Here is a 71,274-nt window from a genome sequence, read left to right as displayed (position 1 = left end):
AGCACCTGTTTTGAAGGTCACTATCTTAATTCCCTCATCTTGTGCAATTCCTTGAACACAACAGTGGTCTCTTGCAGCAATAACTTGTTCCTGAAATTTCACAAACACCTCATATGTGAATACTTCACTACCTTGTCTCTCCATTGCCCATGGTGTCACTAATTGGGGGGTCCTATGGATGCTTGAATTGTCTGCAATCAACTCCTCTTGACGTTGACATTCTAAAGCTGTCTCAAATCTAAGCCAGAACTCAACAAAAGTGAGCCTGCGATGAATGAATCGGTTAGAAAATGAATTTGCACTTTCGGACCTTGAAGTAGTTCGCAGAATGCCTGCCAGTGATATGTCCATGAAATAGGTTGGTATCCACGACTCTCTAAGGCTAAACCTTTTAGTCAACCACTCATTATCCTCCAACCCAAAGTCTGAAATTATGGAATTCCACTCTAACTCAAACTCGGTTACAGTTTTTGAACCCCATACACATGCGTTCATCCTCTTCCAAAATTCAGATTCTTCTCTAATCACGGGTGCAATCTTCTCGGGAAGTTTTTCCATTATATGCCACATGCACAATGTAACACCCCGGATGTGACATTCCATATTTGTAACTCCAACTCTTGCCATTTTTGGCTATGTGTTATGATATTCCCTCTGTGGTTGGGTTCTGTCTTCGTTTTGCATTTTGTCCATGTCTTGCAGTTGATATCATGTCATCATGTGCATCTCATTTGCATACGTGTTCGTCTCATGCGTCCGAGCATTTTTCCCGTTGTCCGTTTTGCAATCCGACACTCCCACATGCACCGGCGCACCCCTCTTGTCTCTTTTCGTGAGCGGGTGTTAAACGTTCTCGAAGTGGACCGAGTCTTGCCAAGTGGCCTTGGTATACCACCGGTAGACCACCTGTCAAGTTTCGTTCCATTTGGAGGTCGTTTGATGCTCCAACAGTCCCCCTGGCAACCGCAAAGGCCTTTTGTGTGTTGTAGCCAAACACCCCTCCAAAACAGCCCAATAACCCATCTCAGTCACTTCCATGCTCTCCGTCGTTCGATCACGATCGCGTGGGCGAAAACTACACCCCATTTGGAGTCTCCTAGCTCCCTCTAGCTATAAATATGTGCACCCTCCTCCAAATCCGGGTCCCGAAACCCTAGCCCGCTCCCTCTCCGCCGCCGGACGCGTCCGGTCCGCGCCGGACGAACCCGCCGCCGCGCCCGCACCAGTCCCGTGCTGCCACGTGGCAGACCACCGCCGCCGGCCCGCGAGCCCGAGGCGGGCCCGCCGAGCCCGTCGCCGCCCCGCGCATCCCGCGGGTCCTCGCCGCCCGAGCCGCCTGCGCCCCGAGCGCCTCCCCGCCGCCTCGGCCCGCCGGTCGCCGCCGCCCGCGTCACCCCGGTCGCCGCCTCCGTCCGCCTCCGCGCCTCCACGCCTCGCCGCCCCGTTCGCCGTCCCAGATCCGGCGGGCCCGACCTCCCCCGAGCTCTTCTCCGGCCATCTCCCTCCGTCTTCGGTCGCCGCGCACTCCAACTCCGGCGACTACCCCGACGGTCCTCGGTTCGCGTGCGAAGAACCCTAGATCTGAGAGGTTGACCCCGAAAATTCCTCCAAGTCCTTTTGCTGTTATATTATGTTGCCTCCTTTGACCAGTCATATCTCCTTGCATACTGCTCTGTTTCATGAGCATGTTATATAGAAATGTTCATCACGAGATGCTCTTCATTTTGTACCATTGTGCCATGCTCGTTTGAGTTCATCTGGGTGCTAAAATCTCTGATGCAAGAGTGCTATATGATGTTTACTGCTGTTACTTATCAGAACTTGGTGTTTTGTTATTTTTGTTGCATTTGATGTGTGCATCTTAGGAGCATGAGCTCTACATGTGTTTTGATCTATGCCATGCTATCTTTACAGGGGTGCTTGCCATGAATTTTTGTGATCTATGTGGTGACTAGCACAAGCATGCAAACTAGGCCTCGTGATGTTTCAGTTTTCAGGGACAGGATTTTGCAGTCTTTTCCTGCTGTTATTTTGATGTCATGTATCCATGTGGATACAGTGAGATCCATGCTTCTTTTGAGTATGTTCATTAAGGATGTTTTGGACATATAGTTGTGCTATATCCATCCATGCCCCTGTTGGCAATTATGGAGTGCCCTAACATGTCTCAATCTTGCTCTACTTTTGCTATAAAATGTTCCTCGCGGAATGTTAACATGATATTCAATTTTGCCAAGGTTGTTGTAGTTGATCCATACATGATATAAACTGGTTCTTGCCATGGTTAGTTTCATGAACATGTCTTCTTGCTGTTGGTATGCTTGGTTTGTCATGCAATGCTTTGTGATGAGTGAATCGAGCTCACAAAGATGCCTTCATAATTCTGTTAATGCCATGCTCTGTTTTCTGCTGAGTCTGAAACCTGTTAACGAAACTTGCTATGTTTACATGGGTGCCATCATATCTTCTGTGCCTTTTTTTGCTCACGGTTAGTAAGGGACTTTTGTTCTATGCATTTAGTAGATTGATGCCATGCCTTGTTTTGCTATGATAAGTTCCTGTAGCATGTTGATTGTTTGCTCTAAACATTGCTACCTGCTACTGTTTATGCCATGTCCAGTATTTTCACTGTCTGTGAAGCTGATATCTTTTGCACTTTTGCCATGCTTATTTAAACCTGTTATATTGTGATCTAGCCTTAGCTCAGTGTTCATCTTTTGTCAAGCATCTTTAGTACATCACTGTCATATGCTTTGTTGCTATGTTGTGGTGTTGTAGCATAGTTTCTTGATGTATTCCAAGTGCTATCATGCTGTTAATCACATAATTGTGCCATTCTTGTTTTGCTTGCCATTTGCAAACCGTGCATCCGTTTCCGGTGATCTTTATATCGATTTCGACCGAAATCATCTCATCTTTCCAGAGGCATAATTGGTTTGCCAAGTTGATGCCTTGTTCATCTTTTCCCTTCCGGAGCACGCATATGCATCGCATATCACATCTCGCATATCATGCATGTATTGCATCATGTTGCTTGTGCATTTCCCGTGATTGATTGTTGGTCCTTTGCTTGTGTTCTTGCTTTGGGTAGAGCCGGGAGACGAGTTCGTGAATGAGGAACCTGTTGAGAACGCTTACGAGGATCAAGCTTTCGACAACTCTGAGAACCTTGCAGGCAAGATGACCACACCCTCGAAATCACTTCTATCTTTGCTTTGCTAGTTGTTCGATCTATTGCTATGCTGCGCTACCTACCACTTGATATATCATTCCTCCCATATTGCCATGTCAAGCCTCTAACCATCCTTTCCTAGCAGACCGTTGTTTGGCTAAGTTACCGCTTTTGCTCAGCCCTTCTTATAGCGTTGCTAGTTGCAGGTGAAGTTGAAGTTGGTTCCATGATTGGAACATGGATATTTTGGGATATCACAATATCTCTTATTTAATTAATGCATCTATATATTTGGTAAAGGGTGGAAGGCTCGGCCTTATGCCTGGTGTTTTGTTCCACTCTTGCCGCCCTAGTTTCCGTCATAGCGGTGTTATGTTCCTTGATTTTGCGTTCCTTACGCGGTTGGGTGATTTATGGGACCCCCTTGATAGTTCGCCTTGAATAAAACTCCTCCAGCAAGGCCCAACCTTGGTTTTACCATTTGCCACCTAAGCCTTTTTCCCTTGGGTTTTCGCGAGCCCGAGGGTCATCTTATTTAACCCCCCGGGCCAGTGCTCCTCTGAGTGCTAGTCCTAACTAGAGCCCTTTGCAGCGCCACCTCGGGGAAACTTGAGGCCTGGTTTTAGTTGTACGGACTGCTCATCCGGTGTGCCCTGAGAACGAGATATGTGCAGCTCCTATCGGGATTTGTCGGCACATTCGGGCGGCTTTGCTGGTCTTGTTTTACCATTGTCGAAATGTCTTGTAAAACCGGGATTCCGAGACTGATCGGGTCTTCCCGGGAGAAGGAATATCCTTCGTTGACCGTGAGAGCTTGTGATGGGCTAAGTTGGGACACCCCTGCAGGTATTATCTTTCGAAAGTCGTGCCCGCGGTTATGAGGCAGATGGGAATTTGTCAATGTCCGGTTGTAGAGAACTTGACACTTGACTTAATTAAAATACATCAACCGTGTGCGTAGCCGTGATGGTCTCTATTCGGTGGAGTCCGGGAAGAGAACACGGTCTGGGTTATGTATGAACGTAAGTAGTTTCAGGATCACTTCTTGATCATTTCTAGCTTCGAGACCGTTGCGTTGCTCCTCTTCTCGCTCTTATTTGCGTATGTTAGCCACCATATATGCTTAGTGCTTGCTGCAGCTCCACCTCATTACCCCATCCTTCCTATAAGCTTAAATAGTCTTGATCTCGCGAGTGTGAGATTGCTGAGTCCTCGTGACTCACAGATTCTACCAAAACAGTTGCAGGTGCCGGCGATACCAGTGCAGATGACGCAACCGAGCTCAAGTGGGAGTTCGACGAGGAACGTGGTCGTTACTATGTTTCGTTTCCTGATGATCAGTAGTGGAGCCTAGTTGGGACGATCGGGGAACTAGCATTTGGGGTTATCTTCGTTTCATTTGGATTTGACCGTAGTCGGTCTATGTGTGTATTTTGGATGATGTATGAATTTATTTATGTATTGTGTGAAGTGGCGATTGTAAGCCAACTCTCGTTATCCCATTCTTGTTCATTACATGGGATTGTGTGAAGATGACCCTTCTTGCGACAATACCTACAATGCGGTTATGCCTCTAAGTCGTGCCTCGACACGTGGGAGATATAGCCGCATCGTGGGCGTTACAAGTTGGTAATCAGAGCCATCCCCGACTTAGGAGCCCCCTGCTTGATCGAATCGCTGGCGTTGTTGAGTCTAGAACAAAAATGTTTTGAGTCTTCGGATTATATATCGGAGAGTAGGATTCTTTTTACTCCTCAATCCCTTCGTCGCTCTGGTGAGGCCTCCTGACGTAGAAGTTCTGACTTTTCTCTCCTCAAATTTCACAAAAAAAATTAGGATCATGCGGGAATCTTGGAATCGTTCCGATGGTTTTGTGATGAGAACATTGTTCTTGGTGCCTCCTGACATTTAGGGGTTGTGGCAGTGTCCCGGGGAGTTGAGCTCCGAGGTGTTGTCATCACAATTTTATCGTTGCACTTCTGGAATACCTGAGTTTCGCCGACATCGAAAATCTCTTTTATGCAGTTGTTGGTGAGATCACCTCGACGCCACCCAGTACTGGGGCGGGAGTTCGGGAGTATTGCCATAACTCGTATAACGGATGCTTTTCGAAGGTTGAGGTACACGATTTCCGAAGGTTTCTTGGTTATGTGTTGACGGATGGATACAGCTGGATCTAGGGATTGCTAGTTTGGGTGATATATTTTGTGTCCCCTGTATCCCCAACACCAGATTGCATAACCAGAAAGTTTCGGGAGTTTATAGGTGGGATTCAAGTAGCTCTTAGCATTTCTTCCTGCAGATATTTAGTTTGTGATTGGGTAATCCTTACCACTTAGTTGTTCCAGTCGTACCTTGTTATTTCATTCATCAATTTCTTATCAAGTGGCTTCTCACCTTAATGTACATGTGATGTTAGCTCTGGAATTCATTTGTTCATCTTTGTTCGAATGTTTATTGTGAAGACTATATGTTGCAATTTCTATCCGTTGATTCAACTTGTCTATCAAGATGCTAACGGATGTCACCCTCTTCAGGATGGCTCCGCCAACGCGTCAGAATCCGGAACGCAATGATGGAAGTCAGGCGAACCCTCCGCCGCCACCTCCGCCTTCGGAGGCATGGCAAGCTATCATGGCAGCCACCAACGCCAATGCTCAGATGATTTTGCAACTCTTGCAAGAGCGCACCCAAGGGCAAGGCAACCAAGGAAATCAAGGCCAAGGCAACAATCAGCCTCACTTCGCTACCCTCAACCAGTTCCTCGCAAATCAGCCGAAGTCTTTCAGCTACTGTGCCGAGGCCACAGACGCCGATGATTGGCTCGTGGACATCAACAAGCATTTTGAATGTAGCAATGTGAGGCCTGAGGACTTTGTCAAGTTTGCTTCTTTTCAACTCAAGGATCAAGCTGCCGAGTGGTATCAACAATACAAAGATTCCAGAGGAGGTCATGTGATTACCTGGGATGATTTCCGCCGAGACTTCAAAGCTCACCACATTCCACAAAGTGTTGTTGAGAGCAAGCGTGAGGAGTTCCGCAATCTCAAGCAAGGCAGCATGTCCGTGTATCAATACAATACCCAGTTTCAGAAACTCGCTCGCTTCGCTAAGCAAGACGTTCTTGATGAAAAGAGTATGATCTATCAATTCAGAGGTGTCCTTAGAGAAGATCTGCAATTACCTCTCGTGCTTTTTGCGCCGGCACTGAAGCAAGAAGCTGCTCAGCTCAAGTGTGAGGCTTCTAAGAAGAGAGTCAGGGACGCAGTTCAGTCTTCTTCTTCCTCACTAGTGGCTGCTAAGCAACAGAAGTTCTGGTTGCCTCCACCTCCTCCGTTTCGTCAGCCTTTCCAGCAGAAGAACAAAGGTGGCCATGGATCTTCCCACCCACCCAACCCTGGCTATCAGAACAAGTCTCGGAATCAAGCTCCAAGGTCTAATGCTCCTTATCATCGTCCGCTCTCAGAGGTGACTTGCAACAAATGTCAGCAGAAAGGTCACTATGCTAACAAGTGTTTCAACCAAAGGCGCCTTCCGCTGCAGTGGTCAAGCATAATCCCAAGTCTGCAAAGGTGAACATGATGAATGCAGCTCAAGCAGAGGAATCTACTGATGTGATAATGGGTAATCTCCCAGTTAATGATATTCCTGCAAAAGTCTTATTTGATACTGGTGCATCGCATTCTTTCATTTCAAGACCTTTTGTGGCTATGCATGATTTGGTTACTCAAGTATTGTCGAGTCCATTGTCTATTGTTTCCCCGGCTCGGCAAATGACTTCTCGAGTATTCGTTCGGGATTCCGTTATCAAGATGGGTGATTATAAATTTCTGTCTTCTCCAATTATTCTTGGTGACTCGGATATTGATCTAATTCTCAGGATGGACTGGCTTTCTAAGCACAAGGCTCAACTTGATTGTGCTGCCAGGGAAATTCAATTGACGCATTCTTCTGAGGATGTGATCATCTATGCCGCTCGTGATGAGACCATTCGGTTATTTTCTCTCAATGAGAAGGGCAAGCTAGACGCAATCTCTCAGATTCCAGTCGTTTGTGAGTACCAAGATGTTTTTCCGGAAGAGCTTCCAGGTATGCCTCCTCACCGGCCAGTCGAATTCATTATCGATCTTGGGCCTGGCACTAAACCCGTTTGCAAGCGTCCTTACAAGCTTGGACCCAAGGAGCTGAAAGAATTGAAGAAACAGCTCGATGAACAAGAGCGTTTGGGTCTGATCAGACCGAGTTCATCTCCATGGGGTTGTGGTGTTCTTTTTGTCCAGAAGAAGGATGGCACAGACCGACTTTGTGTCAACTACCGTCCATTGAACAAGAAGACAATCAAGAACAAGTATCCACTTCCCAACATCAATGAGCTATTCGAGCAACTTAAAGGTGCTAAAGTCTTCTCCAAGCTTGACCTTCGTATGGGTTATCATCAGATTAGCATTCGTGAAGAAGATATTCCCAAGACAGCATTCAGAACAAGTTTTGGTTCTTATGAATATACTGTCATGTCTTTCGGCCTTGTCAATGGTCCTCCAACATTCTCTCGAATGCTGAACTTCATCTTCAACCCCTATACCAATGAGTTCGTGCTGGTGTATCTCGATGATATCTTGGTCTTCTCCAAGAATAAGAAGGATCATGCCAAACATTTGCGATTGGTGCTCGACAAGCTTAGAGAGTATCAATTCTATGCGAAGTTTTCCAAATGTGAGTTTTGGCTTGATGAAGTTCTTTACCTTGGTCATATCATCTCTGCCAAGGGCATCGCTGTTAATCCCGAGAAGGTGTCTGCAATTGTGAATTGGGAACCTCCTCAGAATGTCAAGCAGCTCCGCAGTTTTCTTGGTCTTGCAAGCTATTGCCGAAGATTCGTTGAGAATTTCTCTAAGATTGCAAAGCCTCTTTCCAACCTCCTCCAAAAGCATGTCAAGTATGTCTGGACTCCTGAGTGTGACGTTGCTTTCAACACTCTCAAAGAGAAACTCGTCACAGCTCCTGTCTTGACTCCTCCTGACGAATCCAAGTCATTCGAAGTCTTCTGTGATGCTTCTCTTCAAGGTCTCGGTGCTGTGCTAATGCAAGATAAGAAAGTTGTGGCCTATACCTCTCGTCAGTTGAAGCCCAACGAAGAACTACCCCACTCACGATCTTAAGTTGGCGGCAGTTGTCCATGCATTAATAACATGGAGACATCTCTTGTTGGGAAGGAAAGTGGACATATTCACCGATCACAAGAGTCTCAAGTACATCTTCACTCAGCCCAACCTCAACCTCAGGCAAACTCGATGGGTCGAAATGATTCAAGAGTACAATCCGAGTATTGAATATACTCCAGGCAAGGCCAATGTCATTGCAGATGCTTTGAGCAGGAAGGCTTACTGCAACAGCTTAATTCTCAAGCCCTTTCAACCGGATCTTTGCGAAGCTTTCCGCAAACTCAATCTCCAAGTTGTTCCTCAAGGCTTTCTTGCCAACCTCCTAGTCTCTCCTACTTTAGAAGATCAAATTCGTGAGGCACAACTTCTTGATGTCATGGTGAAGAAGGTGAAACGTGGTATCGACAAGGGCATTTCCAAATACAAGTGCTATCGCATTGATGACAAAGACACTTTATTCTTCGAGGACCGGATTGTGGTTCCTAAAGGTGATCTAAGGAGGGTCATAATGAACGAAGCGCACAATTCTCTTCTTTCCATTCATCCTGGAAGTATGAAGATGTACCATGACCTCAAGCAGTCGTATTGGTGGACTCGAATGAAGCGAGAAATCGCTCAATTCGTGAACGAATGTGATGTCTGTCGAAGGGTGAAAGCAGAACACCAACGACCAGCTGGTCTCCTCCAACCTCTTGCTATTCCAGAATGGAAGTTTGATCATATCAAAATGGACTTCGTGACTGGATTTCCTAAGTCCAAGCGTGGAAATGATGCTATCTTCGTTGTCATCGACAAGCTTACAAAAGTGGCTCATTTCCTTCCAATCAAAGAATCTATCACAGCAGCTCAGTTGGCAGAGCTATACACCTCCAGGATTGTCTCCTTGCATGGCATTCCACAATTGATATCTTCGGATCATGGAAGCATCTTCACTTCTAAGTTCTGGGACTCCTTTCAGAAGGTCATGGGCACCAACATTCGCTTCAGCACAGCTTTCCATCCTCAAACTAGTGGCCAAGTCGAGCGAGTCAATCAAATCCTTGAAGACATGCTCAGGGCTTGTGTCATTTCCTTTGGCATGAAGTGGGAAGATTACCTCCCATATGCCGAGTTCTCCTACAACACAGCTTCCAAGCGAGTTCGGGCAAGGCCCCATTCAAAATTCTCTATGGCAGAAAGTGTCGTACTCCTCTCAATTGGTCAGAGACCAGTGAACGCCAACTTCTTGGCAATGACTTAATCACAGAGGCTGAAGAAATGTGTAAAGTCATCCGTGAAAATCTCAAAGCCGCGCAATCGCGCCAGAAGAGTTACTATGATAGCAAGCACCGTCATGTAGCTTTTGAAATCGGAGACCATGTCTACCACTGTGTCTCTCCAATGAAAGGCACTCGTCGCTTCGGTATCAAAGGGAAGCTTGCCCCCTAGATACGTGAGTCCCTTCAAGATCATTGGCAAAAGAGGCGACCTCGCCTATCAACTTGAGCTTCCTTCCAACTTCGCGAACGTGCACGATGTGTTCCACGTGTCACAGCTTCGCAAGTGCTTCAAGACTCCTGAGCGCACCATCAACTTCGAAGAGATTGATCTCCAAGAAGATCTGTCTTATCATGAGCACCCTGTTGCTATTCCTGAAGAAACTGAGTGCAAGACTCGCAACAAGTCAATCAAATTCCTGAAAGTGAAGTGGTCACACCATTTCAACCGAGAAGCCACCTGGGAGCGCGAGGACCACCTCCGTTCCGAATATCCGGAGTTCTTTCAGTCCTAGATCTCGGGACGAGATCCTCTCGTAGTGGTGGAGTGTTGTAACACCCCGGATGTGACTTTCCATATTTGTAACTCCAACTCTTGCCATTTTCGGCTATGTGTTATGATATTCCCTTCGTGGTCGGGTTTTGTCTTCGTTTTGCATTTTGTTCATGTCATGCATTTCATATCATGTCATCATGTGCATCTCATTTGCATACGTGTTCGTCTCATGCATCCGAGCATTTTCCCCGTTGTCCGTTTTGCAATCCGACACTCCCACATGCACCGGCCCACCCCTCTTGTCTCTTTTCGTGAGCGGGTGTTAAACGTTCTCGGAATGGACCGAGGTTTGCCAAGTGGCCTTGGTACACCACCGGTAGACCACCTGTCAAGTTTCGTTCCATTTGGAGGTCGTTTGATGCTCCAACAGTTAACCGGGCAACCGCAAAGGCCTTTTGTGTGTTGCAGCCAAACACCCCTCCAAAACAGCCCAATAACCAATCTAAGTCACTTCCATGCTCTCCGTCGTTCGATCACGATCATGTGGGCGAAAATTACACCCCATTTGGAGTCTCCTAGCTCCCTCTAGCTATAAATATGTGCACCCTCCTCCAAATCCGGGTCCCGAAACCCTAGCCCGCTCCCTCTCCGCCGATGGACGCGTCCGGTCCGCGCCGGACGAACCCGCCGCCGCGCCCGCACCAGTCCCGTGCTGCCACGTGGCAGACCACCGCCGCCAGCCCGCGAGCCCGTCGCCGCCCCGCGCCTCCCGCGGCTCCTCGCCGCCTGAGCCGCCCGCGCCCCGAGCGCCTCCCCGCCGCCCGCGTCGCCCCGATCGCCGCCTCCGTCCGCCTCCGCGCCTCCACGCGTCGCCGCCCCGTTCGCCGTCCCGCCGGCGCCGTCCCAGATCTGGCGGGCCCGACCTCCCCCGAGCTATTCTCCGGCCATCTCCCTCCGTCTTCGGTCGCCGCGCACTCCAACTCCGCCGACTACCCCGACGGTCCTCAGTTCGCGTGCGAAGAACCCTAGATCTGAGAGGTTGACCCCGAAAATTCCTCCAAGTCCTTTTGCTATTATATTATTTTGCCTCCTTTGACCAGTCATATCTCCTTGCATACTGCTCCGTTTCATGAGCATGTTATATAGAAATGTTCATCACGAGATGCTCTTCATTTTGTACCATTGTGCCATGCTCGTTTGAGTTCATCTGGGTGCTAAAATCTCTGATGCAAGAGTGCTATATGATGTTTACTGCTGTTACTTATCAGAACTTGGTGTTTTGTTATTTTTGTTGCATCTGATGTGTGCATCTTAGGAGCATGAGCTCTACATGTGTTTTGATCTATTCCATGCTATCTTTACAGGGGTGCTTGCCATGAATTTTTGTGATCTATGTGGTGACTGGCACAAGCATGCAAACTAGGCCTCGTGATGTTTCTGTTTTCAGGGACAGGATTTTGCTGTCTTTTCCTGCTGTTATTTTGATCTCAGGTATCCATGTGGCTACAGTGAGATCCATGCTGCTTTTGAGTATGTTCATTAAGGATGTTTTGGACATATAGTTGTGCTATATCCATCCATGCCCCTGTTGGCAATTATGGAGTGCCCTAGCATGTCTCAATCTTGCTCTACTTTTGCTATAAAATGTTCCTCGCAGAATGTTAACATGATATTCAATTTTGCCAAGGTTGTTGTAGTTGATCCATACATGATATGAACTTGTTCTTGCAATGCTTTGTAGATTGATGCCATGCCTTGTTTTGCTATGATAAGTTCCTGTAGCATGTTGATTGTTTGCTCTAAACATTGCTACCTGCTACTGTTTATGCCATGTCCAGTATTTTCACTGTCTGTGAAGCTGATATCTTTTGCACTTTTGCCATGCTTATTTAAACCTGTTATATTGTGATCTAGCCTTAGCTCAGTGTTCATCTTTTGTCAAGCATCTTTAGTACATCACTGTCATATACTTTGTTGCTATGTTGTGGTGTTGTAGCATAGTTTCTTGATGTATTCCAAGTGCTATCATGCTGTTAATCACATAATTGTGCCATTCTTGTTTTGCTTGCCATTTGCAAACCGTGCATCCGTTTCCGGTGATCTTTATATCGATTTCGACCGAAATCATCTCATCTTTCCAGAGGCATAATTGGTTTGCCAAGTTGATGCCTTGTTCATCTTTTCCCTTCCGGAGCACGCATATGCATCGCATATCACATCTCGCATATCATGCATGTATTGCATCATGTTGCTTGTGCATTTCCCGTGATTGATTGTTGGTCCTTTGCTTGTGTTCTTGCTTTGGGTAGAGCCGGGAGACGAGTTCGTGAACGAGGAACCTGTTGAGAACGCTTACGAGGATCAAGCTTTCGACAACTCTGAGAACCTTGCAGGCAAGATGACCACACCCTCGAAATCACTTCTATCTTTGCTTTGCTAGTTGTTCGATCTATTGCTATGCTGCGCTACCTACCACTTGATATATCATTCCTCCCATATTGCCATGTCAAGCCTCTAACCATCCTTTCCTAGCAGACCGTTGTTTGGCTAAGTTACCGCTTTTGCTCAGCCCTTCTTATAGCGTTGCTAGTTGCAGGTGAAGTTGAAGTTGGTTCCATGATTGGAACATGGATATTTTGGGATATCACAATATCTCTTATTTAATTAATGCATCTATATATTTGGTAAAGGGTGGAAGGCTCGGCCTTATGCCTGGTGTTTTGTTCCACCCTTGCCGCCCTAGTTTCCGTCATACCGGTGTTATGTTCCTTGATTTTGCGTTCCTTACGCGGTTGGGTGATTTATGGGACCCCCTTGACAGTTCGCCTTGAATAAAACTCCTCCAGCAAGGCCCAACCTTGGTTTTACCATTTGCCACCTAAGCCTTTTTCCCTTGGGTTTTCGCGAGCCCGAGGGTCATCTTATTTAACCCCCCGGGCCAGTGCTCCTCTGAGTGCTAGTCCTAACTAGAGCCCTTTGCAGCGCCACCTCGGGGAAACTTGAGGCCTGGTTTTAGTTGTACGGACTGCTCATCCGGTGTGCCCTGAGAACGAGATATGTGCAGCTCCTATCGGGATTTGTCGGCACATTCGGGCGGCTTTGCTGGTCTTGTTTTACCATTGTCGAAATGTCTTGTAAAACCGGGATTCCGAGACTGATCGGGTCTTCCCGGGAGAAGGAATATCCTTCGTTGACCGTGAGAGCTTGTGATGGGCTAAGTTGGGACACCCCTGCAGGTATTATCTTTCGAAAGTCGTGCCCGCGGTTATGAGGCAGATGGGAATTTGTCAATGTCCGGTTGTAGAGAACTTGACACTTGACTTAATTAAAATACATCAACCGTGTGCGTAGCCGTGATGGTCTCTGTACGGCGGAGTCCGGGAAGAGAACACGGTCTGGGTTATGTATGAACGTAAGTAGTTTCAGGATCACTTCTTGATCATTTCTAGCTTCGAGACCGTTGCGTTGCTCCTCTTCTCGCTCTTATTTGTGTATGTTAGCCACCATATATGCTTAGTGCTTGCTGCAGCTCCACCTCATTACCCCATCCTTCCTATAAGCTTAAATAGTCTTGATCTCGCGAGTGTGAGATTGCTGAGTCCTCGTGACTCACAGATTCTACCAAAACAGTTGCAGGTGCCGGCGATACCAGTGCAGATGACGCAACCGTGCTCAAGTGGGAGTTCGACGAGGAACGTGGTCGTTACTATGTTCCGTTTCCTGATGATCAGTAGTGGAGCCCAGTTGGGACGATCGGGGAACTAGCATTTGGGGTTATCTTCGTTTCATTTGGATTTGACCGTAGTCGGTCTATGTGTGTATTTTGGATGATGTATGAATTTATTTATGTATTGTGTGAAGTGGCGATTGTAAGCCAACTCTCGTTATCCCATTCTTGTTCATTACATGGGATTGTGTGAAGATGACCCTTCTTGCGACAATACCTACAATGCGGTTATGCCTCTAAGTCGTGCCTCGACACGTGGGAGATATAGCCGCATCGTGGGCGTTACACACAATCTGTGTACTGAGGTTGGAAAAACTTTATCAATTCCATGCTTGATGGTAGTAGCTTCATCGGTTATGATGAGTCTCGGCGCTACACCTCCCATTGCTCTCAGGAAGGTGTCAAACAACCAAATATATGACTCTTTCTTCTCATTTAGTAAGAATGCAGCACCAAAGAACACACTTTGTAAGTGATGATTAACTCCTGTAAATGGTGCGAAGATCATGTCATACTGATTAGTAGTATATGTAGAATCAAAGGATACCACACTACCGAAATGTTTGTAGTTCTTCCTACTTGTGGCATCTGCCCAGAACACATACACCAACTTTCCTTCATCACTCACAACAAAGTCATAGAAAAATGCTAAATTAACTTCCTGCTTTCTACCTAGCTGGGCCACAAACATTTGTGCATCTGCATCCCTGATTTTTAATCTGAGGCCACGGTAGTAGTTTTGCAAGTCTCTCTTTGTGCATCCAGCCTCCGCAAACCCACCCTCGTTGACGTGGCGGAGCCTGTATGCCTGGCGGGTGCCTATGCTTGCTTTGCTGCATGTGTACAATGTGTTCTTTGCTCTCTCGCTAACTCGACGATTTGATCTGATCAAATGACGCTTATCAGGTGACACAAGACCATGGCTATGGTGCTCGACCCATGATTCTATCTTGTAGGTATCATTAGCACACAACTTCACAAAGATATGTGCATCACAACCACACCTTGTGTCCGTGTTCTTACGCCTTTTCTTTGATGGATCGCCAATCATGTTACCCTTCTCTGACTTGAATCCTTCTCTGTTACACATGTATCGTTTAGTACGAACTACTTCATTTTCCAACTTCTTTTGTTGTCTGATACGAACTCCAAAACCAGAGTGATGTGCATAAGATTTGTAGAACTCCTCCACAGCCTTCAGTCCTTCAAATGTCATCCCCACTTTAGGCTTCAAATTATCTTCACACTCAGGTATAAAAGACGAGCACTGGAACATAAATAATGAATAAATAAGCACCTACATTAACAAAATACTGAACTGAATACAACCATAGTCAGTGAAAGCAATTGACTTACAAAGAGAGGCACACTTGCTTTCTTTATGGGTGTACTAAATCCTTTCTGCTCATCTGCATTTGCCAGCTATTTGTTGATCCCATTGCTGCACCCACATGTACATGATAAGCCTTGTAAATTAACCGGAGAAATGACACAATATTGGCATAGGTAGTACATCCCAATCTGTATTCAACCAACAATGCTAACGGAAAGGACTGAAGCAAAGTAATCTGATACATAATTTAGTATATAATGGTGCTCCTGGAACTTGGTATACTCCATGCAACACGGCAACAAGTCATAAAAATAACAGAGAGACATTTTCACAAAAGACTTATTTTTCATCCATTACAACGTACACAAATCAATTAGAGTTCTTTCTGATTTGTTACCTGACGCTCCATGTGTCGTACTTAAATTCAGTTCATTGTCTGCAGTTGTAGCGGTTTTTGTGGCCATAGCAGTGCAAGTGAGATGGGCTTCCTGATGGGTACATGCTGAGGAAAATTCAGGGTCCCCACATGAATTAGGGAGGAACGAGGGCAAGCAGGTTCTAGCCATCGAAGTCGATGCAGATTCATTGTCCCTGACAGCAGAAATCGCCATGGTTGTTGGTTGCGCTATATCCAGCAAGGAGGACTTGTCCACCATGCTGATCGGGAGTTGGGAGATGGATTCCTTCGTGGTCGTTGTGGCGATTACCCGTGGCCGTGATTGATCGGGCAGATGCATGCCGCCGTGGCCGTCGTTGGGATACAGGTCGCGGGCTTCCTCTGAGATTGGGAAACGATTGGGAAGTGGTGAACTGGGAGAGCTGCCCTCGCTGGGGTTTATTTTACAAAACTGACAGGGCAAACACGGTTGGAGGCGGGCGTGTTTGTGCAAAAAGAGGCCGAACTAACAGCAGGCACAAGATCTTGATCGAAGGATTGGCGATGAGCGGATACATGGATTCACGATGGATGCCGGATTCACGTGATACGACGCCGACATCCAGGTCTAAAGAAAAAGATGACATTTGAAAACAACATCAGCCGGATGAGACGGGAAACTCTTCTCAATAGTATTCTTGTTTCTAATGGACCATAACGACCATAACAACATCCAACTCTACGCCACACGATCCTAGCAAATGCGCCCCGTCTGGCATGTTTACAAGATCAGCCCCAACGAGGGGTTCCAGTTCTGCCCGAAGGCCTCACGCACAACACTCCAAGCAAGCGGGCATGTCCCGTAGCTTATGGCTCGTAGGTGTAGGATTATTGTCTTAAAATTTCTTTTATCCCACAATAATGCATTAGAATGTCAATAGGGTTGGCCTTGCATCATTGCAAAACATCATATGTAAGTAGTATCGAACATATATAGAGTACTTCATCGATAATCAATATGGATCGGAGGGAGTAACAATGAAGCTAAGTACTACCAAAATCAACCCAGACACTATAATCTAGTTTTCCTGTTTCCCAAAATTCTCTTGCTTCTTCACTGCTTTGTTCCAGTTTATAACTCCACATGTTTGTCACATAGGTGTCATCTCTCACAGCAGGCCACGTGCACTCCCGCTTCGGCACAAATGCGAGTTCGTCGTCATGTTGAACAAGGTCGGCAGGGATGGTCTCGGGCCAATCAAAGAGCCTGGGGAGGAAGATCCTGTCCTGCATCCACCCGGCGCCGGTCTTCTTCATCGTCGTCGTGAGCGTGCCGGTGAACAGGACGCTCCCCTCCAGGCTCTCCACCTTATCCCACTCCATGGCGTGCTCGTTGAGCTTGACGACGTTGACCGGCGGCCCACGGAGGCCGACCAGGACGGCCATGAGCTCGTCTTGGCCGGACTCGACGAGGTAGCTGTCCTCGCATTGGAACCCGAAGCTCCGGGGCTTCTCCAGTATCTCAAACCCTTGGTCGTGCATGCGCTGGTCGTACACCGCTAGCCTCCCGTCCTGTCCCAGCAGGTAGAGCAACCCACCGTGGAAGACCGGGTTACAGCTCGGCGACGGCACGAACGCCGGTCCGAACTCGTACGGGGTGAAGCCCCAGTCTGTCCACCCGCCGTCGCCGTTTCCGACGGAGAGCGCGGCCTGAAGCCGCAGAAACATGACCGCGCTGACACCGACCATCCTGCCCGCGCCGTCGCCGCCGTCGTAGTCTCGTAGACGACGAAGTCGAACCCGACTTGATCGACCGGCGGCATGTCGTGGGCGACGCCCGTCCCGAGGTCGACGCTGCGGACGAGGTGCGGCAGTGCCAGCGTCAGTCGCCGTCCAGCGGCGCCGCAGATCTTGGCGCCCGGCGCGCCCAGCGTGGCGGCCAGCTCGAAGCTCTTGTCGAAGTAGGGGCTGTAGAAGCGCGCGTTGGTGGAGCCGACGCTGGTGGCGTTGAGCAGGAGACGCGTGACGGACGCCGGGAAGAAGGGGGAGACGGCGGAGCGCCAGCGGCTGCACGCCAGCGCGAAGCTGGGGTGGCTGGACTAGCGGAGCCGCCGCAGTATCTCGATGAGCAGGTCCGTCGGGAGAGACGACCAGTCCCGATCCTGCGACGTCGCCGCCTCCGTCTCGCCGTCGCTCGTGCCCGTCGACATGATCGAGCACGTACCGGCCGTAGCGTACGTGCACCGCCTTATGCTCACACCCGAACTATGTCACATCTAACGTGTCATAGACAAACCCTATGCAAATATTGAAACGTGATAGAGTTCAGGACACGCACGAGTCCTTATCTTTACCTAATAATAAAGCAAATTAGGTTTCTTTCGTCCGTCATGGCATTTTTTAAAAAAGTCCCTCTATTTCAGAGAATTCAACCCGCATCCCTGTTTTAAGTTAAAAAGAAACGTTTTTCATATTTTATACAAAAGTCCCTGTGTTTTGTTGAAATCAACCCGCAGTCCGGATTTAAGTCACATCCGAACCGTTATTTTACATTTTCCGAAAACCCCCTGATGTTTTAGGTAATTCATCCGCGGATCATATTTAAGTCAAACAATGTTTTTTTAAATCATCCATATATTTTAAACCGTAACTCCGATTTGAACATGTTATATATGAAATTTGATTAGAAAAATATGTAGAGTATGAATATGAGATTATTTTCACCTGTTAAGTATTTTTAAATATTATTTTAGAATATATTTAAGTCAAACAAATGATTTTCTAAATTATTCGTATCTTTTAAACCGTAACTTCGATTTTAACATATTATATATGAAATTTTATTAGAAAAATATGTGGAAACTAAATATGATGTTAATTTTACCTATTAAATATTTTTAAAATATTGTTTTGGGAGCAACTTATAATTTATAGCGTAAGATCCGTTTTCCTTTCGTTCCTTTCATACCGGCGGCGACCCGGATTGCAAGTAAACACCCCACTATAACAATATAGGAAAAAGAAAACATCGATAACTACACATGCATACCTCTGAAAAATGTCGTAGGGGAAAATAACAGATTTCTCATCGCGAGAGCGAGAGAAAGCGAGAGAGAGAGAGAGAGAGAGAGAGGGAGGGCACTAGTAGAAAACTGGGCTTTGGTCACAGGGCAATATTCACATTAATCCCGGTTCAATCACGAACCGGGACTAATGCGAGCATTGGTCCCGGTTCGTGCGGCCAGGGGCCTGCCGGGCCTCGTGGGGGCATTTGTCCCGGTTCGTGCGGCCAGGGGCCTGCCAGGCCTCGTGGGGGCATTGGTCCCGGTTCGTCCGGCCCCTTTGGACCCGGTTGGTGGGACAAACCGGGACCAATGGGCCACGCTCCTGGCCCACCACCCTTTAGTCCCGGTTCATACCACAAACCGGTACTAAAAGGGCTGGTCCTAGTTGCGGCCAGTGTTTAGTCCCACCTCGCCAACCGAAGGGCGCTCACACCAGTTTATAAGCCCGTCCCTCTCTGCCTTGTTGAGCTCCTCTCAAAGTCAAAATAGATGCCCTTATACAGGGATTTTGACCTAAATTCATAGTAAATTTCTTTGAATTTCATAGAAATTTATTATGAATTTAGGTTGAATTTTCTCTATAGGCGTATCTATGTTGATTTTTTATAGTAAATAAAATAAATAAACCTTAATAAAATAAATAAAAATAAATAAACCTTAATAAAATAAAATAAAATAAATCATAGTAACTAAAATAAATTAACCTTAATAAATTAAATAAAATAGCAGCAGTAAAATAAATAAAAATAGCAGCAGTAAAATAAATAAAAATAAAATAATTAAAGTAAAATACATAAGTAATTAGAAATAAAATAAATAAGTTTTTTGTTGTAGGTAGAAACAAAACAAAACAAATAAAGCAAAAGAGAAAACAAAAAACAGAGAAAAAAATTATGCCACCTAGTGGGCCACCACGGCGTGAATACGACTTGAAACCCATCCGTGGGCCAGGATTAAGGCCCGCAGAAGGCCCAGTAGGCCCCACAGGCAAAGAGAACGGTTAGGCCCGAAAGCCTGCAGTTGAGAGGAGCTCGAGAGGGTGGGCGCAGCAGCGCTTATAAACCACTCTCGAGCCCTCTCAACTAGCGAGGTGGGACTAAACTTTTGACGCGGGGCAGCACAAGGCCTTTGGTCCCGGTTGGTGCCACCAACCGACCAACGTGACATAGATTTTATTTATCTAGGAGGTGGTTGAACCGGAAATTCTAACCGACCCTATTGTCGAGAGGTTAAATTTAGTTGAAGAAGAAAACAATTACTTGAAGGAAAAAATAAAAAAAAATTGAGGAGGAAAAGATGATATTGGAGTTGCATGTTGCGGATGTCGTCGATGATCACAAGATCAAGATGGATGCAATGCGCTTGAAGATTAGAAAGATTAGAAAATATGCCATTCATACCGAGGCTTGGTATCATTATGCCGTTGGATCAATTGTTACCTTGGTTGCGATTATGATCGCATTTGTTTTCGCATTGAAATGTTTTACATAGTTTCAATGTATGGTTTAATTAATTAGATGCTCTGGAGAGCTATATATATGTTGTTAGATGAGAACTACGTATGTACTTTGGTTTTAATGTGATGATGAACTTCTATTAATTTGGTCACTTAATTATCTATTCATGATATTCTGTAATGGTTTTTGACACACTTAACTATATATAATGCACGCAGATGAACCGGCAATGGATGTACGGTGACAGACACACCTCCGAGTACATTAAGGGCATGCATGATTTTCTCGAAGTGGCTGAGGCAAACAAGCAGAATGGTTTTATGTGTTGTCCATGCCCTATATGTGGGAATACGAAGTCTTACTCTGACCGAAAAATCCTTCACACCCACCTGCTTTACAAGGGTTTCATGCCACACTATAATGTTTGGACGAGGCACGGAGAAATAGGGGTTATGATGGAAGATGGCGAAGAAGAAGAGGACAATGACAACTATGTGCCCCCTGAATACGGTGATGCTGCAACGGGGGAAGCTGCTGAAGATCAAGAGGAACTAGACGATGTGCCCAATGATGCTGCAAGGGGGGAAGCTGCTGAAGATCAAGAGGAACCAGTGCCCGATGATGATGATCTCCGCCGGGTCATTGTCGATGCAAGGACGCAATGCGAAAGTCAAAAGGAGAAGCTGAAGTTCGATCGCATGTTAGAGGATCACAAAAAAGGGTTGTACCCCAATTGCGAAGATGGCAACACAAAGCTCGGTACCGTACTGGAATTGTTGCAGTGGAAGGCAGAGAATGATGTGCCTGACAAAGGATTTGAGAAGCTATTGAAAATATTGAAGAAGAAGCTTCCAAAGGATAACGAATTGCCCGACAGTACATACACAGCAAAGAAGGTCGTATGCCCTCTAGGATTGGAGGTGCAGAAGATACATGCATGCCCTAATGACTGCATCCTCTACCGCGGTGCGTACAAGGGTCTGAACGCATGCCCGGTAGGCGGTGCATTGCGGTATAAGATCAGACGAGATGACCCTGGTGATGTTGACGGCCAGCCCCCCAGGAAGAGGGTTCCTGCGAAGGTGATGTGGTATGCTCCTATAATACCACAGTTGAAACGTCTGTTCAGAAACGAAGAGCATGCCAAGTTGATGCGATGGCACAGTGAGGACCGTAAGAAAGACGGGAAGTTGAGAGCACCCGCTAACGGGTCGCAGTGGAGAAAAATCGAGAGAAAGTACTGGGCTAAGTTTGCAGCTGACCCAAGGAACGTATGGTTTGGTTTAAGCACGGATGGCATTAATCCTTTCGGGGAGCAGAGCAGCAATCACAGCACCTGGCCCGTGACTCTATGTATGTATAACCTTCCTCCTTGGATGTGCATGAAGCGGAAGTTCATTATGATGCCAGTTCTCATCCAAGGCCCTAAGCAACCCGGCAACGACATTGATGTGTACCTAAGGCCATTAGTTGAAGAACTTTTACAACTGTGGAATGGAAACGGTGTACGTACGTGGGATGAGCACAAACAGGAGGAATTTAACCTGCACGCGTTGCTGTTTGTAACCATCAACGATTGGCCCGCTCTCAGTAACCTTTCAGGACAGACAAACAAGGGATAGCACGCATGCACGCACTGTTTAGATGACACTGAAAGTATATACCTGGACAAATGCAGGAAGAATGTGTACCTGGCCATCGTCGATTTCTTCCGACCAACCATCAATGTCGAAAGAAAGGCAAGCATTTCAAAGGCGAGGCAGATCACCGGAAGAAGCCCGCCATGCATACCGGTGATCACGTACTTGCTATGGTCAATGATTTACACGTAATCTTTGGAAAGGGTCCCGGCGGACTAGCTATTCCGAATGACGCTGAGGGACACGCACCCATGTGGAAGAAGAAATCTATATTTTGGGACCTACCCTACTGGAAAGAGCTAGAGGTCCGCTCTTTAATCGACGTGATGCACGTGATGAAGAACCTTTGCGTGAACCTGCTAGGCTTCTTGGGCGTGTATGGGAAGACAAAAGATACACCTGAGGCACGGGAGGACCTGCAATGTTTGCACGAAAAAGACGGCATGCCTCCGAAGCAGTATGAAGGTCCTGCCAGCTACGCTCTTACGAAAGAAGAGAAAGAAATCTTCTTTGAATGCCTGCTCAGTATGAAGGTCCCGACTGGCTTCTCGTCGAATATAAAGGGAATAATAAATATGCCAGAGAAAAAGTTCCAGAACCTAAAGTCTCATGACTGCCACGTGATTATGACGCAACTGCTTCCGGTTGCATTGAGGGGGCTTCTACCGGAAAACGTCCGATTAGCCATTGTGAAGCTATGTGCATTCCTCAATGCAATCTCTCAGAAGGTGATCGATCCAGAAATCATACCAAGGCTAAGGAGTGATGTGGCGCAATGTCTTGTCAGTTTCGAGGTGGTGTTCCCACCATCCTTCTTCAATATCATGACGCACGTCCTAGTTCATCTAGTCGACGAGATTGTCATTCTGGGGCCCGTATTTCTACACAATATGTTCCCCTTTGAGAGGTTCATGGGAGTCCTAAAGAAATATGTCCGTAACCGCGCTAGGCCAGAAGGAAGCATCTCCATGGGCCATCAAACAGAGGATGTCATTGGGTTTTGTGTTGACTTCATTCCTGGCCTTAAGAAGATAGGTCTCCCTAAATCGCGGTATGAGGGGAGACTGACTGGAAAAGGCACGCTTGGAGGGGACTCAATAATATGCAGGGACGGATATTCTTGGTCTCAAGCACACTACACAGTTCTACAGAACTCTACCTTGGTGACCCCGTATGTCGATGAACACAAGAACAGTCTGCGCTCCAAACACCCGGAGCAGTGTGACGACTGGATTACATGTGAACACATCAGGACTTTCAGCAGTTGGTTGGAAACACGTCTCAGAGGTGACACCACTGTTTGTGATGAGTTGTACTCGTTGTCCAGGGGACCATCTTCGACTGTATTGACTTACAAAGGATACGAGATAAATGGGAATACATTTTACACGATCGCCCAAGATCAAAAGAGCACCAACCAAAACAGCGGTGTCCGCTTTGATGCAGCAACCGAGAGGGGAAAGGACACATATTATGGTTACATAATGGACATATGGGAACTTGACTACGGACATGATTTTAAGGTCCCTTTGTTTAAGTGCAAATGGGTCAATCTGTCAGGAGGCGGGGTACAGGTAGACCCACAGTACGGAATGACAACAGTGGATCTGAACAATCTTGGGTACACTGACGAACCGTTCGTCCTAGCCAATGATGTGGCACAGGTTATCTATGTGAAGGACATGTCTACCAGACCGAGAAAAAGAAAAGATAAGGAAGCGAATACATCATACGATGAGCCAAAGCGCCACATAGTTCTTTCAGGAAAAAGGGACATTGTGGGAGTGGAGGGCAAGACAGACATGTCTGAAGATTATGAAAAGTTTCATGAAATTCCTCCCTTCAAAGTCAAGGCTGACCCAAGCATCCTGATAAACGATGAAGATTATCCATGGTTACGGCGCAATAAGCAAATGACACAAGCGAAGAAAAAGTGAAGACTTTCTCCCGCAACTATTATGATGATACCATGCCAACTTTGTAACAGACGAGTATGATACCATTGTCCGTTTTGTACACGAAGTGCATCTAGTTTTTGCCGTAACCCTCTCAACTTTCTTGCACATGCTATGTGGATGAAATGATGATACCATGCCAACTTTCAACCTTTTCAGAGTTCATTTGAAATGCTTTTCAATTTTAGGGTCTTATAGCTCAAAATAATTAGTAAATGCATGAAAAATAACAGGCCAAAAATTAAAAATTATGCCACCTACTGGGCCACCACGGCCTGAATACGATTAGAAACCCATCCATGGGCCAGGATTCAGGCCCGCAGAAGGCCCAGTAGGCCCACAGGCATGTACAGAGAGGTTAGGCCCGTAAGCCTGCTTTAGAGAGGAGCTCGACAGCTCAGGCGCACCGCACCTTATAAACAGGTGCGGCTCTCTCTCAGCTAGCGAGGTGGGACTAAACTCCCACCACCACGCCGCTGTGCAAGGCCATTGGTCCCGGTTGGTGGCACGAACCGGGACCAATTCCACCCTTTGGTCCCGGTTGGTGCCACGAACCGGTACTAATGAGGCTGTGGCCCCACGAGCACCTTTAGTACCGGTTCGTGGCACGAACCGGTACTAGAGTTTCTTACTAAGCAGTTTTTTAGTCCCACCTCGCTAGCTGAGAGGCACTAGGAGCGGTTTATAAGCCCTGAGTGCAGAGACGATGAAGAAGAGGTGCAATGCTCACGTTGCTTAGCTTCAAGCCTTGAGGAATAAGGTAGACTGCATGGAGCTATGTGCAGTGCAGTCTACACTATTTCGAAAGGCTTGAAGCAAATCAACGAGCATTGCGCCTCTTTTTTATTTTTAATAACTTATTACAACTCCGGACTTCTTGTGTTACGACAAAATAAAATAAACTTTAATAAAATTTATGAAACTAAAATTAACAAAGTATTTTCTGTTCAAAACATTATAAGAAACCTCTATTATTATTGAAACTAAAATCATACAAAATTGATGCAACTAAAATTATCGAAGTATTTTCTGTTCAAAATCATTAAAAGCAAAAAGAATTTTCATAAAGAACTTTTTTTGATAGAAACTTTAATAGCAAAAAGAATTATCATCAAGTAAAATAAATAAGTAGTTAGAAACAAAATAAAATAAAATAAATAAGTTTTTTGTTGTAAGTAGAAACAAAACAAAATAAATAAAGCAAAAAAGAAAACAAAAAAACTAAATACAGCAAAAAGAATTTTCATAAAGAACTTTTTTTTGATAGAAACTTTAATAGCAAAAAGAATTATCATAAAGTAAAATAAATAAGTAATTAGAAACAAAATAAAATAAAATAAATAAGTTTTTTGTTGTAAGTAGAAACAAAATAAAATAAATAAAGCAAAAAAGAAAACAAAAAAACTAAATACAGCAAAAACAATTTTCATAAAGAAATTTTTTTGATAGAAACTTTAATAGCAAAAAGGATTACCATAAAGTAAAATAAATAAGTAATTAGAAACAAAATAAAATAAAATAAATAAGTTTTTTGTTGTAAGTAGAAACAAAACAAAATAAAGAAAACAAAAAAACTAAATACAGCAAAAAAAATGTTGGGGCGCTGCCCGCTGGGTCTTCCAACCCTCGGGTTTGCAAATACAGGCCCAGAAGGGCTAGAGGGCTCAACGGGCAGCGCGCCAAAGTTAGGCCCAGAAGCCTGCTATAGAGAGGAGTTCGAGATAGCAGCCGCGCCGGGGCTTTTAAACTGGTGCGGGCGCCCCTCGGCTAGCGAGGTGGGACTAAACTTTTGGCCGCGACGCAGGCAGCAAGAGGCCTTTGGTCCCGGTTGGTGCCACCAACCGGGACTAAAGGGGTGCATTGGTACCGGTTCGTGGCACCAACCGGGACCAATGCCCCCCCTTTAGTCCCGGTTGGTGCCACCAACCGGGACCAAAGGCCGCTGCTTCCCGCCCTTTGCGCTGCTGAAAAGAGGGCTTTGGTCCCGGTTGGTGGCATCAACCGGGACTAATGCCTACCTTTAGTCCCGGTTGGTGCCACGAACCGGGACTAAAGGCTTTGCTATATAAGCAAACACTTAGGAAATTTTTCAGAGTTCATCTGCAGTTTGCCCCGACGACGCCGACGCCACCAGGCTGCCCCGACGCCGCCCGCCGCCCCCGCCGTCGCCGTCGCCCGTGCGCGTCGTCGCCGTCGCCGTTGCCCGCGCCCTCGCCGTCAGCCGCGCCCCTGCCCCGACGCGCGCCACCCCGGCCCGTCCCTATCGTCGCCTTGCCCCGCCCTTCGCCGCCGACGCCTCTGCCCCTGCCCCGACCACGCCGCCGTCGCCTCTGCCCCTGCCCCGACGTGCCACCGTCGCCTTGGTCAGGGTCGGCACTGCCCCCTTCCTCCCTGTCTTTTTATTGCATTTTTATAAAAATGTATATATGTATGTTCATGTATATATGTTCTCTGTGTATATATGTTCTCTGTGTATATGTTCATGTATATATGCAAAAGATAGATTTTTAGAAAAGTTGGGATTTTTTTTCTGTTCATAGATTTTTTTGGTGATATTAATTATTGTAGAATATGCAAATGTTTGTATATTCATATGAACAATGCATTAGGCAAAACCTTTACTTTTTTCGAAATTTTCTATTTGAACATTTTTTTATGAATGAGAGGAAAAAGGAAAATAAGAAGAGGAAGAAAGGAGAAGAAGAGGAGAAATAAATAAGAAGAGGAAAAAAGAAGAAAAAGAAGAGGAGAAGAAGAAAGGAATAGAAGAGAAGAAGAAAAAATAGAAAAAAATTCTATTTTTTCTTCTTCTCTCCTCTATTCCTTTCTTCTTCTCCTCTTTTTTTTCTTATTTTTTTTCTTTGATCTTCTCCTCTATTCCTTTTCTTCTTCTCCTCTTTTTGTTTCTTCTTTGTTTTCTTATGTTTTATCGGGTCTGTCGTCGTCGATATACCCCTCTCCCGATAACTTCAACATGAGGGGGGGTCGATATACCCCCTCCCCGATAATATTATTTTCCCATGTACGTTCATTGTCGTTGTCGATATAACCCCCTCCCGATAACTTCAACACGTGGGGGGGTCGATATACCCCCTCCCCGATAACATTATTTTCCATGTATGTATGTCGTCGTTGTCGATATATATAACTCCCTCCCAGATAACTTTGACATGATGGACGGTCGATACTTATACCCCCTCTCGACCGTGATAACTTATACCACGGGAGCACCCCCCGGCCCTCTCGCTCGACCAAAACTCTCGAGGACACCCAAACCCTAGAAAAAAATGATGTCGGTCTCCTACCCCCTCCCGCCGCGCCCCTACCCTTGAAGCGTTGCCGAGGCCACCCCAAACCCGGAATAAGCTAGGTCTACGTTTGCACTAACCACCTGCTGTCATGTTTGTGTAATAATTGCCATGTTGTAATATTTGCAGAAACAATGGAGCAGGACGAGACGAGCAAGCAGAAGAGGTGTTGGGGGACATAATCTTAGCCGGAGGTGATATCTTGTCGTATCTTAACGACAATGATGGTCTGGAAGAACAGGGTGAAGAAGCAGGCTACGGTGATCGAAGAGTGGAGGAGGAAAGACATGATTATGATGGCTCCGGTGACCCAATGCTGGTGCAAGAAGGAGCCCGTGGTGACGGCTCCGGTGACCGAACAGAGTCCGGCCAGGTAAATATATTAGTTAAGCCTGTGCTGACTAGCTAATTGATGCATTCATTGTTTTGGTATGTACACATATTAATTAACACTCGTCTTTCTTCTTTTTTCTAGCCCTCCGGATCGAGCACAACTGCGGTAAAGAGACGAGGCCCGAAGAGAAAGTTGCGCTCGGATGAAAGGTTTGAGATCACAGCAATCGCGCGCGACGGCCAACCGATTGAACCCATCCGGACAAAGGATGCATTTGCTGCTCAGTGCGGGGTTCTAGTTAGGGACAAGATCCCGATCAGCATCCACCAATGGTATAAGCCTAAGAAGGAAGACCCTGAGGTGTCTTATGTCAATGATATGCAGAAAGATGATCTTTGGACTGAGCTGAAGGCAAATTTCACCCTACCGCCAGAGGAGGATCCGGAGAAGGCTGTTAAAGAGCAATTAATCAAGTCTCATGCTCTTAAGAAGATGGCAGACCTATTCAGGAGGTGGAAGAATGAGCTGAAAACGTTTGTCGACAAAGAAGAGACACCAGAATTCATCGGCCGGTATGAGAAGATCAGAGATCACTGGCCCGCATTTGTGGCCCACAAGACATCGGAAAAGAGTAAGAAGATGTCAGTGACAAACAAGAAGAATGCTGCGAAGAAGAAGCTTCACCATCGCACGGGGTCAGGTGGCTACCTCAAAGCCCGGCCTAAGTGGGCCAAGGCTGAGAATGATCTGCTTGAAAAAGGGATCGAACCACAGACAATGAACTGGACAGACCGTTGCCGGACTTGGTTCTTCGGGGCTGGCGGAACCTTGGACCCTGTATCAGGGAGGTGCGTTTGGACGAATGAGCTTTTGAGAATACCAGTCAAGAAGATTCAGCAATATATCGATGTAGCGCGGGAAGGGACGTTCGTTCCAGACAGAGAGAACGGCGAGCTCACAATGGCCCTCGGGAATCCTGAGCACCCTGGACGGACATGAGGCACGCCAGGCTCCGTTCCGTGGAAGGCTGGTTTTCCGGACGCAGGCGGTTACAAAAGCCAGGAGAGGAGGAAAAAATGGAGCAGACCCAAATTCAGAAGCTGCACGAAAGGGTTCAAGCGCTAGAGGAACGAGACAACAATCGACATGCCGAAACTACCCCTGAAGCTGCCCCGCCATCTCAGCGGAGAAGCAGCGTGGCTTCCACCGAGCTGCTTCAGCTGGAGCATGTCTTGACGGCTCCTGCTAGCTACCCCATGGATGCTATCACGGAGTCTCAACATTGCCACCTTATGGCGCAATGGCAGAACTTCAAAGTCAAGGCGGCTGTTGGCTCTATTTTACCTCCTGAACCCGGCGCAACCTACCACTGCCGGCCGATTCCAGAAGGATATGCTAGGGTGATGGTGGATGAAATAACGGAGGGATTTGAGGACCTCCAGCTTGACCACCCTACCGGTGAAGGGGAGACTCGGCTGGGTTCAGCTCTGGTGACTCCATACCTATGGCGGAAGGAGCTCATCAACCTTCCGAACTGGACGGCTCCGGCGAGTAAGGGCACTCCGCCTCCTCCTCCGCCTCCTCCTCCGGCGAGTGATCAGGGCACTCAGCCTCCTTCTCCGACGCGTGGCGGCACTCCGCCTCCTCCTCCGGCGAGTGATCAGGGCACTCAGCCTCCTTCTCCGGCGCGTGGCGGCACTCCGCCTCCTTCTCCGCCTGCGCCGGCGCGCCAGAGCAGCCAGCCTCCTCCTTCTCCGCCTCATCAGCAAGGGCGGAAGAGACCCGCCGCCGCTGCGGCTGCTCCGGCGCGTCGTAGTCCTTCTCCTCCGCCTCGTAAGCAAGGAAAGAAGACAGCCGCAGCCGCTCCATCTGCTCTGCCGGCGTCTAGCAGTACAGCTGCCAGAGGCGGGAGGCAATACAGATTTGGTCCTTCTCTGAAGACTCCAGAGAAGTTACCATACGAGAGGACCGAGGAGGAAACCAGGAAGATCATGCGGGCCAAAGTGACAAACTTCTTTGAAGGGGTGAAAGCAAAGAAACATCCACCTCCGGAGGAGAAGGTAGATCCGGTGAAAGCAAAGCGCACTCTGGCTACCCTAACAAAACCACCAAAGTCTCCGCCGAGAGGCAACTATGAGCGCATTCTTGCAAAGACATATGCCGAAGCGGAGCGGTCGGGAAGTACTGTCAGTGATCAAAGGTTAAAAGAACGACGAGCTGGGAAAAAAATTGCCCAGCTCAGCGAACAAGCGAACCAATCGTGCCCCCCGCTCAAGGTGTCAAAAGACATCGTCGCTAATGATCCGAGGATGGTGGCCGGTTATAGCAATCTTGGAGATTACCTGCCCGACGATGTACATTATGAAATCATGGAGGTGGACGAACACAAATACCATTATGGGAAGCCTCTCGTCAAAGATGAAAGATCTCTAACAACGATGATGCGAAGATTACATGATTGGTACATGAAAACCTGCAGAGAGTCTGATGGGATGAGTACTTTGACGCTGAGAGTTAAACCGGAGCATGACCTCGTTGGAATTGAACTGCTGAATATTTCATTTGAGGATTTCTTCCAGTTTTACAATCAAAAGGCCCTCAATAAAACAACGATCACTTGCTACTGTCTGTAAGTAGTACTACTTCTGTCATTAAGTCTCTCTATATAGGTCAGCTCTTTCATTGCATGTATTTATAATTATCCTCACTATATTATGCAGATTGAAGATCGCCGAATTGAAGAAAAGACAAATCGGTGATATTGGGTTCATTAACACAAATCTCATAGATGCATATACGGTTGAAAAACATGCCAAAGAAGCCGAGGCCAACTTGCTACGATCGTTGGTATTAAATCAAAACAAAGATATAATACTCTTTCCTTACAACTTCAAGTGAGTGTTACTGTCTTGTGCATATTCGGTTTCCCTTATTAGTCCAGGTTATGGTAATGTAATTGATGACTTATGCATGCATGCGCAGCTTTCACTATATTCTCCTAGAGATTAAGCTTGAGCAGGGAGTAGTAACCGTCTTAGACTCGAGACGAAAAGATCCCCAGGACTATGCGAACATGACTCAAATACTTGAGAAGTAAGTTAAATCGATCATTATCCACCATATCAGCAACTTTGTTCATTTCCTGATATCAAGTAATTGTTTTCTTTGTCTGGCAGGGTTTGAAGAAAATTCACCACAAAAGCTCCGGGACTGCCGAAGAAGCTGCAATTTAAACACCCGAAAGTAAGTACTATAGTAGCATGTTCCGCGCATCTCCTAGTGATTCAAGCGCTAGTTTCATCAATACCATTTAGCATGCTTGCTTATCAGTTTGATTGACCTCTATTCCTTGTAAAGTGGTTGTGGCAGGAACCCGGGAATAATTACTGTGGATACTACGTTTGCGAGTCCATCCGCTACACGACCTGTGAGCGGGGCTACTCTGACGAACAATATGAAGTGCGTAAGCAATAATATTCACAATTTTATTTTATTACCATCATTTGTGTTGAGTTTCATTTATTCATATATATATATATATGTATTGACCCCCTTCTTCAAATTATATGTTTCGGAAGTGGGATGAACTCCTAGCACCAGATCGTATGCGAGCAATTCAAGAGGAATTGGCGGCATTCTTCCTTGACCACGTGATCGCTGAAAACGGAGAATACTATGTGGACCCTGTGTTCTTACAATTTAATTAGGAGATTGTATTGTAAGAGATAATTATTGTATATATGTAGCCGGTAGTGTCGGATAGATATACGAGAACTTGTTGTTCGACCAATCTCTCGGAGAAGGAGAGGTGGTCAATATAACTTCTCTCTGTATGCATATGTTCATGACGATCTTCTGTTTCCTTCATTTGATTACTAGCTAGCGTGTCTAGTCCTCTCCATACGTATATAGTACGTAGCGTCGACCAAGCACGGAGATAAGAGAGGACACTTCTCTCTATTAATTAGCTAGCTAACACAATATATGAAACACCTAAATTAACCCCCCAAACCCCCCCCCCCTTCAAAAAAACAAAAACCCCAGCCCCTGAAATGCTGACGCGTGGATGCCTATTGGTCCCGGTTGGTGACACCAACCGGGACAAAAGGCCCCCCTGCCTGGGCTGGCAGTAGCGGCCACGTGGAGGACCTTCTGTCCCGGTTCGTGTAAGAACCGGGACTAAAGGGTTAGGGCTTTAGTAACGACCCTTTAGTCCCGGTTCGAAAACCGGGACAAAAGGCCCTTACAAACCGGGGTAAAAGCCCCTTTTCCTACTAGTGGGGAGGGAGAGGGAGGAGAGAGGGAGAGAGACGCCTTAGGATTAAACATATTCAAACACGTCTTTTTTGTTTTGTGTGAACACCGGGGCCATCGCCGGCGAGGGTGAGAAGGAGGATAAGCGGCAACACAAATATGATGCCTCGCAAAAATAAAGGAGATGGACCTATTGTGGTCTTGAGTGATGGTTGTTGGGTTAAGAGTGTGTGTTATGTTTTCTCTTCCGTTGCAACGCACGGGCTCTTTTGCTATTATAATAACGTATATAAAGCAAACCCAAAGGCACCGTCGATCGTAAGTGCATGCAGAGGACGCCGGCGGCAGGCAAGCTGGGAGAGGAACTCAGCAAGTAGCGGCGCCTGCGATAAGCACTCGAAGGTACGCGGAGTTATATAATATATAGCTTTCTGACGGAGGTTGCAAGCTAGACTCCGATGGCCCTTGGGCCTTGGAGATACTACTAAGACGGAGCACGCGGTAGGAGGGAAGTAGTTTGCGTGTCAAGTTGCGCCGACGAGGCGGCGGTGGCGTTCCCTAGTTAGAACTTAGAATAATGTTTTCTTTGCCCTAGCTACCGCAAAGGCTGTGTGAAGGTGTGTCTTCGAAGAATTTCCTTAGATTTACTCGATGTTGGTCTTTGATGGATCTGTTTGAATCTAATCGACGTTTCTCTTCGACCGATTCGTATATATTCGGTCGACCCTCGTTTTAGTCGGCGCGCTTGCAGGTGTGGTAGCTCCGATCTACGCATAGCTATTTTTGTAAGAGACTTTTGCTGTTCCGGTGCAAGTTTTTGGGGGGCTTAGTTGGGCGACTATCCGCTGCAAGAAGGTTTGTGTGGTTCTGTCGTATGAGGAGTGATGACGGAGGATCACCTTTAGTTTGGTCCAATGCTTATAGTCATCGTTAGGTTGCTGTGATTTTTATCTTCTAAATTTTCAAACAGGGGAGGTTCCCTCACCTGAATGTTTATAATACAAGGGCCAAGACCCCAAGTGTTTCTAGCGGTGGGAGGAGAATGGAGGGCGAGGGGGAGGGGGCCACACACAACAAACATATCACAGGAACACAACAAGTACACACCGCTCACGCCACACCCCTGCCGGCAAGGTGCGACTCGACCAGAGCACGCAACCAAACATCTAGGTGACTGTGTCTATCGGGAGCCGGTCGGGCCATAACATCGCGTCATCCCGACATCAATTGGGGGTGAGGGAGAGGGAGGGTGACACCCCCATGAAGACGAGGGGGTTTCCTCTACTTCCACATATGCCAATAGAAATAATCAACAGATTGGAGCACCGTCTTGATATAGACAGCGGGGTTATCCTCTTTTTCAAAAGAAAGAAAAAAATAGATGCCAATAGCAAAGCAACACGAAGGCGTTCAGAGTGGCTGCAATTTCTGCTAATCCATTGTATTTTTGTACTGCCATTGCATTTTATCAATAGACTGGAGCATTTATCACGAAAAAGACTTTACTTGCGAACCAACTTGTGGTTGGATGGTTAGAAGAACAGTGGTATCCTCAGCCCACCAGGGTTCAAGACCTGGTGCTCGCATTATTCCTGGATTTATTTCAGGATTTCCGGCGATGCGCTTTTAGTGGGAGGAGACATTTCCGTCGATGACGAGGCGCCTACGGTGACTTCGTAAATTTCAAGATAACATGCCGGCTCAGTCTCTCGGAGGTGCTCATAGGGGTAGGGTGTGCGTGTGTGCGTTCGTATGTATGAGAGCTTGCGTTTGTACTGATGTTCAATAAAAAAGAAAAAGTCTTTACTTTAATTAAAGAAAATCAATAGGCATTATGCTATGTGACACGGAGGGTCACATTAAAAAATGGTCCTGCTAACAGCTTAACAAAACACACTGCCACAGCCAAAGATCAAATAAGAACCGATCAATGCTGCTAACGTAGTTATATCTTGTTTTCATGAGCGTTCCCTTTTCCTCTATTATGCTAATTGACTCACCATGCATTAACATATACAGCCATGAAGGGAACCGAAGACTCAGCTTTGGATCGAAGCTTCTCCCCGCTGCTACTGTTCGGTCGCAAGCACCCTGGGCCTCACGGTACCGACGCCGACGAGGCCACGAAAAGAGGAGACGACGAGACGGCAAAAGACCCGATGTTTTTCTACAGCATAAGCAGAAGACGCTCGGTGTGCAAGATTGTGGACGACCTCCGAGACCACTTGTACTGGACAACGCCGCACGGCTGGCTGCTCATGGCGCACGCGCACCCTGGCTCACGCCTGACATTCCTGTGGAACCCGTTCACGCGCCGGAGAATCGACCTGCCCCCTGACCGAGAGAGGTTCCTCACGAGGAACCCGGTCAGGTGCGCGCTCTCGCACGAGCCCACGGACCCAAGCTGCGTGGTGCTCGTCGTAAACTCCGTGGACACGGTGCTCTGGCACTGCCGCCCGGGAGCAGCCGAGTGGTCCGAGCACGGCTACTACCAGGCAGGCGGCCTGGGCGTCCACCACGGTCGTGACGATGTCATCCATGCAATGAGCCTTGTGACGGCGGCGAGCGGGAAGTTCTACGCGAGCCTGCTGGGCGCCACCGTCCTGACGCTGGAGTTCTCGCCGGCGGGCCCGGCCTTCACAGAAACCCCCATCGCCGAGCAGCCATGTCACCCGATCCCGATGTACCGCGTCTGGAGCCTTCACCTGCTGGAGTCGCGCGGGGAGCTCTTCAGCGTCTCCTTGTACCACCCCTTGATGGAGCGGTGTGACAAGGTTGCGCAGATAGTCGTCCGCAGGCTCGACCTGCCGGCGAGGGCTTGGGTGGAGGTGGACGCCATCGGGGATCGGGCCTTCTTGGTCGATGCAGCCCATTTTGGCGCGTCGCTCGGCGCGGAAGGAGCTGGTCTCAAGGGGAACTGCGTTTACTATTTGAGGCGCGGAGAAAAGGGGTTATATGTTTATGACATGGAACGTGGAACCACTGCCATGCACGACCCCGGTCCAGATTTGCCCGATGATGCCACGTCTGTGATATTGATGCCCGCATCTTGAAGCTTCTGCCCTTGCTTTTTTTTTTCTCAACGTTGTTTTCTGCATCTTGAAGCTGGGATTCGTTAAATATCGATTTTGCAAAGGACACACAAGTGCTTATCCCATCTAGATGATCTGTGGAACTATGCAAAGCTAGTCGCAACGGTTTTCAGCAAGAGTTTGAACAGCATTTCTCTAGTACAATATATAGCTCAAAGACTCAAAATCTTCTCTTCTTACACAGGTCACACTGTACTACGGTAGCTACCAAGCTCACTTCAAGCTTCCAGCTACAACAACCCCATCGACACACACATCCATGAAGATGGCCAAGTTACACAGCAACTACGCTACCTCAGACAGTCTTGTATACATTCCACGGTTACAAAAAAGTTGCATTTTACAGTTTGAGTACACGAGCAGCTGCTGCTGGGTTCACAAACAGATGCAGGATTGGCGGCCACAGTCGCCGCTCACTCGAGTCCGTAATCCTCGCCGAAGTATTTGTCGACCAGCCCATTGGCCATGTTCCTCATCGCCTCGTTCTCGTGGAACTGGAACCTCTCCATGGCCTCGATGCCGTCCCCCCTCTCCACAAGCTGTGGACCCTGTCCATTGGGGTATCCCCTCATGACCTGCAAAGATGGTAAGTTGGGTCTAAATGTAACTTCCAAATTCGATACATCCACCCACACGCAACTTGAAGAGACAGTTTACATTTGAAAAGTACTGTAAGAACCGGGTTAGTAAATGAGATAGGAATAGTTAAAAGGCGGTAAGATTCCCTCACCAGTTCCAGGAACTGAAGTCCAAGTCTTGCGCTCTCTATATCAGCAGACCTGACCAAATTTATGAATCCTGGAAGGGCTCCACCATTTATGATCGAGACTAGATGTTCGGTGATTATGTTCGGGGGCTCGGTACTTCCTGCTGGTACAACACACAGATTGCCCAGGGTGTAAGCTGCTTCCTTGCGAATGTCAAACTGTGCACTCGTCAGGAGGTGTATTAGCGAAGGCGTCGCCTCACTGGTAAAAATCAATTTCTTGTGCTCAAAGCTGCCTGCTGCTATATTTGACAATGCCCATGAAGCCTCCTACATAACCAGTCCACAAATTCGAAGCACAAATAAATCAAAAATAATATAGTATATGTCGGCTAGATGAAGTAAACTTGAACCAGCAAATGAAAGAGGACCTTTCTGAGAACCCTATTGTCACTCTTCAAACATTTTATGAGACTTGATAAAGCTTGATCTGAGAACAATATTTAGTTAGTACTTGCAAACTGTACCTCGTGATGAATATCATAAGTGCTGTTATGTAACTGGAGACAAAAGGATGATTGGCTAACCTGTGATACTGTTTCCAACAATTAGGATTGAATCAACCATGTATTCATCCCCGGCTACAAGATTCCCTAAACCACGAAGCACCTGATTCAACGTAGAAGTGTCAATTTGCTGCGTTGTGAAATCACATACACTACCCCACAGTAACATCGTATACATTATTGGATGTTCATACAAAGTGCAGAATTCTACAATAACTGAGAAAATATATTTAGAAAAGCTATATATTAATTGCAAATCATAATCAATACGCCTCCTAATAAAAGCATGCCTCTCTACAGAAATTACCTGCTCATTATTACATTGGTTACCAAATTGACAACCATGTATACACAGGGTTATGAAAGTTTGGAGTTTGAACTATGAGGTGTTCCGTGTTCCTCTTAAAAGATATGGTCATTTTGCTCAGCAGTAGTTAAGTACGATGAAAAGTGTAAGCAATAAGCATTTCCAGGGAAAGCACCAAAATTGTTAATAAGATAAAGGAACACTATGAAATTGAGAGAGAGAAACAAATAGACAATACCGGAATGAGCAACTGCAGGTTCTCAGATGCCAGCAGGCGTCCAATCAGCAACTGAGGCACATGGCTTCGTACTATTAAGCTGATAGCTTTTTCTGAAAGTGCTGAAAGATATACCACTACCCATGCCACCTCAGTTGCTAACTCTTCGTCCCTGAAAGATCACTTAACTCATCAGTGGCAGTAATGAGCAAAACCATGCATGTCACTCTGAAAAACTTTAGTAAATGTTTCCATGTCATTCATGCATCTCAGAAATACCACAAAATATAACAAGGACTAAACAATTGCACAAGGAGAAGAGTAGCAAGTGTCCAGTAAATACAACTTGGCACACGATCTAGGTTACTAATGAAGAGATTGAAAGGAAGTACTGCTACATGCATATATAATGAACATACAGTGAAGACATGTCAGAAAGCACAGGTCAGTGAATTTGAACAGTGTTCTTTATGTAACTGTAAGAACTAAGAATAAAGACTGCAACCATTTGTAATGAGTAAGAAGCCAATCCTTGGATTTTAGAAACTCATAAATGTACAGTAATAAAATGATTAATAAAAGTTGAATGCAAAATAGAAAGATGTCCATTAAGAGACATACGCCTTTTCCAAGTTCCTTATGATCGCATTTAGCACACCATCGATGTTAATAAGCTCATACGCAGCCTTGGGATCAGGCCCCTGGATTATAAGAGAACAGACATTTGACACTTTAGTAAAAATGATGCTTCATGAACAGCTACGTGCATATGTACCAGTCTGAAAGTGATAAAAACTGTTAAGCAGAAGGAAAAGAAAATGAGTGAGTGAGGGATTCAGATTCTAAAAACCTCATAACGTATGCATGCCATGAAATGTTTTGAATATGGCTTGAAATTTTGCTGAGATCAAATAAGTCTTACACTAAGGAAACCCTTCATTAATATATCTAACAGAAGGACCCAAGCTTACCATCAAGTTAATTTTAGCTTAAGCAATCCTAATTCCTAAATAGGGCTTACTTTACGCTTTTGCCGAAGCACTCCTAATCCATAATAAGAACTTGGAAAGAGATAACTGTTGAACTCTGGCATAAGAAACTTGAGACTCATACAGTCAAAGCAAGAGATCATAACCTTGATGAGATTTGACAATGCCCAAGCAGCAGTTCTTGCTGTAGAACCCTTGCTTGATAGCATTAGGCGGGCAAGAGGCCACAAAGCACCCTGTGCAATTAATGTGCTTCTCAGGTCTGCTCCTTCACCAGCAACATTACCGATGGCCCATGCACATTGCTCAGCAACAAGTGTGGAGCTCTTCTCTAACAAAATAGACCAGGAAACATTTTTAATATAAGGAAAGCTCCAACTCCAACTGAATTGCAAATGTCTACCTAGCCAACGTTCGTGAGAAATGTGCATTACATAGGACCAGAGATTAATATATATTCCTAATGGGAATTAAAAAAAATTGTCCAACAAAATGGAGAAAACGAACCACCAAGGTGAGCAACAAGCAATGGTAATGCGGGCAGCACGGATTTTGTTTCTTCTGGCTCCCCAGCTGCTATGTTCGTAAGGCACCAAGCAGCCTCTAGCAACTGCAATAATAAAAGCATAAATAATCTTCATAAGACATAGTTCAGATGTGCACAGAAAAAAATGCAATGCTAACAATGAACATATCTAACTGTATAACAGTAAACAGATAGCATAGAAGTTGTTTTCCAGGTTATGTAGAAAGCTGGAGTCTGTATTTTTCCAGTGCAAAATGGTCAACCTGTTCATCTGAAGATCCAAAGGACAGATATTGCACTAAAAGAGGAACTGCCCCAGCTTTAATTGCTACTTGAATGGGAGGTACTTCAGACTGTGACAACACGCGTCTCACTGCACGAAGTGCCTCTATCTTCTTCTTCTGGGCCCCTTTTCCCCTAAGAAGCATAAAAAGGTTGGAAAATACACACCATAAATTTTTCTCATATAAATAAGTAACTGTAATCCAGAGTGTAAATTTTCTCCAAAATCCACAAGTGCTTAAACCAAACCTTACAACTTAAAGATGTGTATCCTCATAGAGGAAAACCACTAAGCCAGGTAAAAAAAAGAATCTCCAACATACTAAGGTCGCATTTTGTAGTGTAAATCATAATGATGGAAGCATATATTTCTGGAATCCAATATAATGAGATGTGTAAGGGATAATGAAAATTCTTCTCCCCACACGGACACACACCACAACCAAATAGGCAAATATTACAAGATGAATTGTGATCTCCAGCATATGGAATATCCAAGAAGAACCACAAACCTAACTAGTTAGAGGCAGTGGGTTTCTTTGCATTGCTTAAGAAGAAGAAAAAAGATAGGCCGCACATACTGGCTTGACAAAGCTGATTTCAATTCTTCAACAGCTTGAGCAGTTCTTGTTTCAAGATCTGCTTTCTCGTCAATAACCATATCACCATCTTCAATTGTAGCCTCATCGCTGCCAGAAAGTGGGGCACGGCACACACGCTTTGCACGCATTAAGGCTTCCCTTCTTTCCTTCCCTATTGCTATAGCCTGTTCACGCCTCCGGCTAGCTGCCGTATTGTGCACTGCAACCAGACTTCCAACCAATTAAAGACTATAATAAGTAATAACTAACACTCAAGCAGCAAGCTCCCATACAAATATGTTGAACCTTCTATAATTGTCATGAGTGATTAGTCCACGTTGACACATAATTAACCTGTGATTTACACCAGATAAATTTTTATGGTAGTTTGGCAAATCGCAGATAAGATTTAAGCGCCCTTGTGAAGTTAAAACACTAGAAAATTAACAGCGTTTTCTCGTGGCAGCAGACATGACACTACAATAAAGCTGATAAAGTTTCACTCCTATAAATTGTTCAAACCTTAATCATAGAGCACGAACGTCCAGAGCGCCATCTCTGGGTGCGATGGTCTCTACTCCACACGATCGGTCACGCGGGTCATGCGAAACTTCGTGCTGCGACGCCACGTGTACGTGGCAGCCGGTGCGTGCATCGCGCGGTCACACCGACACGCCGTCATGGTGACCTTGTTCAAAACTCCTATAATTGGCCAACTATCTTGAACAAGTCTATTTCAAGTTACTGCCTAAGTTTCGGGGTCCCAATTCACAACATGCCAAATTGATGTCTGACCAATTCTAACTTGCCCGGTTTTAGATGCACAAACCAGAATCAAGGGTTTGTAGGCAGTGGGCACGATAAAACGTTACTAGTACCAGCTTACTGTTAAACTTTCGAACCGGCTCGACCTAGCACTGCCTGAACCATGTCGGCGAGATGCTTCTTGCCCCAAGAAGGCAAGAGACACTTCGCGCTCGCCGCTCCTATCCCCGCAATCAAAGGGACTTCCGGGCTTGCTTAGGAGACTAATTAGGGCTTCCCCCACCGCCGTGCGCGAACTGTTCGACGGAATTCCAGAGGCACGGCGAGGTGAGCAAAGAGGAGGAGGAGAGTGTTGGAGTGGGGACCTGAGGATTTGATGGCGTAGCGGTGGCTCTGGAGCGAAGAAGCCGGCGAGCCGGGGGCGTTGCCGTCGGCCATCGTTTACGGCGGCGGAGCTCGACGGCTGCGAGGCTCGGTGATGATAGGAACGGACCAAACCGGGGACGGGGCGGAGACTAAGCAAGACCGTACGGTGGGCCGGGTTCGAGATAGTTCAGTTTTATCGTGCAGCCAGTGCAGCCTGGGCTAGGCCCCTATTGTTGTGTATATCACGAGAGACCTCACCTATGGACTAGGCAGGCCGCGGCCCATTAACTGTTCTCGTTAGCCACTCCAAGCTCGCTCACCTGTTTCTCAAAAAAAAAAAAACTCGCTCACCACCCCAACAACTGGTAACTTTTCTCTCTCAAGCCTAAGGAAAAAGGTAATTTTTCTATTAAAAAAAGCAACTGGTAACTGGTTCACAGGAATGAAACGGAAACCAGTTTTTTATAGATAAAAATTATACATTCAAAAAAATAAAAAAAAACATGAATTTAAGAAAATTAGTGAATTTTGCAAAAAAACAGAGTTTGGAAAAAACTGTTCACGAATTAAAAAATCATGTTTTAAAAATAAAATGAAAAAGGAAAAAAAACTAAACTAAACTAATTAGAAAAAACATAAATAGAAAGAAAAAAGGGGGGGGGGGGGTGGGGGGGGCGAAACCCCGGATCAGAAGCTTCCGGCTCCTCTTCTGACAAAACGAAATGTCATAGGTCCTTGAAAGAACGCTCAAGGGGTGGTGTGAGCGCGACGTACGAAAGGCCTATATCGAGTTATGCACATTTCAGCCAAGATTTTGCCAAAAAAATGAATTCAAAATCTATACCTCTATATCTATATCTATATCTATACCTACTAATAAAGGGGTTATTGCTTCTTACCACCGTAATTTCGTCCGTTTTTGGTCCGTCCGTCGTTCGTCCACTTCGTCTATATTATTTTCTATATCCGAGGTGGTACTAATCTACTCCCTCCGTTTCAAAATATTTGTCTTTCTAGAGATTTCAATAAATGACTACATACGGAGCAAAATGAGTAAATCTACACTCTAAAATATGTCTACATACATCTATATGTTGTAGTTCATTTGAAATGTCTAAAAAAACTTGTATTTCGGAACGGAGGGAGTATCTAACTAAAATTCCCGTAAGTCAAAGGCGTCCCAACCAGCTAGCAGCATGGGCCTCAGCCCATCAAACAAATCAAGCAGCCTCCTCACAACCAACAATTGAGAGAAGGGGACGTCCAACTGAGCCAGCCACGAGTATGTGCAGAAAAGATGGTTTAGTCCCCTATTATATAATCCCACCTCGCTACCTTACACGCAAATAAGCCAATTTAAGTATGACTGCAAATTCAAATCAATAAGCCAGTTGGGATCAATAGGGAAGGGTGGACAAAGAAATTAAAACTGAGGAAGAAGATGGATGGTGATGACCCAATGAGAAAAGATATGCCGCATCTAAACAGGAGGAATATGGATGGATATATGATCGTTTATGAGGGGAAAATACATGCCGCTGGTGAGGGCCTGTCGCGAGGTCCGCGCCGCCGAGCGCGTGTGAGGTAGATGCCGTCTATGGTGCGGGGCTCTGCGGACGCCATGGCCGGGTTCTGTCAGCGCGCGCGACCCGACCCCACGCGACCCCACGGCAATTCAGAGAAGGTTCCGAGATCAAAGTGGATGTTCAGGAAAACATGATTCTTTGCTGAGCGTGCGGGCTGGAGCAGCCCATGGACGAGGCGACAACTTACGTGTGCAGGCAGGAGCGCCACTTGGTTTCGGCCACGACGAGCCGGCGGTAACGAACTTGCATCCCTACTTCATCTCCTAACTAAATTAGTCTCTGATGTTATTATTCTACTGCACCTCCTGTTCTTTATTCAGGAGAGGAACGATGCCCTTGGTGTCTTGCTTAAGTTGTTTGCCTACATGAATACATGACGTGAGTTTCTCAAGTTATTTTCCTTTTTCGATTGAGGGGGACTACGACAGACATACACCGGCCTGAGCCACTTAATTAAAATCAAAACAAAATACATTTTCGAATATTCCAAATATTCCAAAGAACAGCGATAAGTATAGCTGAACGGACCTTTTGTCATAATATAAGCGATATTGCATTTTCTTCTTTGAAATTGCATCATGTATTTCACTGATTTAGTTTTGCATAGATTTACACAAATATTTGCTTCCATTGAGCATCATGTGCAGAGGTTATTTTCCAATTGGAAGCAAGTTTATTTCTTTTTGATGAACCAAGGAAATTTAATTTAATCCAAATTCACCAATAAAATTCTGACCACTCTTTGTTTATCTATGGAGTGCCATATATTTGATCAACAATAAAACTTGTGGCATTACGTCCATATATTTCTTTCCGTTTATTTTTAAATTTAGCTTGTGGCATTACGTCCATTTTTTTTCCAGAATGAACTAATAAGTGGCCTGCGACCACATCTCATGTTTCAAAATGGCATCCTAAATAACCTACCCTCAATCGATCGATGATACGTCATGTTACAACAGAGGACGTGCATAGATGAAGGTCTTGAAATGCTTGTCATTTTAGAGATATGTACTATTTTTTCATCTCCCGTTGCAACGCACGGGCATTTTTGCTAGTTACTATAATATCTTTTCCAAATTGTTTTTACCTAATTGACGACGAATTCGCAGCACAAACTAAATGATGGATTTAGCAAACATGTAGGGGGGAGTGCACGAAAATCATACTCAACCCAAGGTGTTGGCAATTTGGAATGTACATCGCTTTGTTGCGCAACAGGATTTTGCAAGTAGGGTTTACGTCGTACCGAAAATTGGGCAGCTGCTAGGCGTCGGTCGGCTGATCTTAGAGAAAGATCTTAGGGAATGATCTTAGTGCACGTGGTCGTTTGATCGCAAGCTCGCATGAACACATCACATCTTCCTCTTCTCGCCTCACATCCTCCTCTCACGTCACATCCACCAAGGTAGTGTAGGTGCTCGATCATCACAGCAACACCCCCCTGGACGGCAGTGCAACGTCTCTTGTTCGTCGGAGTGTCGGTCGACCAGTAGCCCCGCCATTGTACCACGGGCAATTCATCATAGCATCCCGTGGACCGGCGATGCTCCAGTGCAGCACGGGCGGCCCAGTGATGCTTCATTCTGGCACCGGTGGGCCGGGATGCTCCATGCGCAGCAAGGGTGATGTTGCAAAACTGGCGAACCCCCTGGTTGCAACACCGGGCTCTCACTTGTAGCACGGGCAAAGCGTCTCCCCCCCCCCCCCCCTCGGTTGCGACAACCTAGCACGTGACCCCACGTGACCCCATTACAACTCGTCCCGACGCCCCTATAGCAACGGAGATTGTTGCGACAGGATGGTTTGCAGCTGCAAACCCAGAGGCCAACCTGCACCACCATGCGGTGAATCGGCCCATGTTGCGCAGCTCCTCTCCCTGGCCCCCGATTGCAATGTGCACAATGAGCGGCGGCTGCCTTGCCACACCATCGTCGTGTGCAGCACCGGCGGCACGCCGCATTAGCTTCAACGCCCCTTCGCAACAACAACTTCTCCTCACCATTGTCGAACATCAGCCATTGCAGTGCAGCGGCGCCTCTTGTAGCAACAGCAACAGCTTGCCGCCCAGGGTGGAAGAGGGCAGGGACCGAAGGGAGGTTATGGGGAAGAGGAAATGGTGAGAGACGAACTCCAGGATCATCATCGATGGAAGAGGAACGCTTGCTTGAAGTGGTGCATAGGGCCCATGTGACGTGTGTTGATCCCTCTGACGCGGCTGACGGCAAAAGAAAGGGTTTTCCAGAAAATTGAACTGTTTCTGCCAAAATTTTAGAAAGGCAAAACATGGAATCAATCAGGCAAAATAAAGGGTTTTCCAGAAAATTCAACTGTTTCTGCCAAAATTTTAGCAGTAAAAAAAGGTAACAAGCATTTCAGCATGTTAACCAATAGGAAAGGCAAGGATGCCCACTAAAACTGGGCTCGACATTGAAAATTCAGGAGTAGAGAAAAAGCACACATCATATATTGCAGTTCACACGGACACAGCAGCAGTTGGTAACGAATAGAAACAGTTGAGATTCACATTCACATAATCACATTACAACATGTTCACATGTCATTATTCTGTATTTACGGACTGAGAGGTGAAAAGAACCAAGGCAACACAACATCAAGGCGCACAAGAGCAGCTAGGGCAGGGTACAAGCTGGACCAGTTCACATGGCGCGCCCCATAGTCTGCTCCGTGGGTGGCATCATGACGACGACGGAGCGCCCGTAGAAGCCAGGGTGGGGAACCCTGCGGCGCAGCTCGCGCCCCTCCTGGCAGAGGGCGCAAGGGTGGCAGAAGTAGTGGGTAGCAAGGTCGCAGGCGACCTCCAGGTGCTCACGCCTCTCCTCGTCCTCAGCAAGGCCACCGCAGCACCCACATTGCCTAGTGAAAGCCTCAAAGCTACCCTGTAAACATGCAGAGCAGCCATGTCAGTATATTGCTTGCAACAGCGCTACCATGGGAGGACGGGATAAGCGCCCATAGAAGTTAAGTCTTAGAAATTTGTTTAAACTAGACTAGTCATTTTACAATAGGCAAGTTTCGGCCCAGCATCCTACTTCATAATGTTCAAGGGTGAAAACTAGAAACAGATATATGATATATCGTTGCAATGCTTAATGAGAGAAAGCTTGCCTCAAGATTGTATCTTCGACGAATGGCTGTACGAGTGGGATGAGAGAACCATGGGGCTAGGCAATTCCACCCAAAGAGAGAGTTCCCGAGCATATAGAGACCAGTGTAAGGCAAGCAGCTGTTTGCAAAAGTTCCTGGTGCTGCTGCAAGCCTCTCAACATTGCTACCATACAGAACACATGGCGCTACACTTCCAAGAAGACCTAAATGATATAGAAAAACCATTTAGTTATTTTTTTGGAGTTTAAACAAAAAGGGCAGACTCGAAAGAGCCATCACCATAAATCCCGCCTCATGCACTACAACGAACACCAACAACTCAAACATACAAACTTCAGATGGCCAAGTTAGTTGGCCAGTTAGAACAGGATTGTCATATGTTTAATAGCTGATAACCCTCTGCATACAAAATTCCAGGTGCTTAGGTAGATAACAACATTTAGCACACCACTGGGCTTGGCCCGTAATTCAACGGGTCCATAACTACTTAATTAGAACTGAACAATGCATCTTCTCCAAGGCATGTGTACTGCAAATTTAAGAATGTCATGTGTGAGCCAGCCAACACTAATTTGCAGATTCCTATACTAATATTGCTTAAGTTGCATCCCAGTCGGGGCAATATAGCTGAAATTTGAAAGGGCACAGAGAAAATTTAGTGCTAGGGTCGCCTTCGAAGAAGCAACTTCCATACTCAGAATGAATGTAATGTATCATGACAACTTTACCTAATCCTTGAAACAAGTATGCATATTCCTACTTTCAAGGCCTCCAGGAGTCATGATCCCGACCTCCACGTCAATATGTAACACATTTTGCAACTGATACTAGTTCACAGCAACCCAATTCCAACAAAATGTTGCGTCCCAAGTCCTATTTGGTTCTACTATTACGCCTAAATTTCAAATAAGAAGCGAACATATTACAAATCTTATAACAGTCGCACACCGAGTCTAACACGTCACAGGTATCTCATTATCAAAGTTACTAAAAATCCTAGGCAATTCTATGTTTCCGCCAAAATCGAGCTATATAGAAGCAGCGCAGGCACCTATTCCTCTCGATCCATACCCCGACCACGAAGCCTAATCGAAACCGAGAGAGATCTGGGAGGACGAGGGGCACGTACAGACTTCGAGGTCGCTGCTGCAGAATTCGTCGTTGCGGCCGAGGCAGGAGAGGATCCCGGAGTCCCAGCTTTCACGCGGCGCGGCGCCGTCGGGGGCGGCGACCGGCTCACCCATGACGACGGGGACACCATCGGCACAGCCCTTGACGGGATCCTGCGCCGGGGGGAGCTTCTCGTCGGCGGGCGGAGGCAGGAGGGGACTGGCCTCCTCGTGGTGCTCGTCGGCGGCGGCCATGGCGAGAGGGGGGGGGGGGGGGTAGCCTAGCGCGAGCGGGTCGTCGCGGGTTGAGGCGGAGGGGATTGAGAGGAGGGAGGAGACTCGGAGGAGCGTGGAGGGAGGGGGGAGCGGAGGGAGGCGAGTAAAATAGGGCGGGCGAAGCGCGTGGCGTGGACGCTGGAGACGATGGCTCGCTTCCTTCGCTGTGAAGACAGAGGAGGTGGGGAGCTCTTTTTTTCTTAACTGTGGAGAGGACTCCGCTGGACGCCAGGACGAGTAGAATGAGATGTTTTTTTTATGAAATTGTACTGTGTATTTTTAGGCCCTTTTGATTCGGGGGGCTCTGAAAATACAGAAATAGAAAAAGTATAAAATCAAAGTGGAATATTCATTTAATAAATCCAATAAGAATGGCAAGGGATGTTTGATGTCACGGAGAAAACAAAGGAATTGTAAAAAAATGTTTGAATGGATGTTAGATTTCCTATGACATGTGGTCGTACAAAAGATTTCATAGAAAAAAATTCCTATGGAATCCACTCCTATAATTAAAGGACCAACGTAGGATTATTTTTTAAGAGTTTCGATCCTCCAAGAATCTTATAATATTTCTTTGATCATAAAAAAGTAAAAAACAAATGATCGCTGGATCATCATATCCACCACATGCACAAGTTCACAACACGGCTCTTGTCGTGGTGGCCTGGTTCACGGAGGTCTGTGGTCTGATCTTTAGCGTCGCTTAGGATGGGTCTTCAGCGGCCTGTCTTTCTTTCATTGGCGTGTTGGGCAAGAAGCCTTTGGTCCTGGTGTTTGATGCGTAGGGGAGGGCGTGAGGGGAGCTGGGGAAATTCTGTCTCGGCTTCGTGCCAGGAGCAACGACGACGGTGCCTTTGGGCGTTGTAATCCCTTGTTAAAGGTGTTGCTACATTGCTCCATTCCTTTCCTCATGGTGTCTGTTACGGGGAAACCCTAGCTCCCTTCTCGGGACAGACAATGGTGGTGGTTTGCCGTTGACCTTCTTGGAGGAATTGTCTTGGAGCTAACTCGATCGTCAGAGCCAGAAGTAGCATGTTCAACGTTGTTCTAAAGTGAGATCTATGGACGACAGCTTGAGGTAGAGGGCATGGATGTGCAGCAGCGACGATGGATTTTCTTGCCGGGTCGGCAGTCTCCGGTAGTGAGACACTGGGTGGCCACGATCCCATTTTGCATACGTGGGCGACATTGTCCTGTTACAATAGTTCTCTGCTTGGGCACGTAGGCGATGGCGTGATCTTGCGCCGCTACGTGATTGCCGAGACGGGCCCGTGTATCGTGGATCTTCAGATCCGGTGGCAACGACGAGTTTGTTTTGCTACCCGATCTTGCTGCCACAAATGAGGATGGCAAAGCATAAGGACGGTGCGCCTGTCGGAGCGTGCCGAATGGGATCTGACGGTGTTGGTGACCTTCCTCCCTCGATCTCCGTTGCAAGTGTGGTGGTGACCTTTGTTGTTCGATGCTCTTAGTGGCGACCGGCTCTTGTCACAAGTTGACTTTTAATTTGTGTGAGCATGGTCTTCACTTGAGTGGCGCCTCATGTCATGATTGTGCTATGCAAGTAGCCGTGGAGATCACGAAAAGTGGTAGCAACATCACAACTGATGTCAAGAGATTGTTGATGCAGATATAATTGGGGATGTAGATTGTTGATAATTGTTTTGAAGTTTTTTTCTTTTGTCTCCACTATAAGGCACAACTTCAGTCTTGTTTAACTTTGCTAGTTGTCATTGTTTTTTTATATAGACCCGGCCAAACTATTTTATACTTCCTCCGTCCAAAATAAGTGTCTCAAGACACTAATTTTGAGACGCTTATTTTGTGATGGAGGAAGTATAGACTAATAGACAGGGCATCCAATGAGACATAGCCTATCTAATGAGTATTTTATATAAACTTTGTCAAACCGAATATTGTCTTTGGAGGCCAGCTCTATGGAGCTCGTTTTTGAAAAGTTTGAATTTCATCAAATTTCATATTTTTTATGTGTCAAAAATTCTGAAAAAAACACAGATATACATGAAGGCATAACACACATGTTTATAAATTTTCAAGGAAAAAATACATTGAAATGAGGGCTTTGCAAAAAGACAAATCTGGGCCTTTTTAACACATGATACTACTCATCCTCCCAGGTCATGAATTTGTCTTTTTTTTGTACAGGTCACATTTCAACGTTTTTCATCCTAAAAATTTACGCGCGCACACACACAACATCCTTGTTTACTTGCACAATTTTTTTCTTCAGATTTTTTTGAAACCAAAAAGTTTGAATTTTGATTTGTTTTCAAGAAAAGACCTCCATGGAGGCCGAGAGCCAAACGTTCGTTATCTAGTCAAATAGATTTTTATATTTAAGACAAAACTAAAACTTTAATTAATTTTAGCTGGAGAAAATATATGTGAAGACCACCAGTGGTACCTTGGACATGGACAAAAACTTATGTTTGCCTGAATACGGTTACAGGTGTGGGAGGACTAGACTACGATAGGAAATGTTGACTAGTAATGGAAGAAGTCAGTGGAGCATTACTGAAGGAAAGCGAATGACAAAAGGGTTGTTGTTGTTGTTGTTGTTGTTGTTGTTGTTGTTGTTGTTGTTGTTGTTGTTGGTGGTGGTGGTGGTGGTGGTGTGGTGGTGGTGGTGGTGGTGGTGGGGTGTGGGGGCGGGTAGGAGTTAGAAATGCCATTGAGGAGAAATGTTAGGGGAGTGGTTTTGATATAGATGAAGTCATCTTCCTCCCCGTTTCTTTCATTTAAAATGACGGAAGCATGGTGAATGCTCAAAACTTCGCCGCACTACCAGAGACACTCAGCTTTTCGACATTTTGCTAGTTATCCTCGAAGTAATCATGTGGAAGATGACCTTTTCTTCATTTGTACTATAATTTTATTCAATTGGTGAATGGTGTGAGCACATTTCTGTACGAAAAATATAATGTGCTTATTGCATGGTTTTGGAGAAGAATCCGGTTTATTGTAAGGCTAATACTTTGGTTTTCTTTGGTTTTGGTAGCTGGTGTGACAAAGTCCTATTTGGTTTACAATAATGAAATAGGGCAAACCCGTCTTTATCAAGAAAGATAACAATGTGCATCTACTATTCTTAGATAGTTGACCCCTACTAACTATATTTTTCTTAACATGTGACCTTTCACATCACAAAATAGTGTAAGTACGAAACATTTCTACAGTAATAAAATAGTATCTTTTGATTTAGATGATTTTCTCGTAGACAATTCATCTGAAATTAAACTTTAAATTCTCGCAGCAACGTGCGGGGAAATCATCAGGACATCATTTCTTTTTGAGGGAATCCAAGACCGAATTTCAACTCTATCCTTTTTTTTTGAGCAACTTTCCAACTCTACCAGAGTACGCTTTCGGACCTGGAAGACGGCACCCGAAATGGTCCATATTCCGTTTCAGTGGCAACTGACAAGTGGGTCCCATGTACCTGCTTCCCTCTTCGGCTCAGTTCGTGGGCGCTCCCAAAGGCCCAGCCCAAGTAGGGTTCCGTCTTCCACGATCCACCCATCCCTCCCTCCGCCGCGAAGCTTCCAGTACCCTCCACGCGACGCGACGCCGCCGACGCCGTTCTCCTCTCCGGCCCTAACGCCGTCCACGTACGCACCTGCGTGTAGCCACTCACCGGCCGCGTCTTCTGCGCCCTTCCGCCTTGAACAACTCGCCGGAGTTACTGGTCGTGGAGATGGTGAGCTCTATTCAAACACGCGAGATCACGCTTCTTTTTATTAATAGTAGTTTTTATCGCTGCGTGCTTGTTACCGTTAGATTGAATCGATTCTATCGAAGCAAGGTGTAATTTAATCTGGAGGTTGCATCCAAATTTTGTGACATTTCTGAGCGTAGTGATGTCAATGTGCGGCTAGGGGGATCAAATGTTGCTTAAATGCTGGCCTTAGGGAGGAGCATGGTTGTTCAGTTAAACTTAAATATGGGAGCGATTTAGAAAAATTCTTCTGGTTTTCACGACATTTTGTGTCCCAACGTTATATCCTTCTGGTAGCTGATGGAAGTGGCTTTTAGTAGCTGGCCGAGAATGAGACCAGATTAGTGTAAATCACAATTTCCAGTTCACATGTTTTTTCACCTGCTCAATGTTTATCGTTCTGAATTTCAGATGTATTTTGGGAAGAAATGATGTTTCAGACTTTACCCCACTGGATAGTCCTAGATCTATTTTTGATGGTTAAATATTGATTATAACTCAACAGTGGTTGTCGATTACTAACAAGTAACAACACATGGATGTTTAGTTATGTACCTTGAGCTATGTTGCAATCTGCAAGCGAATTCCTACTGTCCCTCTCTCCCTACGTGCATCTCATCAGTAGACGCTTATTTATTTAATCATCTTTTGGATTATTTGACCAGCTGATAGTTCAATTCCACTTTGATGGATGAATGTAGAGTGTCCAAAAAATAGGTAAATATGGATATGCAACATGGTAAAGCTACAATTGTTTGTACTTACTTTTATCCAATTTCTGCAGGCCACACCACTCATAGCTGGACTTGCTGTGGCAGCCACTGCTCTTGCGGGTAGATATGGCATCCAGGCTTGGCAAGCTTACAAGGCAAGGCCCATAGTTCCAAGGATGCGTAAATTCTATGAAGGTGGCTTTCAAGCTACAATGACCCGACGGGAAGCTGGTCTAATCTTGGGTATCAGGTCTGTGTTGCATAAAAGCATAACACCCATACCATCAGTGTTCAAGAAAGCGTTTTTAAGCGACGCTTAAGCGCGATTAAGCGCTGAGCGATGGCAAAGCGCTTCGCTTTTGCCCTAAGCGGTAGATTAAGCGTTTTTATCTAAATTTGACCAAAATTTGGCAATTTTTGTACTACTTCTGCTGGTCTGCTTGTGCAATAATGGAAATATGCTATTTATCTTTTTACTAGGCTATGTTCAAGAACTATTTCCTTCATATTTTGGCAAAATTCTGTCCACATGATATCTGTTAGGTTATGTCTATTTGAACTGAACTGCATTTTAGTTGTTATTTTGCTTGCTATGCGAACCTGATATGTATTTGCTATTGTGTGAACTGTATTTCAGATGCTACTTCAATTACCCATGTGCCATGCTTCCTATTTTCATGTGTATATCATTCAAAATCTGTCAAATTCTAGCCAATTTCAAAAAACGCTCAAGTGCGATTAAGCTGCGCTTAAGCGCTCATTGCTCTAAGCTGTGGCCTTCCGCTTCGCTTACGCTTTCCGCTTTCTTGAACATTGCATACCATAGTCAAGTATTCTTATATATAGCATACATGTATTCATATGTAGCACTCTAGTTCAATCTCATGCCATTGAAATTACATTTACTTCTGTACAGAACAGGAATAGCACGGAAAGATACAATTTATGCAGCACAGCACACGTAGGGAACTTACTTTGACCCCTTCGCCCGCCCATCAGACTCGTGGGAAGAATTTGTTTTTACCGGTACCATTCTCAAATGGACACTAGAAATCCCCTAAAAGTGATGTAAAAGGATAATAGCCATCATTAGCTTCCTTTACGTATGCTGCAACTGTTATGCTTTCTGAGTAGTCTGCTGAGATAGCTAATTGTAATATTTTGTAGTTAGTTGTCCTAGCTTCATTTCGTTCCCTGCAGTACGTAGAAGATACTTGGAACCTTGCAGAAAGTCATGTGGCGATACTGTACAATTCCATACTAAAAACAGATTCACTTTTAGTCCATACTCCATTCTGACATTAACACACTAGCATACACATGTACAGATTGATAGCTATACTTAACAAATAATTATACCATAAGCTGTAAATGTGGTTTTAAGCTGCTTCATTAATTTACAGCTGAACATCTTGCAATTAAGGCAAAGGGAACTCTCTCACTTCCAACTACAGAATACTTTACAAATGCCATTTAAGATCAAAAGCAATAGCTTGCTTTCAGTGGGTTTAAATTGTGGTGTAAGATTTGACCATTTAGTGTCATAATGGAGTGGAGAACCTAGTCAACCTTTGTTGACCACTGCTTGCATCTCAGCCAAGTCACGAACTATAGAACTGGCTTGCCATCTGACAAAGTCTAAACTTTAACCGAGCTGAGCTCCTGTGTTCCCGTCACCCTTCTGCAGATCGGTGTTAATAAGGAGACAGATGTTGCGTTGTAAAGGCTCAGGCCATCATAGTGGCTAAAGTGGAACAAGATTTAAGAGTGAGATTAAGTAGGCCACAGGCCCACAGCTGTAGTGATATTTGGGCTTGGGGTGAGAATATATCTGGGCTTAAGTTTGTTGCGAACAGTCTGTTGGATCAATTTATCACCCCACAACCCCATTAGATTTGATTTGGATTAAAATGCTTGGTTCCTGACCGAATTCACATGGATCTTAGTTCTGAAATCTGAACCTATCCAAAGGAGCCTTTTGAGTAATTACCTGTGTATAAAAGGATAGAATTGCCATCTCAAACTAGGTGCAATGTTGTATATATGTTTCTAGTTTGGCCTGGAGGTCAGTTGAATGCATCAGCAAATAATTCCCTGGCAAATTGAGCGCCTGCTTGCAATGATATGTCTCGACTTTTCTGTACATATAAAAAAGAAAAGAAAGACCCATTGCTAGAAGCTCCTACACCAGGTAGGGTCTGGGGAAGGATTATACGAGGCTGCGTCAAACCCAGGACCATACTCCTGCAAAGTCCAATGCAGCGAGGCTGCGTCGAACCCAGAACCTCTTGGCACAAGTGCTGAGTACTTCACCTCTGCCTCAGGCCTGTCCTTCTGAATTTTCTGCACGTCGCCAGAAAGATATTTACTCAGTTGATTAAAAACAAACTGTTGAGCTCATGAAGGAGGAGTTATCAATTATTGACCTGCTATCTTTTTTCGTTGATAGTGTCCCCTGTACTTATATGACCAACATGTAGAATTAGGTCTTCATCTTTTTCCTTCTAAATTTATATGCATCTTGGCATGCCAGACTGGTCATTCTGACATTTGAATAAGTGCCATTTACTTGTGATTCAACAATTTTGTTTGTGATTTATGATTTGAGACGTGTTTTGTGTGTCTTATCATCATTGTTAAGTTGCCATGTTTCCTTTTGATTCCTTCAGGGAAAACGTCCGTCCTGATAAGGTGAAAGAGGCACACAAGAGGGTCATGGTTGCCAATCACCCGGATGCAGGAGGAAGCCATTACCTTGCGTCGAAGATCAACGAGGCAAAAGATGTTTTGCTGGGGAAAACTAAAGGAGGTGGTTCAGCCTTTTGATCATATATCATGCAAAATGTGCTCACCGGATGAAGATACTATTATTTTTGCACCTCCAGACTCTGCACCTAGAACTAGAAGGCAGACAAAAGCCTTGGTGTATCACTGAAATTTCTGGAGAAAGAACATTAGATGTCTTAGACGTAGCAGGTTCTTTGACTGTTTGACACTTCCAAGACCAAAGTTGTGCTGGGTTAAGGAATAAATGATGTACTACATGCGTGTTGAGTTTTGCGTGACATTTGTTCATCTATCTACTCTATTGATATAGCTGTACTGCAATATGGTTCTTCTCTAGCTCGCAATATCAATTCATATAGTCCTCTTCGTCTTCCTCCAATAGACTTTGCTCTCGTGGAGTCTCCTGTTCTTCAACTTCTGGAGTGTGCTTTGGCATTTCAAGGTGCCACATCATTATCCGTGACTCGGAGCAGTCAGAAGGGATGCCCTTCCACCCGTCCTCGTCGCCGACTGCCATTTGTCGTACAAGCTGGATGTAGTCCTGAGAGCTGCCTCCTGAAGAGATGTTGCTGTTGATGAACCATTCCCAGAGTATTGAGCTCCTGAACCCAAGTCCAGATATGCTTATTTCAGGAGGTAAACAGGAGCTGTTGCGGATTGCGCCTGTATCTTGTGCAGCAGCCGCATCTGTTGTATGTGTCGCTGTTGCATTGATTCCTGAGTCCTCGGAGTACCAGCCTGTTATCTGTGATGAGTTACAGGTTGGTCCTTGTAGTGTTACTCTCTGGTCTGCTGATGACACAGTTGCCGTTGGCCATGCTGCAACGCCCCTGGATCAAGAATTGCACAAGTGATGTTATTATGTTGCTCTTGTGCTGGGTGACAAAATTCGCAAAATGGAAAGAAACATGTTGCAAAGCTGCAAGAGAAGGGAAAGCAGGACGCACCGAGTCTGCCTGAGCTCTTCAAAGAACCGGAGGTCATATATGGCAGAGGTGGCGGCGAAGTGGACGACCCCGGCCAGCCGGTGCCGCTCGATGTGGCTCAGCGCCACGTTCCTCTTCAGGTCTCCTTCGTCACCGGCATTCCCAGTGGTGTTGTTCTCGACGATGGTGTTGTTGGTGCCGTTCTTCTCGGCGGCGGTGGTGGTGTTGGTGGCGCTGGCTTCCACGGTGTTGTTGTTGGTGGCGTTATTCTTGACAATGCTGTTGTTGGTGCCGTTCTTCTCGGCGGTGTCGGTGGTGTTGGTGGCGCTGGCTTCCACGGTGTTGTTGTTTGTGGTGTTGTTCTCGACAATGGTGTTGTTGGTACCGTTCTTCTCGGCGATGGTGGTGGCGGCGGCGCTGGCTTCCACGGTGTTGTTGTTGGTGGCGTTGTTCACGGCGATGGTGGCGCTGGCTTCCATGGTGCTGTTGTTGGTGAAGTTGTTCACGGCGGTGGTGGCGCTGGCTTCCACGGTGCTGTTGTTGGTGGCATTGTTCACGGCGGTGGTGATGTTGGTGGCGTTGTTCTCGTCGACGGCGTAGGTGAGATGCCGGAACATGACGCCGGTGCCCCGCAGCACCTGGACCGTCGACGCCGACCTGTTCTCGGCACCAACCACGATCCATAGCAACGGCGGCGGGACGAGCCGCAGCGTGTGCCCGAGCCTCGTCAGCGACGCCTCCTGCAACATGCCGTCCTCGTCCGGCCTTGTCACGGTGACGATCAGCAGGAGGCCAATGTCAGGGGCAGCAGGGGGCGACGGCGGAGCCACTCGCTGAACACCGCCATCACGGATGCCCGGGCCGCGGGTGGCGGCCAGTGGCGCCAAGGCGCCGACGACGAAGCAGACGGCGAGGTGGACGACGACGGCCTTGCGCTTGCTCCATCGCTGCGCCCTCTTCCTGGACCTCTCGGCGGAGTCCATCCCTAGCTACCGCTGCTGCTTCTCCTCTCCCTAGCTGCTCTGCTACTCTCGCCTGAACTTCTTCAGATAGATGGAAGCAGGAGAGCTCTGAGATCGCCGGATTGAATCTGGTTGAACGGAGGAGACGCTGAGCTTGGTTTATAAAGGGGAGAGGAGGAATTCGGTGCTGGCATTGGTTGACTTGCCAACTGCTGCTGCGACTTGCTAGCACGACTGTATTTGACAATTCCGATATTTTTTTTGGAACGTCAACCCTCTCAAAGTGCAATGCAAGAAGACTGTCGGTGCATTTCTAAGTTCCTCTGTCTGAGCTGCCAAATTAGCAGCGTGTCCCTAAAGCACATTGCTTAGTGCCTTAGTGGCAGTCAACGGAAATTGCAAACAATATATTGCAACGAAAGAACAATATATACTACTCCCTCTATAAACTAATGTAAGAATGTTTAGATAACCAAAATAGTAATCTAAACACTTTTATATTAGTTTACGAAGAGAGTACTATGGTACTTGCATCAGATTGAGAAGCAGAACATTCAGAAATGTGCCATCTGCTGCACTCTCCCAAGCACATCTGGCAGTTCTGTAGAGGTACGTGTTGCAAGTTCGCAATGCAGTTTATTAGAGCAACTCTAGCAGACCCCGCAAAACGTCCGACCTGCAAAATAACTGTCAAAATGCGGGTCGGTGTGGAAAATCCCGCACCCAGCAAACGTGGCCGGCCCGCAAAAAATTTTGAGGGGCGCGGTAAAAACTTGACCCCAACCCGCGAATACGCGGGTTTGCCCCGCCCCGCCCCGTCGGTGCCATGCATATAGCGGGAGCGGTTGGTGGGAGGACATTTCAGCCCACGCTTTTCTCCACCAACCACCTCCCCTCTCCCCCTCGCCCCGCCGCCGGGCCGCCGCCCAACATTTCGGCGAAAGTAGCCGGCGGGAGCACGCCGAAAGGCCGCCACACGCACGAGGTTGCCCTCCGCCACCCCCTCCAGCGTCGGCGGGCCGGAAAGTTGCGGATCTGTGGCCCTTCATCGCTGGCGGCCGGATTTGGCATTTTCGGTCGCCGGTGGCTGCGCCAAGCGATGGAGTCGGGGAGCATCTCGCGCAGCCCGACCAAGGTCGCATCGCCACATGCAGGTACGGGTTCGTCCTCCCGCCGCCGCCGACGGTTTGCGGGCATGGATTCGGCCGGCTGTCCGCCGGGCTCGGCGCTCGCGCAGCGGTTCTGTGGCTTGCCGATGCCGCTCATACAGTGCGACGACTGCACGCGGACAGTGCTGCGGCTAACCTCGGGCACGCCGAAGCACCCCGGATGGGTGTTCTTCAAATGCGAAAACGACGGGGTACGTGCTGTTTTTGTGGTAGCTCATTCTTTGGTTCACTTTCGGTAGCTCATTTCGAACATGCTCATTCATGCGTGTAGGAAGATGGATGCTCATTTTGGTTTTGGGAAGACGAATACATTGATTTATTGATAGAAAAAAACTTAATAGACGTTCGTGCACTCCTTAGTACAATCGAAGGCAATGATGCGGCTGCATGTGCAACTAGAGGGAAAGCAACGTCTACCTCTTTCGAACCAAAGATGAAGAAAGAAGAATGCAAAATCAAGAATCTACAGATCAACAATGAATGCATGGAGAAGATATTAGTCCAACTAGTGGGAGCAGTTATGGAAGTTGGAAATCTTCTAAAATGCATACTTGAGGTTCTTGTTTTCTTTGGTCTTGCTATTCTAGCAAAGATTTGGTGATGTCTTATGTATGCAATGTCGTTGAAAAAGCAAAGAAATGCATTATGTTGGATCAAATTAAGGTGCAAAATTTAGAGTTTTCGGGCCGGGAGGAGCGGCGCCAGACCAGACCCCGCAAAGTCGACCCGTAAAAGAGCATATTCCGCAAATATCCTTTTTTACAGGTCCGTTATGCGGGGTCTACATCTGCGGCTGTCCGCACCGGCCCGTAAAGCCGTTTTTCCGCGAACTGCAAACGCGTTTTGCGGGCCGGCGGGATGTGGGGTCTGCTAGAGATGCTCTTAGAAGCGTTGCGGTTGGATTGGTCCGGGGTTTGAACTTTGAAGTAGTAGCGTGTAGGCTACCTGGGTCTACCCCTCACTCTTTGAAACCAAAATGCGGCCCAACTGCAAGTTTTGGTCGACAAACTGGCGGACTGCCTGCCGCATTGGAAGGCGGCAATGTTGCTGAAAAGTGGGGCCTCACGCTCGTACTCTCAGTGCTCTGCGCAATTCCAATTCACTCCATGCTAGCTCTGAGCCTTCCGACAAAAACCATCAAGGCGCTCAATAAGATTTGCCGTGGATTTCTCTGGTGCGGCAAGCAAGAAGCGACATGAGGAAAGTGTTCGGTGGCCTGGGAAGATGTATGTCGTCCCAAGTGGGCTGGCGGGCTAGGAATACCAAATCTCAGATGGTTAAACAAGTCACTACATGCAAGGTGGCCCTGGTTACAGAAGACTGACAAGGAAAGGCCCTGGGCGGAATTCCGCAGGTACCGGCCGAGTCTCAAGCCTATATCACGCTGCGGTAAGGACCTCGGTAGGCAACGGCGAGAGCGCATTATTCTGGGAGGATAGGTGGATGGATGGCCATCGGATACGTGAGTTGGCTCCAGACATATATGATCGTATTCCGAAGCGGATCCGAAGCACAAGACGGATTTCAGAAGCACTCTCAAACGATGCATGGACAGGTGACATCAGTCCAGACCTAACGGGCAGGGCACTAGGGCAGTTCCTAGACTTGTGGCAAAGGGTTCAAGGCACGCAGCTATTGGAGGAGGTGGAGGACAAAACTACCTGGGCCTGGGAGCTCGATGGGCGCTTCTCGACCCGATCTGCTTATGCGGCAAATTTCATGGGCCTCGAAGTGTCGCCAACGACGGCCTTCACGTGGAAATCCAAATCGCCCTTGCAATGCCATTTCTTCATGTGGCTGGCGAGTGATGTCTACTATGCAACCTTCTTATTGTAGACGTTGTTGGGCCTTCAAGTGCAGAGGTTTGTAAGACAGTAGCAATTTTCCCTCAAGTGGATGACCTATGGTTTATCAATCCGTGGGAGGTGTAGGATGAAGATGGTCTCTCTCAAACAACCTTGCAACCAAATAACAAAGAGTCTCTTGTGTCCCCAACACACCCAATACAATGGTAAATTGTATAGGTGCACTAGTTCGGCGAAGAGATGGTGATACACGTGTAATATGGATGGTAGATATAGGTTTTTGTAATCTGAAAATATAAAAACAACAAGGTAACTAGTAACAAAAGTGAGCGAAAATTGTATTGCAATGCTAGGAAACAAGGCCTAGGGTTCATACTTTCACTAGTGCAAGTTCTCTCAACAATTATAACATAATTAGATCATATAACAATCCCTCAACGTGCAATAAGGAGTCACTCCAAAGTCACTAATAGCGGAGAACAAACGAAGAGATTATTGTAGGGTACGAAACCACCTCAAAGTTATTCTTTCTGATCGATCTATTGGGCTATTCCTATAAGTGCCACAAACAGCCCTAGAGTTTGTACTAAAATAACACCTTAAGACACACATCAACCAAAACCCTAATGTCACCTAGATACTCCAATGTCACCACAAGTATCCGCGGGTTTTATTATACGATATGCATCACACAATCTCAGATTCATCTATTCAAACCAACACAAAGAACTTCAAAGAGTGCCCCAAAGTTTCTACCGGAGAGTCAAGACGAAAACGTGTGCCAACCCCTATGCATAAGTTCACAAGGTCACATAACCCGCAAGTTGATCACCAAAACATACATCAAGTGGATCACGTGAATATCCCATTGTCACCATAGATAAGCACATGCAAGACATACATCAAGTGTTCTTAAATCCTTAAAGACTCAATCCGATAAGATAACTTCAAAGGGAAAACTCAATCCATTACAAGAAGGTAGAGGGGGGGGGGGAGAAACATCATAAGATCCAACTATAATAGCAAAGCTCGCGGTACATCAAGATCGTGCCAAATCAAGAACACGAGAGAGAGAGAGAGATCAAACACATAGCTACTGGCACATACCCTCAGCCCCAAGGGTGAACTACTCCCTCCTCTTCATGGAGAGCGCCGGGATGATGAAGATGGCCACCGGTGATGATTTCCCCCTCCGGCAGGGTGCCGGAACGGGCTCCCGATTAGTTTTTCGTGGCTATAGAGGCTTGCGGTGGCGGAACTCCCGATATAGGTTTCTTTTCGGTGGTTTATGTATTTATAGGAATTTTTGCGTCGGTTTCACGTCCGGGGGGGGGGGGGGGGTCCGAGTCAACCACAAGGTCGGAGGGCACTCCCAGGGGGGTAGGGCGCACCCTCCACCCTTGTGGAGGCCTCGTGGCTCTTGTGACCCAACTCTTTTGCTTCGGGGGCTTCTTCTGGTCCATAAAAAACCACCGTAAATTTTCAGCTCAATTGGACTCCGTTTGATATTCCTTTTCTGCGAAACTCAAAAACAAGGAAAAAACAGAAACTGGCACTGGGCTCTAGGTTAATAGGTTAGTCCCAAAAATCATATAAAATAGCATATAAATGCATATAAAACATCCAAGATAGATAATATAATAGCATGGAACAATAAAAAATTATAGATACGTTGGAGACGTATCAAGCATCCCAAAGCTTAATTCCCGCTCGTCCTCGAGTAGGTAAATGATAAAAACAGAATTGTTGATGTGGAATGCTACCTAACATATTTATCCATGTAATTTCTTTATTGTGGAATGAATGTTCAGATCCTTATGATTCAAAACAAAAGTTTAAAATTGACATAAAAACAATAATACTTCAAGCATACTAACAAGATAATTATGTCTTGTCAAAATAACATGGCCAAAGAAAGCTTAGCCCTACAAAATCATATAGTCTGGCTATGCTCCATCTTCATCACACAAAATATTCAAATCATGCACAACCCCGATGACAAGCCAAGCAATTGTTTCATAGTTTTGATGTTCTCAAACCTTTTCAACTTTCACGCAATACATGAGCGTGAGCCATGGACATAGCACTATAGGTGGAAGAGAATATGGTGGTTGTGGAGAAGACAAAAAGAAGGAGATAGTCTCACATCAACTAGGCGTATCAACAGGCTATGGAGATGCCCATCAATAGATATCAATGTGAGTGAGTAGGGATTGCCATGCAACTGATGCACTAGAGCTATAAGTGTATAAAAGCTCAAAAAGAAACTAAGTGGGTGTGCATCCAACTTGCTTGCTCATGAAGACCCAGGGCACTTTGAGGAAGCCCATCGTTGGAATATACAAGACAAGTTCTATAATGAAAAATTCCCACTAGTATGTGAAAGTGTCAACATAAGAGACTCTCTATCATGAAGATCATGGTGCTACTTTGAAGCACAAGCGTGGTAAAAGGGTAGTAGCATTGCCCCTTCTCTCTTTTTCTCTCCCTTTTTTTTGTTTTTTTGGGCCTTCTCTTTTTTTGGCCTTTCCTCTTTCTTTTATTTCCTCACATGGGACAATGCTCTAATAATGAAGGTCATCACACTTTTATTTACTTTACAACTCAACAATTACAACTCGATACTTAGAACAAAATATGACTCTATGTGAATGCCTCCGGCGGTGTACCGGGATGTGCAATGAATCAAGAGTGACATGTATGAAAGAATTATGAACGGTCGCTTCGCCACAAATACGATGTCAACTACAGGATCATGCAAAGCAATATGACAATGATGATGCGTGTCATAATAAAACAGAATGGTGGAAAGTTGCATGGCAATATATCCCGGAATGGCTATGGAAATGCCATAATAGGTAGGTATGGTGGCTGTTTTGAGGAAGGTATATGGGGGGGGGGGTGTATGGTACCGGCGAAAGTTGCGCGGCACAAGAGAGGCTAGCAATGGTGGAAGGGTGAGAGTGCGTATAATCCATGGACTCAACATTAGTCATAAAGAACTCCCATACTTATTGCAAAAATCTATTAGTCATCGAAACAAATTACTACGCGCATGCTCCTAGGGGGATAGATTGGTAGGAAAAGACCATCGCTCGTCCCCGACCGCCACTCATAAGGAAGACAATAAAAATATATCTCATGCTCCAACTTCGTTACATAACGGTTCACCATACGTGCATACGACGGGACTCACAAACCTTAACACAAGTATTTCTCAAATTCACAACTACTCACTAGCATGACTCTAATATCACCATCTTCATATCTCAAAACAATCATAAGGAATCAAACTTCTCATAGTATTCAATGCACTTAATATGAAAGTTTTTATTATATCCGTCTTGGATGCCTATCATATTAGGACTAAATTCATAACCAAAGAAAATTACCATTCTGTTTAGAGACTCTCAACATGATATAAGTGAAGCATGAGAGTTCAAAAATTTCTTCAAAATGAAACTACCGCCGTGCTCTAAAAAGATATAAGTGAAGCACTAGAGCAACTGACAAACTACTCCAAAAGACATAAGTGAAGATCAATGAGTAGTCGAATAATTATGTAACTATGTGAAGACTCTCTAACATTTAAGAATTTCAGATCTTAAGTACTTTATTCAAATAGCAAGCAAAACAAAATAAAATGACATTGCAAGGATATCACATATCATGTGAAGAAGTAAAAACTTAGGCTCAACCAAAACTGACCGATAGTTGTTGAAGAAGAAAGGTGGGATGCCTACCGGGGCATCCCCAAGCTTAGACGCTTAAGACTTCTTGAAATATTAATTAGGGATGCTTTGGGCATCCCCAAGCTTGAGCTTTTGTGTCTCCTTAGTTCCTTTCATATCGCGGTTTCCCTAAATCTAAAAAACTTCATCCACACAAAACTCAACAAGAACTCGTGAGATAAGTTAGTATAAATCAATGCAAAACCTTATCATTCTCTACTGTAGAAAATCACTAAAATTATTATTTGACATTGCATACTAAATGCCTCTGCATACTTAATACTCCTATCCTCAAATAGAATCATTAAACAAGCAAACTTATGCAAACAATGCAAACATAGCAGCAATCTGTCTAAAAGGGATAGTCTGTAAAGAATGCAAGAGGAATCATACTTCCCTAACTCCAAAAATTCTGAAAAATTACCACACTGTATAAAATTTGTTGTTACTCATTGTGTAAAAATTTCAAGATTTTATCATGTTCTGACTATTCACCAATATTCAAAACATAACAACAAACTTTCTGTTTTCATACAGAAACATATAGACTTGTAAAATAAGCATGGTAAAGGCTATACTTGACTTTTTTTTATTGAACTAAAAGATAGAAAACATGTCTCTGAATAACAGCAAGAAAATATAAATAAAATAAAATGACGCTCCAAGCAAAACACACATCATGTGGTGAATAAAAATATAGCTCCAAGTAAGGTTACCGATGAACGAAGACGAAAGAGGGGATGCCATCCGGGGCATCCCCAAGCTTAGGCTCTTGGTTGTCCTTGAATTTTACCTTGGGGTGCCTTGGGCATCCCCAAGCTTAGGCTCTTGCCACTCCTTAGTCCATAGTCCATCGAAACTTTACCCAAAACTTGAAAACTTCACAACACAAAACTTAACGGAACTTCGTGAGATGGTTAGTATGATAAAGACAAATCATTCACTTTGGTACTGTCAAGACAAGACTCATAATTGTTCTCACACGATTCCTACCGTAGCATATCATTTCTACAATTTATATTGACCAATATAAGCCATAGAAACTAGAAAACAAGCAAACCATGCATTGAAAACAGAATCCGTCAAAAACAGAACAGTCTGTAATGATCTGAACAACAACCATACTTCTATTAATCCAAAAATTCTGAAAAATTCGGACAATGTAGACAATTTGTATATCAATCTTGTGTAAAAAATTCAGATCAAAAGCATGTTCCAGTGAATTTTCAAAATTCCTGGACTGGGAGCAAAAGTTTCTGTTTTTGCACAGAATCAAGTCAACTATCATCCACACTATCCCAAAGGCTTTACTTGGAACTTTATTGAAACAAAAGCTATAAAATATGATTAATACAGTAGCCTAATCATGTGAACACACAAAAACAGTAGGTAGAAACATTGGGTTGTCTCCCAACAAGTGCTTTTCTTTAATGCCTTTTTGCTAGGCAAGATGGTTTCAACGATGCTTGCATAAAAGATAGGAATTGAAATATAATGGGAGCATCATGAAGCATATGACAAGCACATTTAAGTCTAACCCACTTCCTATGCATAGGGATTTTGTGATCAAACAACTTACGGGAGCAAGAATCAACTAGCATAGGAAGGCAAAACAAGCGTAACTTCGAGATTTTCAACATATAGAGAGAGAACGTGATATTATTGCAATATGTAAAAGCATAAGTTCCTCTCTCATAATAATTTCCAGTGGTATCATGAATGAATTCAACAATATAACCATCACATAAAGCATTACTTTCATGATCCATAAGCATAGAAATTTTATTACTCTCCACATAAGCAAAACTCTTCTCATTCGGAATGGTGGGAGTATCATAAGAAACTCGAATACTATAAATTGTTTCCACACTAAAATAATAATGTTCAGAAAAAGGGTAATCATAGTTATGACAAGCTTTATAAATATAATCATCACTACTTTTTATAACATAAGTGTCATCACAATAATCATCATAAGTAGCAACTTTGTTCTCATCATAATCGATTGAAACCTCTTCCAATATAGTGGAATCATTACTAAATAAAGTCATGAGTTCTCCAAATCCACTTTGATCATTATAATAAGATTCAACACCCTCCAAAATAGTGGGATCACTACTTCCTAACGTTGACACTCTTCCAAACCCACATTCATAAATATTGCAATCATCATAAATAGGAGGCATGCTATCATCATAATAAATTTCCTCATCAAAACTGGGAGGACTAAAAATATCATCTTCATTAAACATAGCATCCCCAAGCTCGGGAAAAACATTAATTGCCACAAATAAATTCTCAAACATGTCATTTTCATCAAACATAGCATCCCCAAGCTTGGGCCTTTGCATATCACAAGCATAATCATTCTCATCATTAATAATATGGATAGCACCAATAGTATAGCAATTATTATCACAACTTTCTAAGTTGGTGCCAAAAAGATTTTCTAGATTATAACAAGTATCTTTACTTTCCCAATCATAATCATCATAATGAGTAATAGGCATAACAATAATAGGAGCAGCATCATTTGGGAGGGATACCTTTTTACCTTTGCTTCTCCATCTTTTCTTTTTCTTCCTCACATATGTGTGGGTTTTATCACCCTTTTTGAGCTCCTTATTGATGAGATTGGTTGAACAAAAAGCTCCTTCTTGTTACCTAATTCATCATAAGAGAAAATATGAGGATATTGGGAAACCTCTTACCCTTCATTAGTATTCTCTTCATCTTCTATTTGTTTTCTTGTCTTTAAGTAATTGGCAATATAAGGATTCTCAATGCAATTTACTGCACAATACATATAAATTTCATTTAGATCAAAATCAATCATTTTCATGAGAACCCAATCTGGAACATCGCTAGTTTTATATTTCATTTCTTCATACCCCAGAAATAGACTAAGTTCATTATGATGCTCAAGGGTAATGAGGTTATCACAATTTTTGGACACAATTCGATCATGAAATAATTCACATTGGAAATTAAAATGCCAACTTTCGTTGCAAAGTTCACAAGGACGGGGAGAAATATTAAGTCTTTCAGCACAAACATGTAGCCCCTCTTGCAACCATTTAGTTTCCAAATACTTATGCCTCTTACAAAATCTATCTTCCCTTCTTGGTATATATTTGCAAACTCTATGCACTCCACAAAAGTTGACATGCTTATAAGAAATATTTTTATCATGACTAGTGCAATCATCATTAGTACTATGGATATTCAAAGAATTCATACTAACAAACTTGCAATCATGCTCATCATTCAAAGATTGTATGCCAAACATTTTATTGCATTCTTCTTCTAACACTTTGGTACAATTATCGGAACGAAAGATATTAAAAAGATGAAGCATATGAGGCAACCTCAATTCCATTTTTTGTAGTTTTCTTTTATAGACTAAACTAGTGATAAACAAGAAACTAAAAGATTCAATTGCAAGATCTAAAGATATACCTTCAAGCACTAACCTCCCCGACAACGGTGCCAGAAAAGAGCTTGATGTCTACTACGCAACCTTCTTCTTGTAGACGTTGTTGGGCCTCCAAGTGCAGAGGTTTGTAAGACAGTAGCAATTTTCCCTCAAGTGGACGACCTAAGGTTTATCAATCTGTGGGAGGTGTAGGATGAAGATGGTCTCTCTCAAACAACCCTGCAACCAAATAACAAAGAGGCTCTTGTGTCCCCAACACACCCAATACAATGGTAAATTGTATAGGTGCACTAGTTCGGTGAAGAGATGGTGATACAAGTGTAATATGGATGGTAGATATAGGTTTTTGTAATCTGAAAATATAATAACAGCAAGGTAACTAGTAACAAAAGTGAGCGAAAACTGTATTGCAATGCTAGGAAACAAGGCCTAGGGTTCATACTTTCACTAGTGCAAGTTCTCTCAACAATGATAACATAATTAGATCATATAACAATCCCTCAACGTGCAACAAAGAGTCACTCCAAAGTCACTAATAGCAGAGAACAAACAAAGAGATTATTGTAGGGTACGAAACCACCTCAAAGTTATTCTTTCTGATCGATCTATTGGGCTATTCCTATAAGTGCCACAAACAACCCTAGAGTTTGTACTAAAATAACACCTTAAGACACACATCAACCAAAACCCTAATGTCACCTAGATACTCCAATGTCATCACAAGTATCCGCGGGTTTGATTATACGATATGCATCACACAATCTCAGATTCATCTATTCAAACCAACACAAAGAACTTCAAAGAGTGCCCCAAAGTTTCTACCGGAGAGTCAAGACGAAAACGTGTGCCAACCCCTATGCATAAGTTCACAAGGTCACATAACCCGCAAGTTGATCACCAAAACATACATCAAGTGGATCACGTGAATATCCCATTGTCACCACAGATAAGCACATGCAAGACATACATCAAGTGTTCTCAAATCCTTAAAGACTCAATCCGATAAGATAACTTCAAAGGGAAAACTCAATCCATTACAAGAAGGTAGAGGGGTAAGAAACATCATAAGATCCAACTATAATAGCAAAGCTCGCGGTACATCAAGATCGTGCCAAATCAAGAACACGAGAGAGAGATCAAACACATAGGTACTGGTACATACCCTCAGCCTCGAGGGTGAACTACTCCCTCCTCGTCATGGAGAGTGCCGGGATGATGAAGATGGCCACCGGTGATGGTTTCCCTCTCCGGCAGGGTGCCAGAACGAGCTCCCGATTGTTTTTCATGGCTACAGAGGCTTGCGGAGGCGGAACTTCTGATCTAGGTTTCTTTTCGGTGGTTTCTGTATTTATAGGAATTTTTGGCGTCGGTTTCACGTCAGGGGGTCCACGAGTCAACCACAAGGTTGGAGGGCGCTCCTAGGGGGTAGGACGCGCCCTCCACCCTTGTGGAGGCCTCGTGGCTCTTGTGGCCCAACTCTTTTGCTTCAGGGGCTTCTTATGGTCCATAAAAATCACCGTAAATTTTCAGCTCAATTGGACTCCGTTTGATATTCCTTTTCTGCGAAACTCTAAAACAAGGAAAAAACAGAAACTGGCACTGGGCTCTAGGTTAATAGGTTAGTCCAAAAATCATATAAAATAGCATATAAATGCATATGAAACATCCAAGATAGATAATATAATAGCATGGAAGAATAAAAAATTATAGATACGTTGGAGACGTATCAGCGAGCAAAAATAGGTGTTGGACATGTGATAGATTGGCCAAACGAGGACTGCCGCACCAGGACACCTGCCCTCTATGTGATCAACATGAGGAATCCATACAATACTTGCTAATCGATTGCGTGTTTGCAAGACAAGTCTGGCATGATATGGGAGAGATGACATGACGTCCAGGGCTCGAGCCGCAGCAAGATGAGATCGTTAGAGAATGGTGCACAAGGCAAGACCAAGACTCAAGACATCGGAGGTTGACAAGAGAAAAATGTATCCTCGCCATGTGGACAATATGGAAACACCGAAATGACATCATCTTCAATGGAGCTACCCCCTCACCCGCAAGAGCTTTGGAATGCATAAGGGAAGAAGGAAAGCTCTGGGCAAAAGCAGGACTGTTTAAGGAAGATACTAGAGGCTTCGAGGAGCTAGGTAGCAGGTGGGACCCTCAAGAGTAGTCTGTCTAGGTGTAGGGTGGACTAAGGTGGAGTTGGGGACTTCCCCGCATGTATAAGTTGTAAAAGTGGACATTTGGGAGTTTGCCTCCCCTTCTTCTATAAAGAATGATACGCACACTCATGCTTATTCGAGAAAAAAGAAGAACTCGCGCTCCGCGGCCTCGCGCCGCGCGTCGCCGACGTGCCACAGAGCCCCACTCGTTGCCGACACTGCAGAGCGCATGCACATCAGCGTTGAGGAGGTACGCGGACCGGTGCTCACCCATGCCGGGCTATCGGCGTCGCGGTGGAGGCCGAGGGGCACGACGCGGTGGGCTAGGACGTGGCCGGTGTAACACCCTGGACACACCCGCCGGTGGTCGTTACTCCTAGCGGGATCTAGACTGGCCCCACAGATTAATACTAGTCTTTTCTGTGCACTTTGTCCTCACTCGTGCGCACCCAGGAGCAACTTCCCGGTTGGTCACCCATCCCTGAAATTAATCCAAGTTGAGCACGCTTAACTTTGGAGTTCTATCCGATTGGGCTTCCGGAAAAGAAGGAATTCCTTATTGATATGAGTGGTCTATCATCCCTATTGAGCCAGGCTATCACATACATCCCCACTCAGAGGAACCGACGTCCTCGTCGGGCCACAGGAACGTTCCCTCTTGGCACATACGTCTCTGCTTCCAGTCCGGCACATGTGCCATGCCGTGTGCCATGACGGGTCACAAACGTCATGCACAACATGACCGCGCACCTGTCCGCAAACATCCGTGTAACCGTGAGGGTCGGCTCTGATACCAACTTGTAACGCCCCGCACACACCCGCCGGTGGTCATTACTTTTGGCGGGATCTAGACTAGCCCCACATATTAATACTAGTCTTTTCTGCACACTTTGTCCTCACTCATGTGCACCCGGGAGCAACTTCCCGGTCGGTCACCCATCCTGAAACTACTCCAAGCTGAGCACGCTTAACTTTGGAGTTCTATCCGAATGGGCTTCCAGAAAAGAAGGAATTCCTTATTGATATGAGTAGTCTATCATCCCTATTGAGCCAGGCTACCACAGCCGGCCTCGCTGTGGAGCACGATGAGGCGGACGATCTCGGGGTGCGCGTCGGCGAGGGCCGAGCGCGCTGGCTAGGAGGTTGGCCCAGTGGTCGAAGCCGGCGTCAATCAGCATGTCGTCGTAGGCGGTCATGTTCGCGTCGCCCTGGGCGATCTCGATCTCGTCGCCGTCGTGGGTGTCCGTGGGGACCTCGGAGCGCTCGCCGTTGAGGGTGGGGTGGAAGGGGGGCCCAAGGCGGTAGCTCTTCTCGACATTGACAGTGGTGAACAAGGGGAAGCCGAAGGTGTGCTGTACGCCGCAGATGGTGCCTAGGAGGAACCCAAAGTCGTGCCGGTGCTCGGTCGCCTCGGTTATTTTACGGTTTCTTGCGTTTTAAGGGGTCTGCTAGAGATGCTCTTACGTGATACGAGCTTCTGAACTGTTGGATATCCGATTGAACGATATGTGAGGAGCTTTTGTACCTGCACGCAATTTTGGAACTATTGGATAACCTTATTGGCTATCATGGGCCCGCATCACGGTATCACCTAAACCTCGGTATCACCTAATATTTCCCCCACCTCCAACGCTGACCCATACATTGGGCACCATATCTGTTCATGGGTTGGCGGGGACCAGTCCACGGACACAGATGCGGGAGCAAACCATTCAACCTTCCCCCGCATACATTTCAAAGCGGATCTCAACAAACCGAATCAAATTAATGCAAACACAACGGAATTCAGTAAAGTTTGGACATAACTTATATATAAATAGCACAATTCATCCATTCAAATATCTGTATTACAACAATAGTTCAAATTCAATGAGATAATCGGATATTAAACAAGTTTTTCAGAATCATCTATTCTAGAACCGGCACATGTCGTCCCACACAAACTGCCCCTTGAGTTTCATCCTACAATGTATGTGCGTGAATGACCTGTCCTCGGCCTTGTAGTACGTCATGATAGCGCGTGCATGCTATACAACGTGTACATCAACATTGAGTGAATGAATGAATTAATCAACATGTAGAGTAACAGAAAGCAACACTTACGATCTTGATGGTTGACGCGCCCAATGACCACCTTGTCTCCTCTTGGTGAATCGCATTGCAAAACTTCATGAAGGAATTGCAGATGGTGTACCATGCGTTAGCGACTTCACATTGCGTGCGTGGATGATGTGCATGTTGTAGGGCACGAAGTTCTTTCGCTCATGAAACGAAGTATGCAAGCTTTGCCAAAAGGACGGGCCCTTGTTCATGCCTACAAAGTCCTCAGAAAAGACCAACCATACATCACACAATAACTCATTCTCGTACACCGAGTACCCCTCCATCATGCTTCTCTAGAAAACAACAAGTTCAAGAAAAGCCCAATGCTATTTGACCGAACACCTGTCGGGCGCGACAAAAAAATGTTAGGGTGCACAAGAAATGAGTGGCCGGATAGCAGAACGACCAAGAATGTAAGTTACACAACTGAAACAAAACATGCAACGATGCATCCTGTTAAATCTGAAGTGCAGTATCAAACTTGCTCCACTAGTAAGCATCACTGAAGTAGTATTCAACATAAATCATGATATAAGCTGCATGCGAACCGATGAACCAATACAGTAAGCAAGATCAACAACATCAAAGGTCCAACCTCACATAGGTTGATGTATTGCTACAACAGTTGAGACCGCTACTCCAAGGTGGGACTAAACAATGCTGTTGCTGAAGCCTGAAGGACGCGCAGGAGGTCACAGGAGTAGAATCGAACAATAGAAAGCCCATAGACCAACGGAAATTCACCCAATGGCACACTATTAGAGCATTTAACACCTTAGCATGTGATTTCTGGTTCGAAAAATGTGAGTGCATTGCAGAAAACCACCACATTGAGGCATAGGTTTGTAGAAAACACCGGTTTTCGATTTTCTTCCAGAAACCACTGATTCTCGGTCAAATCTTTTGCAGAAAACACCGATCGGTCGCTTTAGGCATTTTAACCTTGATTATGACATGTGGGGCCTGCATGTGATGACAAGGTGTGAGACAAATTTACCAAATAATCCCTAGTATTTTTGCATAGACACCCTTCACGCAAAAGCCCAAAACGCAATCAGCTCCAGGCTGTGCGCAGAGCCATCGACGCTCATGAGTCTCATCACCGGCCATGGCCACCGCGTCCGGAGGGGGAAGAGGGTGGATCATCGCCTCGACCTATGGTGCCGCATCCGCATCTAACGGTGGTGAGACGAGCACCAGAGGAGGAGGCGGCGGTGGCGGCTGGGTCATGCCCGCGGCGGTGCTGCTGGTATGGAGTCGCCGGCGACTAGGGGCCACGAAAGTGGGGGCTCAGTCATTCACTTGGTGTCGACGGCCACCGTGCGCTCACGGTCGAGGCCGTTGCTTGCGCCCGAGCTGCGCACCGCCGCTGGGAGAGCGGGGTCAAGCGTGCCGCTGCTTGTGCCCGAGCTATGCGTCGCCGTCGCCGCTGCCTGCTCCGCTGGGAGGGCGGGGTCAAGTGCGCTGCTGCTTGTGCCCAAGGTGTGCGTCGCCGCCGCCGCTTGCTCCACTTGGAGCTCGGGGTTGCGCCCGAGCTGCGTGCCGCCGCCGCTTGCTCCGCTTGCGCCCAAGCTGCCCGCTGGGAGGTAGGTGGCAGCACTGGGAGGGCGGGGTCGCGCCGGGAGAGGGGAGTTTCTTCACCGAAAAAATTTCAGGGAGGGGGGGAGGTTTTGGCAAAAAGACCCTGCCTAACGACACATTAC

The 71,274-nt window shown here is 45.8% G+C and overlaps 4 protein-coding genes across 4 annotated transcripts; 1 reads left to right on the top strand and 3 right to left on the bottom strand.

Annotated features, from left to right (window-relative positions):
* Positions 1-34,711: 34,711 nt before the first annotated feature.
* LOC123077660 (importin subunit alpha-2) lies at positions 34,712-40,128 on the bottom strand. Its single transcript, XM_044499955.1, has 11 exons — positions 39,932-40,128; positions 38,802-39,021; positions 38,202-38,355; positions 37,920-38,022; positions 37,559-37,743; positions 37,045-37,124; positions 36,445-36,595; positions 35,921-36,002; positions 35,765-35,823; positions 35,358-35,663; positions 34,712-35,202 (listed from the first exon to the last, which is right to left on the bottom strand). The coding sequence occupies exons 1-11, from the start codon at positions 40,002-40,004 to the stop codon at positions 35,041-35,043; spliced, it is 1,575 nt and encodes a 524-aa protein (XP_044355890.1). The 5' UTR covers positions 40,005-40,128; the 3' UTR covers positions 34,712-35,040.
* Positions 40,129-43,963: 3,835 nt separating this feature from the next.
* Positions 43,964-46,102, bottom strand: LOC123077659 (cell number regulator 8). The gene is made up of 3 exons (XM_044499954.1): positions 45,777-46,102; positions 44,648-44,850; positions 43,964-44,418 (listed from the first exon to the last, which is right to left on the bottom strand). Exons 1-3 carry the CDS (start codon positions 46,009-46,011, stop codon positions 44,179-44,181), a joined length of 678 nt encoding a protein of 225 aa, XP_044355889.1. The 5' UTR covers positions 46,012-46,102; the 3' UTR covers positions 43,964-44,178.
* A 3,389-nt stretch (positions 46,103-49,491) lies between these two features.
* Positions 49,492-53,548, top strand: LOC123077657 (mitochondrial import inner membrane translocase subunit TIM14-3). Its single transcript, XM_044499953.1, has 3 exons — positions 49,492-49,750; positions 50,553-50,731; positions 53,151-53,548. The coding sequence occupies exons 1-3, from the start codon at positions 49,748-49,750 to the stop codon at positions 53,305-53,307; spliced, it is 339 nt and encodes a 112-aa protein (XP_044355888.1). The 5' UTR covers positions 49,492-49,747; the 3' UTR covers positions 53,308-53,548.
* A 66-nt stretch (positions 53,549-53,614) lies between these two features.
* On the bottom strand, positions 53,615-55,261 carry LOC123077656 (probable glucuronosyltransferase Os01g0157700). Its single transcript, XM_044499952.1, has 2 exons — positions 54,216-55,261; positions 53,615-54,098 (listed from the first exon to the last, which is right to left on the bottom strand). The coding sequence occupies exons 1-2, from the start codon at positions 55,175-55,177 to the stop codon at positions 53,615-53,617; spliced, it is 1,446 nt and encodes a 481-aa protein (XP_044355887.1). The 5' UTR covers positions 55,178-55,261.
* Between the last annotated feature and the right edge of the window lie 16,013 nt (positions 55,262-71,274).

This window comes from Triticum aestivum, chromosome 3D, assembly GCF_018294505.1.
Source record: "Triticum aestivum cultivar Chinese Spring chromosome 3D, IWGSC CS RefSeq v2.1, whole genome shotgun sequence".
NCBI lineage: Eukaryota > Viridiplantae > Streptophyta > Magnoliopsida > Poales > Poaceae > Triticum > Triticum aestivum.
Note: the sequence above shows the minus strand (reverse complement) of the source record. Positions and strands in the feature narration are given on the sequence as shown.

What these genes read in the sequence shown, in the direction of transcription:
- LOC123077659 (XM_044499954.1), bottom strand. Translation starts at nt 46,011, where the DNA reads ATGGCCGCCGCCGACGAGCACCACGAGGAGGCCAGTCCCCTCCTGCCT. An exon ending in CAGCAGCGACCTCGAAGTCT is followed by an intron (nt 44,851 to 45,776) that starts GTACGTGCCCCT and finishes TATATCATTTAG; the next exon opens with GTCTTCTTGGAAGTGTAGCG. An exon ending in GTCGAAGATACAATCTTGAG is followed by an intron (nt 44,419 to 44,647) that starts GCAAGCTTTCTC and finishes GCATGTTTACAG; the next exon opens with GGTAGCTTTGAGGCTTTCAC.
- LOC123077656 (XM_044499952.1), bottom strand. Translation starts at nt 55,177, where the DNA reads ATGGACTCCGCCGAGAGGTCCAGGAAGAGGGCGCAGCGATGGAGCAAG. An exon ending in GAAGAGCTCAGGCAGACTCG is followed by an intron (nt 54,099 to 54,215) that starts GTGCGTCCTGCT and finishes TTCTTGATCCAG; the next exon opens with GGGCGTTGCAGCATGGCCAA.
- LOC123077660 (XM_044499955.1), bottom strand. Translation starts at nt 40,004, where the DNA reads ATGGCCGACGGCAACGCCCCCGGCTCGCCGGCTTCTTCGCTCCAGAGC. An exon ending in GCTTGTTGCTCACCTTGGTG is followed by an intron (nt 37,744 to 37,919) that starts GTTCGTTTTCTC and finishes CTATTTTGTTAG; the next exon opens with AGAAGAGCTCCACACTTGTT. An exon ending in ACAATAGGGTTCTCAGAAAG is followed by an intron (nt 35,664 to 35,764) that starts GTCCTCTTTCAT and finishes CTGGTTATGTAG; the next exon opens with GAGGCTTCATGGGCATTGTC.
- LOC123077657 (XM_044499953.1), top strand. An exon ending in GGTCTAATCTTGGGTATCAG is followed by an intron (nt 50,732 to 53,150) that starts GTCTGTGTTGCA and finishes TGATTCCTTCAG; the next exon opens with GGAAAACGTCCGTCCTGATA.